The 72,089-nt window shown below is 32.2% G+C and overlaps 4 protein-coding genes, 2 long non-coding RNA genes and 1 pseudogene across 12 annotated transcripts; 4 read left to right on the plus strand and 3 right to left on the minus strand.

The window, feature by feature from the left end:
- Positions 1-1,963: 1,963 nt before the first annotated feature.
- Positions 1,964-3,233, minus strand: LOC123920127. Its single transcript, XR_006813543.1, has 2 exons — positions 2,895-3,233; positions 1,964-2,108 (listed from the first exon to the last, which is right to left on the minus strand). It is a non-coding gene; the product is annotated as an uncharacterized LOC123920127 (long non-coding RNA).
- A 6,430-nt stretch (positions 3,234-9,663) lies between these two features.
- LOC123920126 lies at positions 9,664-10,933 on the minus strand. The gene is made up of 2 exons (XR_006813527.1): positions 10,595-10,933; positions 9,664-9,808 (listed from the first exon to the last, which is right to left on the minus strand). It is a non-coding gene; the product is annotated as an uncharacterized LOC123920126 (long non-coding RNA).
- Positions 10,934-22,259: 11,326 nt separating this feature from the next.
- LOC123920132 (probable splicing factor YJU2B) lies at positions 22,260-27,687 on the plus strand. Of its 2 annotated transcripts, none has more exons than XM_045972293.1 (8): positions 22,260-22,543; positions 23,256-23,473; positions 25,106-25,168; positions 25,252-25,331; positions 25,779-25,887; positions 26,334-26,493; positions 26,791-26,954; positions 27,048-27,687. In XM_045972293.1, exons 2-8 carry the CDS (start codon positions 23,471-23,473, stop codon positions 27,405-27,407), a joined length of 939 nt encoding a protein of 312 aa, XP_045828249.1. In that variant the 5' UTR covers positions 22,260-22,543; positions 23,256-23,470; the 3' UTR covers positions 27,408-27,687. The 2 variants fall into 2 exon arrangements, with proteins under 2 accessions (XP_045828249.1, XP_045828243.1); XM_045972287.1 differs by having other exon boundaries at positions 22,261-22,543; positions 23,330-23,473.
- Positions 27,688-43,777: 16,090 nt separating this feature from the next.
- On the plus strand, positions 43,778-47,205 carry LOC123920144 (transcription factor bHLH30). Its single transcript, XM_045972304.1, has 2 exons — positions 43,778-44,515; positions 46,462-47,205. The coding sequence occupies exons 1-2, from the start codon at positions 43,973-43,975 to the stop codon at positions 46,915-46,917; spliced, it is 999 nt and encodes a 332-aa protein (XP_045828260.1). The 5' UTR covers positions 43,778-43,972; the 3' UTR covers positions 46,918-47,205.
- Positions 47,206-51,856: 4,651 nt separating this feature from the next.
- LOC123920151 (WD repeat-containing protein 55-like) lies at positions 51,857-58,704 on the plus strand. 5 transcript variants are annotated; one of them, XM_045972320.1, is made up of 17 exons: positions 51,857-52,020; positions 52,349-52,437; positions 53,858-53,954; positions 54,077-54,109; positions 54,258-54,322; positions 54,442-54,529; positions 54,631-54,703; positions 54,942-55,048; positions 55,981-56,023; positions 56,125-56,181; positions 57,115-57,191; positions 57,338-57,386; positions 57,481-57,527; positions 57,625-57,698; positions 57,933-57,988; positions 58,092-58,227; positions 58,362-58,704. In XM_045972320.1, the coding sequence occupies exons 3-17, from the start codon at positions 53,860-53,862 to the stop codon at positions 58,430-58,432; spliced, it is 1,071 nt and encodes a 356-aa protein (XP_045828276.1). In that variant the 5' UTR covers positions 51,857-52,020; positions 52,349-52,437; positions 53,858-53,859; the 3' UTR covers positions 58,433-58,704. The 5 variants fall into 5 exon arrangements, with proteins under 5 accessions (XP_045828276.1, XP_045828294.1, XP_045828287.1 ...); XM_045972331.1 differs by having other exon boundaries at positions 51,871-52,020; positions 52,317-52,437; XM_045972345.1 differs by having other exon boundaries at positions 51,871-52,020; positions 54,077-54,104.
- Positions 58,705-60,329: 1,625 nt separating this feature from the next.
- On the plus strand, positions 60,330-61,412 carry LOC123920170 (annotated as a pseudogene).
- A 753-nt stretch (positions 61,413-62,165) lies between these two features.
- On the minus strand, positions 62,166-65,317 carry LOC123920178 (golgin candidate 5-like). Of its 2 annotated transcripts, none has more exons than XM_045972370.1 (4): positions 63,688-65,317; positions 63,398-63,483; positions 63,224-63,328; positions 62,166-63,126 (listed from the first exon to the last, which is right to left on the minus strand). In XM_045972370.1, the coding sequence occupies exons 2-4, from the start codon at positions 63,443-63,445 to the stop codon at positions 62,503-62,505; spliced, it is 777 nt and encodes a 258-aa protein (XP_045828326.1). In that variant the 5' UTR covers positions 63,446-63,483; positions 63,688-65,317; the 3' UTR covers positions 62,166-62,502. The 2 variants fall into 2 exon arrangements, with proteins under 2 accessions (XP_045828326.1, XP_045828334.1); XM_045972378.1 differs by having other exon boundaries at positions 62,450-63,126; positions 63,398-63,488; positions 63,688-63,868.
- Between the last annotated feature and the right edge of the window lie 6,772 nt (positions 65,318-72,089).

Raw genomic sequence — 72,089 nt, forward strand, 5'->3', positions numbered from 1 at the left:
ATCTTAGTGATTCACTATTTCAATTTGATGATCAAGATTTCATTACATTAATAGTGTCAAATTGATAATAGTTTAACTTCAAAATCAAACATCAAAGGACATATTCATCAGTTACGATCACAAATACAGTATAACACAACACAAACATGAACCCTAACCCTAATCCTAATCAATTTCAGTCAATAAATAAATAAAAAAGAGAAGAGAAAGATAATTCGCACCATTTTGATGAATCGCTCTTCAAAATTTGATGACTAATTCTTTTCACAGTGCGTGAATCATAAGGTTAATGGATCGATGAAATCTCTCTGATTTGGAAAATGAAGAGAAAATGGCGGTTAAGGGGTTTCGCTGGATCTTCCTTTGACGGTGGTCGGAGTACTCATTATCTGGATATAGTATCGGGTTCTAAGGCCCGCACTGAATAATCCTTTGGGCTCTCGTTATAGGCCCAATACACTTAATGAAAGTTGTTATTTACGCCCCATCCATATTTAGCACAGTAAAGTCGGATGTTTTCTCTCCCCACCCCCCGTGAATCTTTTATCCCCCCTGAGTTTCCAATTTTGCCCTTGAAAAAACTTCGATTCGTAGAAACCGAATTTTTTCTAGTGCAAATTCAGAGTAAATTTCGGTTTTTAGAAACCGAAATTTGTTTTCAAGGCAAAAAAAACTTCGGTTTCTACGAATCGAAGTTTTTTCAAGGGCAAAATTGGAAACTCAGGGGGATAAAAGATTCACGGGGGGTGGGGAGAGAAAACATCCGACTTTACTGTGCTAAATATGGATGGGGCGTAAATAACAACTTTCATTAAGTGTATTGGGCCTATAACGAGAGCCCAAAGGATTATTCAGTGCGGGCCTTAGAACCCGATACTATATCCAGATAATGAGTACTCCGACCACCGTCAAAGGAAGATCCAGCGAAACCCCTTAACCGCCATTTTCTCTTCATTTTCCAAATCAGAGAGATTTCATCGATCCATTAACCTTATGATTCACGCACTGTGAAAAGAATTAGTCATCAAATTTTGAAGAGCGATTCATCAAAATGGTGCGAATTATCTTTCTCTTCTCTTTTTTATTTATTTATTGACTGAAATTGATTAGGATTAGGGTTAGGGTTCATGTTTGTGTTGTGTTATACTGTATTTGTGATCGTAACTGATGAATATGTCCTTTGATGTTTGATTTTGAAGTTAAACTATTATCAATTTGACACTATTAATGTAATGAAATCTTGATCATCAAATTGAAATAGTGAATCACTAAGATTGCCCCACTGATAACTCCTCTCAAGATTTAGGGATCAAATTGATGGATAATATATTCTTCAATGATGCTGTTAATGTTTAATTACTTATTTGATTATGCTTATTTCAACTTGATTCATAATGTTATGTTGATTACTCAGCTTATAGTAAATTGTGTGATGTGTCATTCTATAAGTTGAATAGATGAAAGCATCATCGTAAAATGGAGTAACGGAGTAACATGATGTTGCAAAACTCTGCTGTGTCACGCCACGCCATCTAACTTATTAAATTTGTCATACTCCTATATCAGTTTTATTTTATATCTCCATTTTCGTTCCTAAATTCCACAATTTAATCCAAGCTCAACAATCAACATAATATCATCAAACAAATCTAAACAACCATAATAAAATTAAAAATTAAACATAACATAATATATCAACTATCAATTTGATCCCTAATCCTTGAGAGGATTAAATTAATAAATGATGTATTTTCTATAAACTATAACTAATTGATAATAGTTTAGCTCCAAAATCAAACGCCACAGGACAAACTCATCTTAATCGGTTACCATGGTGAAGAACAGATAATTGACGGAGAAGAAGTGTACGAGTAACGATCTAAACAAAAATAAAATAAAAAAAAACCCTAATCCTGATAAATTTCAAGGAAAAAAAAAAAGGACGATAGAAAGAGAATTCGTACCATTTTGATGTATAGTTGTTCAAATTTTGATTACTCTTTTTTCCAAGGTTGGTGAATCAGAAGGTTGATCGATGAAGATATTTCAGATTCGGAAAGTTTTGTTGATGAATGAATGCAGTGGCGATTCCAGTAATATTAGAGAGCCTAGGCAAAATTTTGGAGGGAATTTTATCAACCAAATTTCTAGATACAATAATATTTAAAAGACAAAGTTGTTTCTGCAATTCAAAAACATATTTAAATTACATTAGTACTTCTCTTTTTATGCAAAAGAAAATATTCTTCACAATATACACTTGTAGTATGCCTATTGTAAGGCTTGGTCAATTATGAAATCAACATAATATAATGTAATTTCCCCTAATGAAAGAAATCCATAACAAACAACTGTGAGAAAGAAACTGATATCTGATCAACGAGACTACATTTCAAACTGAATACAAATATCACAAGACTATCTTATTCTTATTTAATATTGTGTATAAGATCAAACTGAGATCAAGAATACAAGGTTTGTCATCAGCTTATAAAAGAAAGAAAGTGCTTCATCAACAAAGGTGATTTTGATCCATCAAAGTGAACACAACACAAATGTCCACAATTAAACAAAGTTTTAGTTGCAGTTACGATGACAATAATATCACAAAGTAGAAAATCACCAAGTTAGTTTACAACAAGAGGCATCATGAAATCAAATAGTTTTTAGAACAAAAACCCTTCATTCTCACTATTTTAGAACAAAAACACTATTGCAGAACCAACCAAAACTACTTATTTATATAACCAAAACAGCTTATTTATATAATCACTTAACAATCAAAACAGCTTAATAAATTTAAAATTCAAAACAACACCAAATCATCAAACAAAGATTCTAGATTGAGAAGGTTAGGTTGTTAAAAATTAATTGCAGTATGTTAGTTTGCTTACCTGAAACGAGACGAAGAAAAAGAGTGAGTGCGGTGCGGTGTGGTGTGGTGCGGCGCGGTGAGCTGAGCAGTGGTGCGGCTGCGGCGGAAGATTGAACGGCGTTACGGCGAGGTGAGGGAGAGAGATTGAGAGCAGTGAGAGAGGGATTGAGAGCGGCGGCCGGTGGCGGTGGGTGAGAGAGGAACAGCGATTTTGAGAGAGAGGGATCGAGAAAGAGAAAGCAAATTCTAACTCTTCCTTTTTCTGTTTTTGTTTTCATTTAAAAAAAAAATAAAAATATATATATATAAGAAGGGCAGCCCAGGCACGTGCCAGGCATGCCCGGCGGTATACTCGCCACTGAATGAATGAATGAATGAATGAAGCGAAAATTGTGATTTAGAAAGTTACGCTGTTATTAAAAAAAAAAAAAATTCGCTGGATCTTTCTTATCTGGCTAGTTTGGTCTCTAAGGCCCGCAAAACAGTTGACTCGTTACGGGCCGGAGACCAACACTTTAGGCCCCTTGTATGTTATTATATACGCCCCTCATATATTTTTAAGTTTTTCTTTACGCTCTATTAGGTTTTTCTTCCGGGTTTTTTCTTCTCTATGATTTTATTTTCTCAGTGTGACGTTGTTTGATTTTTAATATTGTTGTTGTGTTCATTTGATTTTTTGTCTTGTTACGGTGTTCGTTTGGTTGAAATTGATAGATCAGTTTGAATCAATTATTGATTAAACGAGTGACTAAGTTTTGCAATGATGCATATCCTGAGATATAGTTATATCGATGATTTTGATTTTATAACATTATTTGTAGGTATGAATATTTCTCATTTTATGTTATTAACTTTAATGTTGTGAGTTTGGTTGCATATTCAAGTTATATGTTGTGAACTTGGATCCTCAACTTATTTGAATGAATGGATATCTTTTTATTTTAGTCAAAAACATTTTGCTTGATGCCAATTAACTAGCTTATATTGTATTGGATTAAAACTTGATCGATTAAATGTTCTTGATAAACAAGCTTCTTTCGCCGCTTATATGGAGTAATTTTTGTTGAGATACTATCTGTTTCTGTTAGAATGAGAAACTATTTAAAAGTAGTGTTTGTTTTCGTTTTTGAGTAGCATAAGTATGTTTGGGTTTGTAGCTTATAGCTATGAAGCACATACTCTGATACGGATACTGCGACACGACACCGACACGGCGACACTGCTAATGTAAAAAATATAGGACACCGACACCGCTACATATTTATAAAAGATATAAATTGAGAATCAACATATATACATGTAAATCTAAGTTGGGCAAGTTATTTCTTAAGAAAAAATTTAAAACATGATATAATAATATTTTGCCTTTATTTATCTATCTACCATCGAAAAAAATTAAAATATTGTAATCAAACTGTATGTCTTCAATCCCTCATTGAACAATATTGTTGTTTCGACACATCTTTAACTCTTGTAGATATGTTTGATATGTTGTAAGGAGAATATAAGTAAAGAAAAAACAATTTTTTTTGTGACACTTGTCCGACACGTGTCGTGTGAATGTCTTACAAGTGTCGGACACGGATCAAAGGAGTGCCAAAGTAAAAAAAAATTGATTTTTTTTTGACACCGGTCTGACCTATCCGACACGTGTCGTACAAGTGTCATACGAGTGTCGGACACTGCGACACGCCTAATCATAGAGGTGTTTGTGCTTCATAGACTTATAGTGAGTTTTATTTTTTTGACATTTTCTCCAATTTTTTGTTTTAATTTTTTTCACTCTAGTAAATTAAAATAAAAATCCACTCTCAAATCTCAATACAAACTACCCATCTTCCACTTTGCGGTTGCCACAAGATAATAAACACAACTCATTTCTTGTACATTTTTTTTTTATCTAATCTAACATTATATACGTTAATAAGAATATGATAATTCATATTAATTTGTATATAATAAAAATAATTTGCGGTATACTCTGCATGAAGGTAATGCTGCAGGTGAGAGTTTGACTGAAAGAGTACTATGGTTTTTGTATTTATTATTAATTTTTAAGAACACAAATTCTTACCTATATCAATTTCAAAGTCTAAAATTTTGAGACCCAAATTTCTACGATATAATACAATAATTAAAGAAAACATTGGTAACATCCTACCAAAGAAGGTTTACACATCCTCGAAGTGGATGGTTTAAAATAAGGAAACCTGTAAGTATTGAAAGAGCATAAACCGCAATCCAATCAACAAGTTGAACTTTTTTTTTTTTTTGACTAAATCAACAAGTTGAACTTGCCTGCTACATACTAATTTTTAAAATTAGAATAGAGCATCCAAAAATTTTAAGATAGTTTAAGTGTTTATTCCTCCCCGGATAAAATGACATTTAAGATCTTTTTTGCTCAAAGATGTATCCAATAAGGACAATTTTAAATTTTAACATAATTAAAATAACAATTTTGCCAATGCAGTTAAATTAAAATTTTAATAGATCATCTTTCTTCCCCCTCCAATTTGAAGAACCAAAAAGTGGTATAGAAGAATTTTGATCCCCTCTCCTCTTGTCGCACTTTCAAAAATTGAACCAACAACTATAATTTAAAATATTCCCTCCAGTTTCCCTCATGTGCCAATTTTCACTTTTACCCTTGCAAACGTTATAAAAATGAGAAATTTGACACCCCTGCAGTTTTCTACTTAAACAACAGATTCAGTTCTCTACTTAAGTAGCAAACGCGTAAAATCTTGAAGTTTTAAACCGTGTAAAATCCTAAGAATAGATTTTACACATCCGCTACTTAAGTAGAGAATTATAGGGGTGTCAAATTTCTCATTCCTATAACGTCTACAACTTGAGTAGCAGAAGGGTAAAAATGAAAATTAGAATGACACGAAAGAATGTAAAGTAAGGCACGCCAAAAGGAATTCTCAAAAAAACCATCATGGATCTTTCTTTCCTCAGTCCTCACACACACACACCCAATCATTTCGTTTATTTCTTTATTATTTACCCTTTTTCCACATAACAGAAGACAACATCACTTTTCTTTTTCTTTTCTTTTTTGCGTCAAAAAAAAAGAAGTGATATTGTTCATTTTCCCAGTGCATCTAGGATAATAAGAACAATAACAATAATAATAAGCATAATACTAATAATGGTACATATAAATCCAGAATTTGACATTATGATCATAACAATTTTTCGTTTATTTCTAAGGATAGGAAACATTCATTGGGAAAGGTACTATCTCCACACCCCTCATATTTGTTACTCTCATTGAGATTATAAACATCAAAATGTTACTCTAAATTTTCTGAATCCATTATGGACTAAGAAAATTCTCAAGTAATTCACATTCTTCTATGGCTATCTCTTCTATTTTTGCTCTTTTATGAGTGTTACAATCTCAATTCTCAAGTAAAAGATCATCAAGAAACAATGGTTATTACAAGCGAAAACATGAAACCAAAACATTGGAATCAAAATTAATTTAAAACATCAATCCACTTTCTCAATTGTGTTTTCCTCCACTACAAACTAACTGAAATATAATTAACATCACTGTTTCATTATCACAGAAAAACTAAATAATAATTCTTTAGCCTCATCAGCAAATGAACACTCACCTAAGTTTGTCTCCTCATACGCTTCCTAAGCTTCTGATACTTATGTTTGTTCATCTTCTTCTTCCGCTTCTTCTTCGTGCTATCAGCCCAAAGGGTTCGAGCATCTTCCAAATCAGTATCCTCTGACACATTGGAAAGAAACCCATTTTCAAAAACAGGTTTTGAAGCAAACCCAAAAGGGAAGCTAGGGAAGATCAAGGTTGTACTCGAGGACCCAGCAAATTGATGCGTTAATATTGGGCTTGTTGGGAGGGGTTCATTTGGTAGGTTGAGTTCTTGGTTAAGTGGAACAATGGGGTTTGGTGTGTGTAAAGGATGAAAAGCAGTGATGAGTCTCGAGGATGGTTGTCTTTTCATAAGTTTCTGAAGCAATGAAGTCATTGAAGAACCCAAGACGAATTTTTCCTGTTTCATAAAAGGATTTAGAGTTATATACATGTTTGGTACATTATTTGAGCATATCAATGTTGTTGGAGACAGGAAGTAAACCACAACAAAATCTAAAATTTGCATCAAGCATATACTATCCCCTCCCAACACCACCACCCAGGCCTTTAAGATCTATTAAAACGACATGTTTCCGCCATGAGTGTGTGTGTGTAATAATGTATTAAAAAATTTCATTCAGGAAAGCACTAGCCATTCAACATGGACTGATAACCAATGTCAGACACTCCACAAGCACAGAAGGATACTCCCATCTCACATCCTTCAACTTTTTACTTCCGTTTTTATTTGAACTTTTGTAACAACCTAGTTTGGAGTTGCATACCACACTACTTAAACCATTTTCGTGAGGGGGGAACAAAAGTGAAATTAAACCAATAATATAATAACATACTAGTATAAAAAAAATTTAGGGGGACCGTGGCCTCTGCTAGTCCCCCCTTCTAGCTCAGTCCCCTATCTTTGAAATCTATAAAAATAAAAAAAAAAATAAAAAAAAAAAAAAAACTAATGCAGAGTTTTGCAACATCATGTTACTCCGTTACTCCATTTTACGATGATGCTTTCATCTATTCAACTTATAGAATGACACATCACACAATTTACTATAAGCTGAGTAATCAACATAACATTATGAATCAAGTTGAAATAAGCATAATCAAATAAGTAATTAAACATTAACAGCATCATTGAAGAATATATTATCCATCAATTTGATCCCTAAATCTTGAGAGGAGTTATCAGTGGGGCAATCTTAGTGATTCACTATTTCAATTTGATGATCAAGATTTCATTACATTAATAGTGTCAAATTGATAATAGTTTAACTTCAAAATCAAACATCAAAGGACATATTCATCAGTTACGATCACAAATACAGTATAACACAACACAAACATGAACCCTAACCCTAATCCTAATCAATTTCAGTCAATAAATAAATAAAAAAGAGAAGAGAAAGATAATTCGCACCATTTTGATGAATCGCTCTTCAAAATTTGATGACTAATTCTTTTCACAGTGCGTGAATCATAAGGTTAATGGATCGATGAAATCTCTCTGATTTGGAAAATGAAGAGAAAATGGCGGTTAAGGGGTTTCGCTGGATCTTCCTTTGACGGTGGTCGGAGTACTCATTATCTGGATATAGTATCGGGTTCTAAGGCCCGCACTGAATAATCCTTTGGGCTCTCGTTATAGGCCCAATACACTTAATGAAAGTTGTTATTTACGCCCCATCCATATTTAGCACAGTAAAGTCGGATGTTTTCTCTCCCCACCCCCCGTGAATCTTTTATCCCCCTGAGTTTCCAATTTTGCCCTTGAAAAAACTTCGATTCGTAGAAACCGAATTTTTTCTAGTGCAAATTCAGAGTAAATTTCGGTTTTTAGAAACCGAAATTTGTTTTCGAGGCAAAAAAAACTTCGGTTTCTACGAATCGAAGTTTTTTCAAGGGCAAAATTGGAAACTCAGGGGGATAAAAGATTCACGGGGGGTGGGGAGAGAAAACATCCGACTTTACTGTGCTAAATATGGATGGGGCGTAAATAACAACTTTCATTAAGTGTATTGGGCCTATAACGAGAGCCCAAAGGATTATTCAGTGCGGGCCTTAGAACCCGATACTATATCCAGATAATGAGTACTCCGACCACCGTCAAAGGAAGATCCAGCGAAACCCCTTAACCGCCATTTTCTCTTCATTTTCCAAATCAGAGAGATTTCATCGATCCATTAACCTTATGATTCACGCACTGTGAAAAGAATTAGTCATCAAATTTTGAAGAGCGATTCATCAAAATGGTGCGAATTATCTTTCTCTTCTCTTTTTTATTTATTTATTGACTGAAATTGATTAGGATTAGGGTTAGGGTTCATGTTTGTGTTGTGTTATACTGTATTTGTGATCGTAACTGATGAATATGTCCTTTGATGTTTGATTTTGAAGTTAAACTATTATCAATTTGACACTATTAATGTAATGAAATCTTGATCATCAAATTGAAATAGTGAATCACTAAGATTGCCCCACTGATAACTCCTCTCAAGATTTAGGGATCAAATTGATGGATAATATATTCTTCAATGATGCTGTTAATGTTTAATTACTTATTTGATTATGCTTATTTCAACTTGATTCATAATGTTATGTTGATTACTCAGCTTATAGTAAATTGTGTGATGTGTCATTCTATAAGTTGAATAGATGAAAGCATCATCGTAAAATGGAGTAACGGAGTAACATGATGTTGCAAAACTCTGCTGTGTCACGCCACGCCATCTAACTTATTAAATTTGTCATACTCCTATATCAGTTTTATTTTATATCTCCATTTTCGTTCCTAAATTCCACAATTTAATCCAAGCTCAACAATCAACATAATATCATCAAACAAATCTAAACAACCATAATAAAATTAAAAATTAAACATAACATAATATATCAACTATCAATTTGATCCCTAATCCTTGAGAGGATTAAATTAATAAATGATGTATTTTCTATAAACTATAACTAATTGATAATAGTTTAGCTCCAAAATCAAACGCCACAGGACAAACTCATCTTAATCGGTTACCATGGTGAAGAACAGATAATTGACGGAGAAGAAGTGTACGAGTAACGATCTAAACAAAAATAAAATAAAAAAAAACCCTAATCCTGATAAATTTCAAGGAAAAAAAAAAGGACGATAGAAAGAGAATTCGTACCATTTTGATGTATAGTTGTTCAAATTTTGATTACTCTTTTTTCCAAGGTTGGTGAATCAGAAGGTTGATCGATGAAGATATTTCAGATTCGGAAAGTTTTGTTGATGAATGAATGCAGTGGCGATTCCAGTAATATTAGAGAGCCTAGGCAAAATTTTGGAGGGAATTTTATCAACCAAATTTCTAGATACAATAATATTTAAAAGACAAAGTTGTTTCTGCAATTCAAAAACATATTTAAATTACATTAGTACTTCTCTTTTTATGCAAAAGAAAATATTCTTCACAATATACACTTGTAGTATGCCTATTGTAAGGCTTGGTCAATTATGAAATCAACATAATATAATGTAATTTCCCCTAATGAAAGAAATCCATAACAAACAACTGTGAGAAAGAAACTGATATCTGATCAACGAGACTACATTTCAAACTGAATACAAATATCACAAGACTATCTTATTCTTATTTAATATTGTGTATAAGATCAAACTGAGATCAAGAATACAAGGTTTGTCATCAGCTTATAAAAGAAAGAAAGTGCTTCATCAACAAAGGTGATTTTGATCCATCAAAGTGAACACAACACAAATGTCCACAATTAAACAAAGTTTTAGTTGCAGTTACGATGACAATAATATCACAAAGTAGAAAATCACCAAGTTAGTTTACAACAAGAGGCATCATGAAATCAAATAGTTTTTAGAACAAAAACCCTTCATTCTCACTATTTTAGAACAAAAACACTATTGCAGAACCAACCAAAACTACTTATTTATATAACCAAAACAGCTTATTTATATAATCACTTAACAATCAAAACAGCTTAATAAATTTAAAATTCAAAACAACACCAAATCATCAAACAAAGATTCTAGATTGAGAAGGTTAGGTTGTTAAAAATTAATTGCAGTATGTTAGTTTGCTTACCTGAAACGAGACGAAGAAAAAGAGTGAGTGCGGTGCGGTGTGGTGTGGTGCGGCGCGGTGAGCTGAGCAGTGGTGCGGCTGCGGCGGAAGATTGAACGGCGTTACGGCGAGGTGAGGGAGAGAGATTGAGAGCAGTGAGAGAGGGATTGAGAGCGGCGGCCGGTGGCGGTGGGTGAGAGAGGAACAGCGATTTTGAGAGAGAGGGATCGAGAAAGAGAAAGCAAATTCTAACTCTTCCTTTTTCTGTTTTTGTTTTCATTTAAAAAAAAAATAAAAATATATATATATAAGAAGGGCAGCCCAGGCACGTGCCAGGCATGCCCGGCGGTATACTCGCCACTGAATGAATGAATGAATGAATGAAGCGAAAATTGTGATTTAGAAAGTTACGCTGTTATTAAAAAAAAAAAAATTCGCTGGATCTTTCTTATCTGGCTAGTTTGGTCTCTAAGGCCCGCAAAACAGTTGACTCGTTACGGGCCGGAGACCAACACTTTAGGCCCCTTGTATGTTATTATATACGCCCCTCATATATTTTTAAGTTTTTCTTTACGCTCTATTAGGTTTTTCTTCCGGGTTTTTTCTTCTCTATGATTTTATTTTCTCAGTGTGACGTTGTTTGATTTTTAATATTGTTGTTGTGTTCATTTGATTTTTTGTCTTGTTACGGTGTTCGTTTGGTTGAAATTGATAGATCAGTTTGAATCAATTATTGATTAAACGAGTGACTAAGTTTTGCAATGATGCATATCCTGAGATATAGTTATATCGATGATTTTGATTTTATAACATTATTTGTAGGTATGAATATTTCTCATTTTATGTTATTAACTTTAATGTTGTGAGTTTGGTTGCATATTCAAGTTATATGTTGTGAACTTGGATCCTCAACTTATTTGAATGAATGGATATCTTTTTATTTTAGTCAAAAACATTTTGCTTGATGCCAATTAACTAGCTTATATTGTATTGGATTAAAACTTGATCGATTAAATGTTCTTGATAAACAAGCTTCTTTCGCCGCTTATATGGAGTAATTTTTGTTGAGATACTATCTGTTTCTGTTAGAATGAGAAACTATTTAAAAGTAGTGTTTGTTTTCGTTTTTGAGTAGCATAAGTATGTTTGGGTTTGTAGCTTATAGCTATGAAGCACATACTCTGATACGGATACTGCGACACGACACCGACACGGCGACACTGCTAATGTAAAAAATATAGGACACCGACACCGCTACATATTTATAAAAGATATAAATTGAGAATCAACATATATACATGTAAATCTAAGTTGGGCAAGTTATTTCTTAAGAAAAAATTTAAAACATGATATAATAATATTTTGCCTTTATTTATCTATCTACCATCGAAAAAAATTAAAATATTGTAATCAAACTGTATGTCTTCAATCCCTCATTGAACAATATTGTTGTTTCGACACATCTTTAACTCTTGTAGATATGTTTGATATGTTGTAAGGAGAATATAAGTAAAGAAAAAACAATTTTTTTTGTGACACTTGTCCGACACGTGTCGTGTGAATGTCTTACAAGTGTCGGACACGGATCAAAGGAGTGCCAAAGTAAAAAAAAATTGATTTTTTTTTGACACCGGTCTGACCTATCCGACACGTGTCGTACAAGTGTCATACGAGTGTCGGACACTGCGACACGCCTAATCATAGAGGTGTTTGTGCTTCATAGACTTATAGTGAGTTTTATTTTTTTGACATTTTCTCCAATTTTTTGTTTTAATTTTTTTCACTCTAGTAAATTAAAATAAAAATCCACTCTCAAATCTCAATACAAACTACCCATCTTCCACTTTGCGGTTGCCACAAGATAATAAACACAACTCATTTCTTGTACATTTTTTTTTTATCTAATCTAACATTATATACGTTAATAAGAATATGATAATTCATATTAATTTGTATATAATAAAAATAATTTGCGGTATACTCTGCATGAAGGTAATGCTGCAGGTGAGAGTTTGACTGAAAGAGTACTATGGTTTTTGTATTTATTATTAATTTTTAAGAACACAAATTCTTACCTATATCAATTTCAAAGTCTAAAATTTTGAGACCCAAATTTCTACGATATAATACAATAATTAAAGAAAACATTGGTAACATCCTACCAAAGAAGGTTTACACATCCTCGAAGTGGATGGTTTAAAATAAGGAAACCTGTAAGTATTGAAAGAGCATAAACCGCAATCCAATCAACAAGTTGAACTTTTTTTTTTTTTTGACTAAATCAACAAGTTGAACTTGCCTGCTACATACTAATTTTTAAAATTAGAATAGAGCATCCAAAAATTTTAAGATAGTTTAAGTGTTTATTCCTCCCCGGATAAAATGACATTTAAGATCTTTTTTGCTCAAAGATGTATCCAATAAGGACAATTTTAAATTTTAACATAATTAAAATAACAATTTTGCCAATGCAGTTAAATTAAAATTTTAATAGATCATCTTTCTTCCCCCTCCAATTTGAAGAACCAAAAAGTGGTATAGAAGAATTTTGATCCCCTCTCCTCTTGTCGCACTTTCAAAAATTGAACCAACAACTATAATTTAAAATATTCCCTCCAGTTTCCCTCATGTGCCAATTTTCACTTTTACCCTTGCAAACGTTATAAAAATGAGAAATTTGACACCCCTGCAGTTTTCTACTTAAACAACAGATTCAGTTCTCTACTTAAGTAGCAAACGCGTAAAATCTTGAAGTTTTAAACCGTGTAAAATCCTAAGAATAGATTTTACACATCCGCTACTTAAGTAGAGAATTATAGGGGTGTCAAATTTCTCATTCCTATAACGTCTACAACTTGAGTAGCAGAAGGGTAAAAATGAAAATTAGAATGACACGAAAGAATGTAAAGTAAGGCACGCCAAAAGGAATTCTCAAAAAAACCATCATGGATCTTTCTTTCCTCAGTCCTCACACACACACACCCAATCATTTCGTTTATTTCTTTATTATTTACCCTTTTTCCACATAACAGAAGACAACATCACTTTTCTTTTTCTTTTCTTTTTTGCGTCAAAAAAAAAGAAGTGATATTGTTCATTTTCCCAGTGCATCTAGGATAATAAGAACAATAACAATAATAATAAGCATAATACTAATAATGGTACATATAAATCCAGAATTTGACATTATGATCATAACAATTTTTCGTTTATTTCTAAGGATAGGAAACATTCATTGGGAAAGGTACTATCTCCACACCCCTCATATTTGTTACTCTCATTGAGATTATAAACATCAAAATGTTACTCTAAATTTTCTGAATCCATTATGGACTAAGAAAATTCTCAAGTAATTCACATTCTTCTATGGCTATCTCTTCTATTTTTGCTCTTTTATGAGTGTTACAATCTCAATTCTCAAGTAAAAGATCATCAAGAAACAATGGTTATTACAAGCGAAAACATGAAACCAAAACATTGGAATCAAAATTAATTTAAAACATCAATCCACTTTCTCAATTGTGTTTTCCTCCACTACAAACTAACTGAAATATAATTAACATCACTGTTTCATTATCACAGAAAAACTAAATAATAATTCTTTAGCCTCATCAGCAAATGAACACTCACCTAAGTTTGTCTCCTCATACGCTTCCTAAGCTTCTGATACTTATGTTTGTTCATCTTCTTCTTCCGCTTCTTCTTCGTGCTATCAGCCCAAAGGGTTCGAGCATCTTCCAAATCAGTATCCTCTGACACATTGGAAAGAAACCCATTTTCAAAAACAGGTTTTGAAGCAAACCCAAAAGGGAAGCTAGGGAAGATCAAGGTTGTACTCGAGGACCCAGCAAATTGATGCGTTAATATTGGGCTTGTTGGGAGGGGTTCATTTGGTAGGTTGAGTTCTTGGTTAAGTGGAACAATGGGGTTTGGTGTGTGTAAAGGATGAAAAGCAGTGATGAGTCTCGAGGATGGTTGTCTTTTCATAAGTTTCTGAAGCAATGAAGTCATTGAAGAACCCAAGACGAATTTTTCCTGTTTCATAAAAGGATTTAGAGTTATATACATGTTTGGTACATTATTTGAGCATATCAATGTTGTTGGAGACAGGAAGTAAACCACAACAAAATCTAAAATTTGCATCAAGCATATACTATCCCCTCCCAACACCACCACCCAGGCCTTTAAGATCTATTAAAACGACATGTTTCCGCCATGAGTGTGTGTGTGTAATAATGTATTAAAAAATTTCATTCAGGAAAGCACTAGCCATTCAACATGGACTGATAACCAATGTCAGACACTCCACAAGCACAGAAGGATACTCCCATCTCACATCCTTCAACTTTTTACTTCCGTTTTTATTTGAACTTTTGTAACAACCTAGTTTGGAGTTGCATACCACACTACTTAAACCATTTTCGTGAGGGGGGAACAAAAGTGAAATTAAACCAATAATATAATAACATACTAGTATAAAAAAAATTTAGGGGGACCGTGGCCTCTGCTAGTCCCCCCTTCTAGCTCAGTCCCCTATCTTTGAAATCTATAAAAATAAAAAAAAATAAAAAAAATAAAAAAAACTAATGCAGAGTTTTGCAACATCATGTTACTCAGTTACTCCATTTTACGATGATGCTTTCATCTATTCAACTTATAGAATGACACATCACACAATTTACTATAAGCTGAGTAATCAACATAACATTATGAATCAAGTTGAAATAAGCATAATCAAATAAGTAATTAAACATTAACAGCATCATTGAAGAATATATTATCCATCAATTTGATCCCTAAATCTTGAGAGGAGTTATCAGTGGGGCAATCTTAGTGATTCACTATTTCAATTTGATGATCAAGATTTCATTACATTAATAGTGTCAAATTGATAATAGTTTAACTTCAAAATCAAACATCAAAGGACATATTCATCAGTTACGATCACAAATACAGTATAACACAACACAAACATGAACCCTAACCCTAATCCTAATCAATTTCAGTCAATAAATAAATAAAAAAGAGAAGAGAAAGATAATTCGCACCATTTTGATGAATCGCTCTTCAAAATTTGATGACTAATTCTTTTCACAGTGCGTGAATCATAAGGTTAATGGATCGATGAAATCTCTCTGATTTGGAAAATGAAGAGAAAATGGCGGTTAAGGGGTTTCGCTGGATCTTCCTTTGACGGTGGTCGGAGTACTCATTATCTGGATATAGTATCGGGTTCTAAGGCCCGCACTGAATAATCCTTTGGGCTCTCGTTATAGGCCCAATACACTTAATGAAAGTTGTTATTTACGCCCCATCCATATTTAGCACAGTAAAGTCGGATGTTTTCTCTCCCCACCCCCCGTGAATCTTTTATCCCCCCTGAGTTTCCAATTTTGCCCTTGAAAAAACTTCGATTCGTAGAAACCGAATTTTTTCTAGTGCAAATTCAGAGTAAATTTCGGTTTTTAGAAACCGAAATTTGTTTTCAAGGCAAAAAAAACTTCGGTTTCTACGAATCGAAGTTTTTTCAAGGGCAAAATTGGAAACTCAGGGGGGATAAAAGATTCACGGGGGGTGGGGAGAGAAAACATCCGACTTTACTGTGCTAAATATGGATGGGGCGTAAATAACAACTTTCATTAAGTGTATTGGGCCTATAACGAGAGCCCAAAGGATTATTCAGTGCGGGCCTTAGAACCCGATACTATATCCAGATAATGAGTACTCCGACCACCGTCAAAGGAAGATCCAGCGAAACCCCTTAACCGCCATTTTCTCTTCATTTTCCAAATCAGAGAGATTTCATCGATCCATTAACCTTATGATTCACGCACTGTGAAAAGAATTAGTCATCAAATTTTGAAGAGCGATTCATCAAAATGGTGCGAATTATCTTTCTCTTCTCTTTTTTATTTATTTATTGACTGAAATTGATTAGGATTAGGGTTAGGGTTCATGTTTGTGTTGTGTTATACTGTATTTGTGATCGTAACTGATGAATATGTCCTTTGATGTTTGATTTTGAAGTTAAACTATTATCAATTTGACACTATTAATGTAATGAAATCTTGATCATCAAATTGAAATAGTGAATCACTAAGATTGCCCCACTGATAACTCCTCTCAAGATTTAGGGATCAAATTGATGGATAATATATTCTTCAATGATGCTGTTAATGTTTAATTACTTATTTGATTATGCTTATTTCAACTTGATTCATAATGTTATGTTGATTACTCAGCTTATAGTAAATTGTGTGATGTGTCATTCTATAAGTTGAATAGATGAAAGCATCATCGTAAAATGGAGTAACGGAGTAACATGATGTTGCAAAACTCTGCATTAGTTTTTTATTTTTTTTATTTTTTTTTTATTTTTATAGATTTCAAAGATAGGGGACTGAGCTAGAAGGGGGGACTAGCAGAGGCCACGGTCCCCCTAAATTTTTTTTATACTAGTATGTTATTATATTATTGGTTTAATTTCACTTTTGTTCCCCCCTCACGAAAATGGTTTAAGTAGTGTGGTATGCAACTCCAAACTAGGTTGTTACAAAAGTTCAAATAAAAACGGAAGTAAAAAGTTGAAGGATGTGAGATGGGAGTATCCTTCTGTGCTTGTGGAGTGTCTGACATTGGTTATCAGTCCATGTTGAATGGCTAGTGCTTTCCTGAATGAAATTTTTTAATACATTATTACACACACACACTCATGGCGGAAACATGTCGTTTTAATAGATCTTAAAGGCCTGGGTGGTGGTGTTGGGAGGGGATAGTATATGCTTGATGCAAATTTTAGATTTTGTTGTGGTTTACTTCCTGTCTCCAACAACATTGATATGCTCAAATAATGTACCAAACATGTATATAACTCTAAATCCTTTTATGAAACAGGAAAAATTCGTCTTGGGTTCTTCAATGACTTCATTGCTTCAGAAACTTATGAAAAGACAACCATCCTCGAGACTCATCACTGCTTTTCATCCTTTACACACACCAAACCCCATTGTTCCACTTAACCAAGAACTCAACCTACCAAATGAACCCCTCCCAACAAGCCCAATATTAACGCATCAATTTGCTGGGTCCTCGAGTACAACCTTGATCTTCCCTAGCTTCCCTTTTGGGTTTGCTTCAAAACCTGTTTTTGAAAATGGGTTTCTTTCCAATGTGTCAGAGGATACTGATTTGGAAGATGCTCGAACCCTTTGGGCTGATAGCACGAAGAAGAAGCGGAAGAAGAAGATGAACAAACATAAGTATCAGAAGCTTAGGAAGCGTATGAGGAGACAAACTTAGGTGAGTGTTCATTTGCTGATGAGGCTAAAGAATTATTATTTAGTTTTTCTGTGATAATGAAACAGTGATGTTAATTATATTTCAGTTAGTTTGTAGTGGAGGAAAACACAATTGAGAAAGTGGATTGATGTTTTAAATTAATTTTGATTCCAATGTTTTGGTTTCATGTTTTCGCTTGTAATAACCATTGTTTCTTGATGATCTTTTACTTGAGAATTGAGATTGTAACACTCATAAAAGAGCAAAAATAGAAGAGATAGCCATAGAAGAATGTGAATTACTTGAGAATTTTCTTAGTCCATAATGGATTCAGAAAATTTAGAGTAACATTTTGATGTTTATAATCTCAATGAGAGTAACAAATATGAGGGGTGTGGAGATAGTACCTTTCCCAATGAATGTTTCCTATCCTTAGGGGGGTGTATTGGATTGGGATTTCATGAGACAATTTTGGCAAAAAAAGTCTTGATGATTTTATGAGATTTTGTTGGACTATATTGATTTTGTGAGATTTTAAAGACTTTTTTACAGAGACTTTTTTACAATCAAGATTTTTAACACATGATTTGAATGGATTTTGAGAGATTTTTTTCAAAAAACTTTTTACAATCAAGATTTCATAATACTTTATATATTAAGAAACTTTTGTATATTAGGCAAATTTTAAAAGAATCAATAAATTTTAATAAAAGAAATTATATTTTTTTTGGGAATCCAAATTTTTAAACAAAAAAAAAGCCTTACATTTTTTTCACGTATATGTTTCTAATCACAAATAAAAACCATTATCACCATTGATGAGAAAAGAAGCAGATGAAGGTAACGAAAAAATAATTGCCGTAAAAAGTTGTATTGAATCAAAAATTTGTAAAAAAGATGTAGAATTTGTTAAAAAAATATTTTTCTGCAAAAAAACATATTTGATAGAAGAAGAAGAAGAAGAAGAAGAAGAAGAACTGATATAATGATGATGAAAGTAAAAAATCTTGGAGAGTTTGAAAAAGTCTCAAGTCTTTTGGTGAGATTCTTGAACAAGTGAACAAAGAAAAGAAGAAGGAGTGCAGTGATGATGAACTATGAAAAAATAAAGAAAAAAAAAATTGATACAGTGATGATGAAAATAAAAAGTCTTGGAGATTTCAAAAAAGTCTCAAGGCTTTTGGTGAGATTGTTGAAAAAGTCTATCAAGTGTATTTTCAACTAAAAAGTCTCTCAAAATCCATTCCATAGAAGAATCCATCAAAATCGGTAGACTTTTGAATACCAGTAGACATTTTAAAAGTAGTATCAAATCTCAATTGAATACCAACGGATTTTATTGCCCTGAAAAAAAAATCATGTTTGTCTTAATTGAATACCACAAGATTTATTTAACTTTTGTAAAAGTCTTGATTGAATACCTCAAGATTTTTTTGTCATAAAAAAGTCTTTTAAAATCCCATGAAATCTCAATCCAATACACCCTCCTTAGAAATAAACGAAAAATTGTTATGATCATAATGTCAAATTCTGGATTTATATGTACCATTATTAGTATTATGCTTATTATTATTGTTATTGTTCTTATTATCCTAGATGCACTGGGAAAATGAACAATATCACTTCTTTTTTTTTGACGCAAAAAAGAAAAGAAAAAGAAAAGTGATGTTGTCTTCTGTTATGTGGAAAAAGGGTAAATAATAAAGAAATAAACGAAATGATTGGGTGTGTGTGTGTGAGGACTGAGGAAAGAAAGATCCATGATGGTTTTTTTGAGAATTCCTTTTGGCGTGCCTTACTTTACATTCTTTCGTGTCATTCTAATTTTCATTTTTACCCTTCTGCTACTCAAGTTGTAGACGTTATAGGAATGAGAAATTTGACACCCCTATAATTCTCTACTTAAGTAGCGGATGTGTAAAATCTATTCTTAGGATTTTACACGGTTTAAAACTTCAAGATTTTACGCGTTTGCTACTTAAGTAGAGAACTGAATCTGTTGTTTAAGTAGAAAACTGCAGGGGTGTCAAATTTCTCATTTTTATAACGTTTGCAAGGGTAAAAGTGAAAATTGGCACATGAGGGAAACTGGAGGGAATATTTTAAATTATAGTTGTTGGTTCAATTTTTGAAAATGCGACAAGAGGAGAGGGGATCAAAATTCTTCTATACCACTTTTTGGTTCTTCAAATTGGAGGGGGAAGAAAGATGATCTATTAAAATTTTAATTTAACTGCATTGGCAAAATTGTTATTTTAATTATGTTAAAATTTAAAATTGTCCTTATTGGATACATCTTTGAGCAAAAAAGATCTTAAATGTCATTTTATCCGGGGAGGAATAAACACTTAAACTATCTTAAAATTTTTGGATGCTCTATTCTAATTTTAAAAATTAGTATGTAGCAGGCAAGTTCAACTTGTTGATTTAGTCAAAAAAAAAAAAAAAGTTCAACTTGTTGATTGGATTGCGGTTTATGCTCTTTCAATACTTACAGGTTTCCTTATTTTAAACCATCCACTTCGAGGATGTGTAAACCTTCTTTGGTAGGATGTTACCAATGTTTTCTTTAATTATTGTATTATATCGTAGAAATTTGGGTCTCAAAATTTTAGACTTTGAAATTGATATAGGTAAGAATTTGTGTTCTTAAAAATTAATAATAAATACAAAAACCATAGTACTCTTTCAGTCAAACTCTCACCTGCAGCATTACCTTCATGCAGAGTATACCGCAAATTATTTTTATTATATACAAATTAATATGAATTATCATATTCTTATTAACGTATATAATGTTAGATTAGATAAAAAAAAATGTACAAGAAATGAGTTGTGTTTATTATCTTGTGGCAACCGCAAAGTGGAAGATGGGTAGTTTGTATTGAGATTTGAGAGTGGATATTTATTTTAATTTACTAGAGTGAAAAAAATTAAAACAAAAAATTGGAGAAAATGTCAAAAAAATAAAACTCACTATAAGTCTATGAAGCACAAACACCTCTATGATTAGGCGTGTCGCAGTGTCCGACACTCGTATGACACTTGTACGACACGTGTCGGATAGGTCAGACCGGTGTCAAAAAAAAATCAATTTTTTTTTACTTTGGCACTCCTTTGATCCGTGTCCGACACTTGTAAGACATTCACACGACACGTGTCGGACAAGTGTCACAAAAAAAATTGTTTTTTCTTTACTTATATTCTCCTTACAACATATCAAACATATCTACAAGAGTTAAAGATGTGTCGAAACAACAATATTGTTCAATGAGGGATTGAAGACATACAGTTTGATTACAATATTTTAATTTTTTTCGATGGTAGATAGATAAATAAAGGCAAAATATTATTATATCATGTTTTAAATTTTTTCTTAAGAAATAACTTGCCCAACTTAGATTTACATGTATATATGTTGATTCTCAATTTATATCTTTTATAAATATGTAGCGGTGTCGGTGTCCTATATTTTTTACATTAGCAGTGTCGCCGTGTCGGTGTCGTGTCGCAGTATCCGTATCAGAGTATGTGCTTCATAGCTATAAGCTACAAACCCAAACATACTTATGCTACTCAAAAACGAAAACAAACACTACTTTTAAATAGTTTCTCATTCTAACAGAAACAGATAGTATCTCAACAAAAATTACTCCATATAAGCGGCGAAAGAAGCTTGTTTATCAAGAACATTTAATCGATCAAGTTTTAATCCAATACAATATAAGCTAGTTAATTGGCATCAAGCAAAATGTTTTTGACTAAAATAAAAAGATATCCATTCATTCAAATAAGTTGAGGATCCAAGTTCACAACATATAACTTGAATATGCAACCAAACTCACAACATTAAAGTTAATAACATAAAATGAGAAATATTCATACCTACAAATAATGTTATAAAATCAAAATCATCGATATAACTATATCTCAGGATATGCATCATTGCAAAACTTAGTCACTCGTTTAATCAATAATTGATTGAAACTGATCTATCAATTTCAACCAAACGAACACCGTAACAAGACAAAAAATCAAATGAACACAGCAACAATATTAAAAATCAAACAACGTCACACTGAGAAAATAAAATCATAGAGAAGAAAAAACCCGGAAGAAAAACCTAATAGAGCGTAAAGAAAAACTTAAAAATATATATGAGGGGCGTATATAATAACATACAAGGGGCCTAAAGTGTTGGTCTCCGGCCCGTAACGAGTCAACTGTTTTGCGGGCCTTAGAGACCAAACTAGCCAGATAAGAAAGATCCAGCGAATTTTTTTTTTTTTTTTAATAACAGCGTAACTTTCTAAATCACAATTTTCGCTTCATTCATTCATTCATTCATTCAGTGGCGAGTATACCGCCGGGCATGCCTGGCACGTGCCTGGGCTGCCCTTCTTATATATATATATTTTTATTTTTTTTTTTAAATGAAAACAAAAACAGAAAAAGGAAGAGTTAGAATTTGCTTTCTCTTTCTCGATCCCTCTCTCTCAAAATCGCTGTTCCTCTCTCACCCACCGCCACCGGCCGCCGCTCTCAATCCCTCTCTCACTGCTCTCAATCTCTCTCCCTCACCTCGCCGTAACGCCGTTCAATCTTCCGCCGCAGCCGCACCACTGCTCAGCTCACCGCGCCGCACCACACCACACCGCACCGCACTCACTCTTTTTCTTCGTCTCGTTTCAGGTAAGCAAACTAACATACTGCAATTAATTTTTAACAACCTAACCTTCTCAATCTAGAATCTTTGTTTGATGATTTGGTGTTGTTTTGAATTTTAAATTTATTAAGCTGTTTTGATTGTTAAGTGATTATATAAATAAGCTGTTTTGGTTATATAAATAAGTAGTTTTGGTTGGTTCTGCAATAGTGTTTTTGTTCTAAAATAGTGAGAATGAAGGGTTTTTGTTCTAAAAACTATTTGATTTCATGATGCCTCTTGTTGTAAACTAACTTGGTGATTTTCTACTTTGTGATATTATTGTCATCGTAACTGCAACTAAAACTTTGTTTAATTGTGGACATTTGTGTTGTGTTCACTTTGATGGATCAAAATCACCTTTGTTGATGAAGCACTTTCTTTCTTTTATAAGCTGATGACAAACCTTGTATTCTTGATCTCAGTTTGATCTTATACACAATATTAAATAAGAATAAGATAGTCTTGTGATATTTGTATTCAGTTTGAAATGTAGTCTCGTTGATCAGATATCAGTTTCTTTCTCACAGTTGTTTGTTATGGATTTCTTTCATTAGGGGAAATTACATTATATTATGTTGATTTCATAATTGACCAAGCCTTACAATAGGCATACTACAAGTGTATATTGTGAAGAATATTTTCTTTTGCATAAAAAGAGAAGTACTAATGTAATTTAAATATGTTTTTGAATTGCAGAAACAACTTTGTCTTTTAAATATTATTGTATCTAGAAATTTGGTTGATAAAATTCCCTCCAAAATTTTGCCTAGGCTCTCTAATATTACTGGAATCGCCACTGCATTCATTCATCAACAAAACTTTCCGAATCTGAAATATCTTCATCGATCAACCTTCTGATTCACCAACCTTGGAAAAAAGAGTAATCAAAATTTGAACAACTATACATCAAAATGGTACGAATTCTCTTTCTATCGTCCTTTTTTTTTTTCCTTGAAATTTATCAGGATTAGGGTTTTTTTTTATTTTATTTTTGTTTAGATCGTTACTCGTACACTTCTTCTCCGTCAATTATCTGTTCTTCACCATGGTAACCGATTAAGATGAGTTTGTCCTGTGGCGTTTGATTTTGGAGCTAAACTATTATCAATTAGTTATAGTTTATAGAAAATACATCATTTATTAATTTAATCCTCTCAAGGATTAGGGATCAAATTGATAGTTGATATATTATGTTATGTTTAATTTTTAATTTTATTATGGTTGTTTAGATTTGTTTGATGATATTATGTTGATTGTTGAGCTTGGATTAAATTGTGGAATTTAGGAACGAAAATGGAGATATAAAATAAAACTGATATAGGAGTATGACAAATTTAATAAGTTAGATGGCGTGGCGTGACACAGCTATGGTGTTGAATACTGTGTATAAAATTAGCATCCTTCGGTGCTTGTGGTTGTCGAGTGTATGACATTGGTATGCCATCCATTTCAAAGGGGCAGTGCTTCATTGATCGAAATTCTTCGTGTGTGTGTGTGTGTGTGTATACAGTCTCAGACACGCTCTTTTGATTTAGAACACTCCCCCAATCATGTTGTCCTCTATGTCAGACTTTGTAATCGGCAACCAGCTATCCTGGTTTAGAAGCCCGAAATACAAAGCACCCTTTTCGCTTCTTCCCATTCTCTCTCAAACAAACCACCAGTCATCACTATCCCTCATTCTCACCATCTGACACCCACCAACAACAACACCCTTTTCCACTACATAGTGGATTGTTCTATGAAAGTTGGGTTTTGCAGTTTAAGAAGTTCCTATCATGTGGTGTAGGTTTTCTAGTTTCAGAACAGATTATAATGTCTCTGTTGTACAAATTGGTAACAAGAACAAAAACTCACCGCTGTCACAACCCATAGAGACTCCCTTTTCCTTCACTGCCAACTTGCAAGTTGCAACTAAGTGTTGCATTGAACTTTGAAATGACAAATAAATAGGAAAAAATTTCTCTGCCAAAGCAACAATTAATAAGAAACGGATGGAGTATAAAAAGTTAAAATTTTAGAAACTAGCAAAACATGTTACAAGGTACATGATTTTAAAAAACGGATGATATGGCTTGATTGTGGATGTAGAGTGAGTGTCTCTGGGAGAGTATTTAGGAGTTTGACCGTAGCATTCCTCGTATACATGCTCATTGCTCACGGAGTAAACATCTCATTTTTATAGATTTTAAATGTCAAAAGTATATTCTTAATGAAAATTATGGATTTTGTTTCTACCCGTCTCCAACAACATTGATAATGTATTCTGACTATCAATCGGACTCAACTTCTTTTATGTATGATATTCATCTGCAATGGATTTTTTTCTTTTTTCAAGCAGGCTTAAGATTCTGTACATGTTTGGTACATCTAATATGAGTACATATAGAGATATCCATGCTGGAGTTTTAAATTTCTATTGTCCGCCCCTACTATTTGTATCTATGTGGCCGCCACAAGAAAAAAATATATAACTCTTATTTTATGTGGTATTTGTTTCTTTTTTTTTCCAATAAACTGAACTTGCATTGTTTGTATTTCTACAGTCCTCCCTTGCAGCTGCCAGAGCAGACAACTTTTACTACCCCCCAGAATGGGATCCAAGCCAGGTATATTTGCTTGCAAAAAGTGCGTTCTGTTAACTTATTTACTATTTACCATATAGAGATCTTACACCGTTTCATCCTTTCAGGGTTCTCTGAACACATTTCATGGTCAACATGCCTTGAGAGAGAGAGCAAGGAAGTTAGATCAGGGTATCTTGATTATAAGGTAAGTGATTCATTTTAATAGCAGCTACTGAGCTACAGTCTGACCATTAATCCATTTGTCTTCATAATTTATCCTGAAAGTTTGGTTTCCTACAGTAGGTCCTTTAAACTCTGTAATATAGTAAATTAAACAATGTGGATGCTGACCATTCTAAGCTATTGATGACCATTTTGTACTTAGAATTGTCAGAAATGAGTTGAAGCTGAATGATATCTAAAAAGTATTTGATATGTTTCATGATTGAAAGGGATAGTCTACTTTGTATAATTTTATGGAATGGGTTCTTTACTTTACAAGCGTTATTTGGTGTGTGTATTTTGAGTGCATGCGTTAATTTAGCTCTGTGTATACACTTGAAAGAGTCTGCAGTTGATCTCCTTTTCCAAGCTGGGTTATTTATTTGATGTTAACTTTTTATTCCATATTATCTGATGACCCTGCTTTCAGGTTTGAGATGCCTTATAATATATGGTGTGGAGGATGCAATTCTATGATTGCCAAGGGTGTCCGGTTCAATGCAGAGAAGAAGCAAGTTGGGAATTACTATTCTACAAAGGTATGTTGAAGTAGTGCAAACCATATAATGTTAATTATGGCTACAGGGGTAAAATTTCTTTTTTTGAAAACAAAGACCGGTATAGAAGCACCTACTCGTGTGAACAAAGTTACAAACTTGTGTATATATTTACACGCACAAATTAATTTTGATCCAATGATAGTTTAAAGTCTTACAATATTAATAACTTATGATGCCACACTTTATACGATTTTCTGGAAAAACTTACTGCAAATTGAAAATTTCAAATTATTCCAATGAGGTGGTACCTTCTTCCTTACTGATAGTTTAAACACCAGTATCTTAAGGATGTATATACATTCCTTACACCTTAATATTTTCAAGTGATAATGCACTGCATTATCTTGGAACCAATCTAAATAGTGCTGTTCAAAAATGTGTCTTCTGTTTACTAATAGTTAACATATTTATCTTGGTACCTTCAGATATGGAGCTTTACCATGAAAGCTGCATGCTGTAGACAAGAGATCACCATCCAGACTGATCCAAAGAACTGCGAGTATGTGATCATCAGTGGGGCTCAGAAAAAAACTGAGGATTTCGATGTTGAGGATGCAGAAACTTTTGAATTACCTGCTGATGAAGGTGTGCATTACGGAAGAAATATTTGCTGTTAGTTCTTTCTATGCATATATATTAATAAATAATTTGGTGTACATTTGCCCTAGTAGTTTGAAACATGTTATTGCATCTTTCAATTTTATTATTGAGGCAGGCGAGTTTTGCCATTGAATCCTTGGATCCAATGACTGTTTTCTATAGATATTAACAACTATAATGCTTTTTTACCTACATTGGCATTGTAGCTGCACGTAAGTGTAGCAACTAAATAACAATTGTGAATGTTAGCTAACTGAGCTTGTTTTAACATTTGTGGTACAGAGAAAGGGAAGCTTGCTGATCCATTTTACCGTCTCGAACACCAGGAAGAAGACTTGAAAAAAAAGAAAGAAGCTGAACCAGTGCTTGTGCGTCTCCAGCGAATGTCTGATGCCCGACATTCGGATGACTATGCCATAAATAAGAGTCTCCGAGCCAAACTTAGAGTATGTTACTTTGCTCATGAAATTTTATCTCGTTTATTTATCCATTCCATTTTCCCTTTTGATTAATTTTTTCGCCCTTTTCCATTTTCTCAGAGTCAAAAGAAAAGAGTTGCTGAAGAAGAAGCTGCTTCTAGGAAAAGGGGCCTTGGGATTCGACTGCTTCCAGCTTCGGAACAAGATGCTGCTGCAGCAGCAAAAGTGAAGTTTTCTAGTAAGTTTGACAAAAATAGGAAAGACAAACGGGCATTGATCAATGCTGATTCCATATTCCCAGGATTGTCTGTCTCATCCATGTCTGGTAAGAGAAGGCAAGAGCTAGAGTCTAAAAGAAGAAAAATTTCTGCAAGTGCAGCATCTAGCCTTTTGGCCGGGGGATATAAACCATCATCATGGTCACAAGGTGCTGTTTTGTCAAGCAGGCAAAAGGGAGCTTCAATGAATGCAAGACACTAGAAAGCTTTAAAATGTCAACAGAGTTGGTCAGTCACAGTTGATTTTGGCTTATTGACTCTGGAGTTGTACATAGAAATATGCTTAATAAGGTTATTTGTTAATGCTGTTGTTTTGTTTGTTTTGAGAGCTTAAAAGATAAGATAGATAGAAGTATATGTTTTGATTAAAAAAAAGAAACATGGAAGTATGTGTGATCATTTTGTATTCTATATTGTAAGCCATGTATAACGTGTGATCGAAGTGATTCATTTCCATTTTAACAAAGTTGAATTCTTGGTAATTTGTTGGTGGTTAGACACCGGAAAAGTCCCCTTTTAATGTAAATACACTGTCTCTTCCGTTTTTTATCACCCAAATCTTTATAATTCATTTCGATCTGATGATGAGTCGCGGAATAATTGGTATTATCAGATTGCAGAGGACATCCTGTCTTTGCTGGGCTGTGGAAACTTGTTTTTCAGAACAGAATAGTCCTGATATCTTTAGTTATTACATTCAGAACTATCGAAATGCCATTGATATTTCTTATTTTAATCAGTCTATTTGATCCGTGGGAGCAAAGGTCAATGTTTCAAAAATGTGACTAGAACTAGAATGATGAGTTACTCCTATTTTGCTAATAAATCAATGGCTGTTGGAATTAGATAAAGTATAATTTTTTTAAGATGAAGTAATGATTGCCATCTGAAATTCACACAACTGTGAGATTTCCTACTCGAACTTGGGTGAAAGTATTCAGCCTAATAATATTGATATTTGTTAGTTGAGTTTTACTTTATAGATATGTGTTTGTTTTCTATTTTAGTTTGAATGTATATTACTTTTTTTAAAAATGTATAGTGTTTATGCTGCATAAGAAGTAAATCATGATTAATATTTCATTGATATTATATAAAATAAACTATCTTAAACTATATACTAGATTAATACATTACAGCCACTAGTACAGAATAATATAATCTTTTTGAGACTTGAAGAGTATCACGTTTGAATTGACTCATTTGGTCTGAGTCTAAGAATTAGCCGAAAGAGAAAATGAAAGATGGAAACATAGATGTGGATGTATGAAAGGTGGAAGTTAACAACTTGATTTAAGTCAATGATACTCATAAAAATAGTGGCCAATTTATATTTTATATATAACAACTTTCACAAATTAGTGGAAATTAGTTTATGTATTTTTTTATACGCACATTTACTACACAATTCTTTAAGAAACTAGCCTTGATTATTTTTATTTTTATTTTTTTTTGTTCACCACTGATGGCTCATTGGATATCTAACTTGGTTCGGGGGTCTGTTTTGACATCAAGTGGTTTCAGCCCCTTCCCGATCGTTGTTGCGAGGATCGAACTGTGATCCTCCCTACATGTTCAATGCAAATCATCACTGAACCAACTAACTATTGGTAATTAGTGTTAATTATTGATGGTCAAAATTAACTTATTTTAATCTTATCTTAATTATTTATTATGGTATTGTATGGCCATACTCTTTTCTCTGATCACATTATATGCTGGCTGCATATTATATAGAGACAGCAATTTGGACCACATGATCGTCTATGGAATTCTCAATAGGTATCTATTGAAACCGATCTAAAGTAGACATGCAATATAATGACTACTACAAAATATTTAATGAAACAAAGGAATAGAAACATCATTGATAATAGTTGAAACAAATATTAATCATTATGAATACACAAAATCAATGTCTCTGCTGAGACAATATGAATTATCTAAACATGTAGCTCCCATGAATTGATCTCCTATAGTACTCACAAGATGCCATGCTACTAATTGAAGGTTATGGCGACAAATTAATTGGAAATCACATTAAATTATGAGTTATACACATGCCTCTACACAAAACAAGATTGTCTTAGAAGCACCACTTTGCCACATCATTACCATTTTACTTAATTATTTCTTTCAATATAGAGTTCAATATTAATTGTCATACAAAGCAAACACCTCATCATTTTCCATTGCAAATCTTGTTAATCACTTAATACTCAATGCCTAATCTTATAATTAAATTGAATTATAATTATTTGCTAGTTAAACATTTTATTAAGATCAAATGCAAACTAAACACCTATATATGCAATAGTAGTTAATTATGAGTAGACAGATAACAATTCTCAAACTTGTCACATGGTTTATGGATCATGTTGATATATTTTTTGGAAAAGGAAGAAAATAAAAAACAATAAAGCTAGTTTTATCATCATTACTTGTTTTGTGCTCAATAAAGGTAACTGGTAAGGTATAGTTCACGCTGAATTAATTGATCTCAAGTGAGCTTAAGAACGTACTACTACTATATATATACAAATAATTTTTTTTTGACAAACGAGCAATTCATCATCATAATATACATGCATGTCTCAATGCATGCTAATTTGCGCTATTTTGTTTTTCATACTTTAAGCAACTTTTTTTTAGCAATGTTTAAGTGATTTTTATTGCTATCAAGTACCCCCTAATAATCATTTAAGGCTCCAAATAAAAAAATAATAAAAAGAGAAATATATAAATTACATAAATAGTTTGTCATCATCATACTTGCATGTTGATATATATATTAAAAGTAGTTAAATACACCTTAGGGTGCATGTTGCTAATGCACACCTTCTAAAAAATAAGTGGGTGTACGTTAGCAATTCCTATAGGCATTTGCTATAATACACCTACTTAATTTTTAGAAGGTGTGTGTTAGCAAATGATAACTAAAAAGTAGTTAAATACACCTTAAGGTGTATGTTGCTAATGCACACCTTCATAAAAAATAGTAGGTGTGCATTAGCAAATCCAAATCCCATATATATATATATATATATATATATATATATATATATATATATATATATATATATATATATATATATATATATATATATATATATATATATATATATATGTGTGTGTGTGTGTGTGTGTGTGTTTGGGGCCGGGATGGAATTTTTTAATGACAAATTGTATACTTTATTCGGTCTTATATATAAGAAAACTTTTACTTACTAGATTCATTGTAGAAATAATGTATCTAGACAATATTATAGTCTGGATACTTCAATTTTATAATGAATCTAAAAAGTAAAAGTTTTTTTTATATATAAAATTAGAAAGAGTATAAAATTAAATTGCAACTACATCATTCATAAGAACATAAAATAGTAAAAAAAAAAAACGTACTATGATAATAGAAATTTCGTCAATCCATAATAAGTGTTACATTTGTCAAAAAAATAAAATTTTATTTAATTACTTTTTAATTGTACCATCCAATTAATTATTTATAAAATATAAAATATATATTCACATTTCTTTTTACCAAAGTATATATTATATATATATATATAACTTTTTTACAGCAACCTAACTCATTTCATTAATCCAATACTTCTCAATACAATGAGAAATCAAATAAAATACAACCAACTTGGTGTCTCCTTGTGGTATTTTAAGGTTTTGTGAGGCTTTCCTAGGCATGGGTAGAAAAGATAAATTTGGGTGGTTGTTAATTTGATAAACTATTGTGTGGACTATCTGAAAATCTTGAAATGACGTATTCTTTTCGGAAGGGACCTTTTCTATCGAGTGTCTGGTCGATATGGTGAAACTTTTATCTTGGAAGTGATTTATAGGTAAAAACTCTAGCTCCCACAGTTCCTTTTACGAGTGGGGTATCGACCTTACTTTATGTTAGAACCGATAGAGTTTGTTGGGATGTCGTGTTGGATCTCGATGGTCCAGAGGAATTAGAGGCCCTCTTGTTGTTTTGTCCTATCTGTGGTTGATCCTGGACTTTCTCTTCATAAGAGATATTATTCTTCTCGTGGTGGTGATTTTGAGGGGTTTTAGTTTGTTGGTGTTTTCTTGTAGTTTATTTGTTTGTTTATTTTTCTGTCTTACCGTAGATATTGTTGGATACTGGTGGAGTGTATTTCCAATACCTCTTTATTTTTCAGAACCTTCTCTTGCACTATTTTCATTTTTTATATTAGTATATAATATATTTTCCATTCGAAATAAAATAAAATACAACTAGTCAAGAAATAGTCACTCTAACATGAGTACGAGCAAGCATATTTATTTATCGTTTAATGAACTTCACCTCAAAATGTAATAATAAGGGGGATTTGATAAAGGAAATTACAACTTCAATTGCTAACTTGTTGATTTTTTATGTGAGAAAAAAAAAATACATATGCATGAAACATATAGCCATCAAGATTGAAAGATAACACGTCATGACAGGGTGGGACTGATGTCATCATAAATTCCCCTCAATTGGATTTGTCATGTTTATAGAATTGGAAATGGTAGTGGTGGTGCACATATATATCATCAAATGTTTGAATAGGGTTTTTCCTAAAATTAAATTCTTGAAGTACATAAAAAAAACTATTGAAAAATAATCACAAAAGGTGTATCGTATATAAAATTAGAGAAAATGAAAAGCTAAGAAAAATGGGACCAAAGCCGGCCGACATGCGTGTGACCACGAAAGTGTCCTAAAAACAAAGTACCCTTTCTTTCTAAGTTTCCATGACCTAGCAAGAAAGGAAAAAGAAAAACATATATAATTTAATCTTAATTTATATAATTTTTAAATTAAATGAAAAGCCTAAAAAGTGGGGTTCTATGCCAAAGCAAGTTAATAGTAACATTGAAAGAAAGAAAATAAAACAGTGTCTAGTGACTGACCTTATTAGGAAAAAGATAACCTTCTTTCCCTAAAGATATAGGGAAGGGATGCCCCCAGGGAGACATAGTAATTTGGTTATTTGTACTTGTGTTTCAATTAAAATGTTTATTTTACCCACACGTCTAATATGAAAATGTGGTAGATATTTGAGTATTTGAGTATTTGAATTATTGTTGTTTGGGGTTTGATTTTTCTTTTTTCCTTAAAGAAAAAGAGGTTTGGTTTTTAATTGATGTATATAGAAGGAAAAAAAAAATTGTTGAAAAATATGTTATATATTAATTCAGTGAAACCAACCTTAGTCATAGTCAACAAAAAAAAAATACATGTCAGTCTCAAGTCTCAACAATACACTGAACAACTTGAGTAAATAAACTTTGGTTGAATACAAGCACATGATAATGTTGGGAACAGGATATCCTGCTGTAAAATTTTCACGCAGTTTCACGCAGTTTTAGATCTCAGCCATCCGATCATAAATGAATGGTTCAGATTACAAACAGTTGATTTTAGTAATATATAATCTGGACCGTCTGATTTTAATCTAACGGCCGAGATCCAAAACCGCGTGAAACTGCGTGCAAAATGCACTGCAGCAAATCCAGATCCATAATGTTGAACCAAAATTCTTTTTTTTTTTTCCAATAATTTGATGTTCAAATATAAACATTAGAGATTGTTGATATTTCAAGTACGAGTTAAGTCTCATATCGGATAGAAAAGTAAATTTTTGTTTTTCTTGTTACCATGTCATGATATTGGTACGAAGTTTCCACTATCGTTACCGATGAAAAGTAAATGTTAAACACTTTATAAGTGAGGAACCATAAACTTAATTTGGTTAAGATGTGGTGCCTAACTTATTTATGTAGTCGTTCAATGCCCAAAATCTGATGAACTTCGTTGCCTCTTTATGACCAACAGAGAGCAAGTCTAACAAACATTAGTGCAAACATGCAATACCAATTGTATTGTTCATAAACTATATAATCTTTTTGACAAGGCATAATTTTGATGAACATTTTCATTGAAATATTAAATTGTTGCTTGAAAAAATAGTAAATTGAGTTATCGCATCTACAGAAACTTGAGGGATATTATGTCATTCAACAAAGTTTATAATTTAAGTTTTGAAACTCTTAAAAGTGGGTTTTCCAGGAGTAAGCAATAGAAATTTATAGCGAAACAACTATAATGTAAATGTAAAAGCGTTGGAACTGGATTTCATGATTAATATCTTTGTCAAGTATTCTAGTGATCATATATTTGTCAAAAAATAAAGAGAAAAAAGAATATGCATCGATAATGTAAAATAATTTTACACTGTCAACTAATATCAACCATATTTTCTGCCACATCATCCTACTAAACCCCATTTTATTGGTTGTCAGTGTAAAATTAATTTACACTGACGGTTCGTAGTCTTTAAACTCAAAAATCAAATAAAAAAATCAAATGCTCTATATTCCCAGCTCATTATAAACAAAAAAATAAATAAAAATAAGTGTATATAAACTAAATTCTTAATTTTTATACAATAATGTGTAGAATTATATTGAATGCACGGTAAAAAAGTTGAATTTAATTTATATGCACCGTCAGTCTAAAGTTATTTTGCACATGCGTCCAATAATATAGTGACACATCATGTATGGTAATTAAAAACACATGATGTGTCACATTCATTAAATGATGTGGCAACGCGTCATTGGATGTATGCGTAAAACAAAATTACACTGACGGTGCACAACAATTAAACTCAAAAAAGTTTGTATATAAGTTATATTCTTAATTATATTGAATACATATGTAAAAAAATTAGACCGATATAAATTAAATTTTTAATTTTTATACAATATTGAATGCATGTGTAAATTTTTTTTACACCGTCAGTGTATATATTCTCAATTATATTGAATATAAGTGTAAAAAAATTTACAACGACAGTGTATATATTCTTAATTATATTGAATGCATGTGTAAAAAAATTTACACCGACGGTGTATACAAAATTTTACACCGACAGTGTATATAAATTAAATTCTAGTTGAGAGTCTCATAATTTAAATTTAAATGTCACGTTAAATATTTTCATTTATTCAATGTGAGAATCTATCAAATGTTCGTAAAATTTATTTGAAAAGAATTTACTGTTCATTTGAGAGTCTAAAAATATTTGTAAATTGTGTGATAAATTTTAAATAAATTTTGAGAAGCTAGTTTGGTGCCAACCAAGAAGCTCTGAATACACACTTTTTCCAACAATTATAATGTTATGTGCATAAGCTTTATTGATGTAGTTTTTTTTTTTTGATAAAAGCTTTATTGATGTAGTAATTTGGTTTGCTTTTGATGGCCAAACTGAGCATTATAGTATCCTTTGCAGGTTTTGGCACTTAAAAGATCTAAAACTTGCCTTTTAAGCCAGGGCTACTAAATTGACCCCTGTTTTATTTTCACCATGCAACAGTTTTATTTTATAGAAAGTAGTCTCTCAAAAGTAAGAGAAGAAATTGCAACAAAAATTAAAATAAAATTATGTTTCTATTTTTTAAAGAAAATTGTGTGATCCAGTTACATTTTTTATTTTTTGTCCAATTTTAAATCAAAAGTTGACATCCTTTCAAGTTAATTTTTAATTATTTATTTAAACCGTTGATCTAAAATTAACAACTAACTCAAATAAGACATACTACTATAATTATGTGAATCTATTAATGCATACTTTTTTTTACCATAATTATAAATAAAATTTCATTTTTTTATATTTATTTAATAATTAATATATCTAATTTATATTATAAATTGTGAGTAATAAAGGTAGAGTTTTGAAAATAAAGGTGAAATTTTTAATTGACTACCTAAAAAAAATTGAAAATAAAAATTAGAGTTTTAAAAATTGAGTTAGTATTTTATATATGGGGAATATATATATATATATATATATATATATATATATATATATATATATATATATATATATATATATGGGGAGGGATCAAATTACACCGGTGTAACATTTGAGTAATGTTACACCGTTCAATAACGCTTCAACGAATACAAATTTTACAAAATCCACCGTTGGATTGAAAACTTATATCGTCTAGATCATCTATGTTAAATTTTATAAAATTCTAAAATCGTTTGATATGTTTTTTAGATAGATCAAAATTAATGGTTTATGCGTTTTTATTGAATACCGTTAATCTTCTCCCCTATATATATATATATATATATATATATATATATATATATATATATATATATATATATATATATATATATATATATATATATAAAATTATGTTACTTGTCAAAAGTAAATGGAAACATCTATTATTCCTTGTGATGTGGATGGCCTTATCAAGTTTTAATAACATTCTCGTGGACAATATCTTACCAACCATTATGAAAGTGACACATATATTTTTATCATAATACTTAGTTGAAGTTGATAATTTATTTCAATTTCAAACATATACATATACATGTATATACTAACTTACTCAAATATGTATCAGAGATACTAAGGATTAAGTTATCAAATTTATCTGCATCTTCTTTATCAAAATTTGGTTCATCATAACCATTATCAACATATAAACATAATTCATCATCAACAAAACACAAAATCAACTTCTCATTATTATTAATACATAGAAAATACATTTACTTCACAACATAATCATCTAAGAGGATATCAAATTCAAACATACCAACAACTGATCATTGATTTCAATTAATTGAATTTGCTATAAGGAGTGATATTATATTTAGAGGGGAGGTGAATATTTTTTTAGTTATGATTTAGCCGGCGTTCGGGATGTAATATTAGTTTTTCTCTTTTAAATTGATGTAATAATTATTTAGTATGCTTACAAATTACATAGCATTTATAGGGATATTTTGCATTTTACCCTTCCAGAAATACCTCATACAATTCAGACTCTTTGTAACTTTGATTAAAAAATACTTAGAATTTGTCCTATATTTTTGTTTGAATTCATTGGTTAGATTTATTTCCCCCATTTTTGTATATATATTTTTTATTTTTTATTAATATATTACGGAGATATGAGTAAAGAATGGGGTAGCCTATTTTATCTTCCGGTGTTTAGATGTTCTTCGCTTAGAAAAAAAAAAGTTTGAATTCCACATCCAAACTTTCACCCTCTAGTTTGTGGAATAGAATGTTGTAGAGCTTAACACAGTGCTCGAAAGGAGATTAAGAGTGACGCAATCAGAATTAAAAGATGAAGAAAGCAGTGGTACCACAATGGAGAAGATTATACGATGAAGAAGGGCATGGAGAACAACAAAAACACAATTAAAAAGATGAAATGTGGGAATATGGGGTTTAATTTGTGTTGTTATAATTGGGTCAACATATAACAATGTCAGGGTCGATCTTTTACGTACCCATACATATTTATATGGGGAAACAATCATTTTAGTCTCTGAATGTGCAACTCGATCGCTGTTATTCTGATCCCTGACTGAAGAAAAAAATACAAAATAGTCTTCGACTCTACAATTTGTTAGTCACTTCAGTCCTTGACGTTAAAAATGACTGTTAACTTTACAAAAAAAACTGATGTGTCATTTTTTGGGGGACACGTGACACATTGACTAGACATTAGTTGGACAAATGGCCTGATGATATGGCGAGGGACGAAAATGACACTACGAGGGACCAAAATGACAATAATTTTTTTTCTTCCTCTCACTCCTTCTTCATACATTCATCAATAAAATTCAGAATTTTAAACCCAAATTTTTTAAAAAATCATCAATAAAAAATTTGCAAAATTTTAACCAAATTTTCAAACAAAATCCCTAAAACCTCAAAATCTTAAAATTTCAAAATAAGTTGAGTAATGGAGACCATTTATACCTCAAGAGAAAATGCTTGTTCTAACAGCATCTATTATATAGGAAGTTGTATATATCAAAATGGTCTCTATAATGCCTTGAGGAAGGTCACTGATCAAATCAGACCCGAAAAATCATCTACTTTTTTATGCTTAAGCTAAAATACAACCAACAAAAGGGGAAATCTTGTTGATATTTAAACGCGTATATATAGGGATAAATGTGATATTTAAGCATTTTTTTTATTGATGATTATTTTAAAAAGTTGGATTTAAAATTGTGGGTTTTATTGATGAATGTATGAAGAAAATGAAAAGGAGAAAAAGATGAAGAAGGATGAAAGGAAGATAAGATGAAGAAATGAAGAAGAAAAAAATATTGTCATTTTGGTCCCTTGTATTGTCGTTTTGGTCCTCCGTCATATCATCAGGTTAGTTGTCCAACTAATGTCTAGTCAACATGCCATGTGTCCCCCAAAAAAATGCCACATCAGCTTTTTGTAAACTTAACGGTCATTTTTAATGTCAGAGACTAAAATGACTAACAGATCGTAGAGTCAAACACTATTTTGTATTTTTTTTTTTAGTTAAGAATCAGAATGACAGTGAATTGCACATCCAGGGACTAAAATGATTGTTTCCCCTATTTATATTCATCAATAGAGAAATACAACATCAACGTTTCGTTTGCTTACTAGGAAGAAAACAAACAGATGGGCTCATATGGTAATGGATATAAATTGTAGAGATTTTAATTTTTTTTTTTAAATGTAGAAACTATTGTTAAAACGTATGCAAAAATATAAGGACAAAAAATATATTTAATTCTTAAAAAAAGTTTTATTTGTAATCTTATCCCATTAGTTTGTAATCTAACTCAAACTCTTGATAAGAATTTGAACTATAGACGGAATATGGTAAGTTTTAAGATTATCGGGATATTGTAAAAAAAATAAAATCTTAACATGACAATCACAAATATAATAAATTATTTTCTTCGTCTCAATTTGATTGACACAATTGACTGTTGTGCACTATTTATACATGTTGTTTTGACTTTATTTTTCTACTAATAAACAAAGATAAATATTAGTATATAAGATGTTGTTTGATTCGTCTCGATGAGTATTTTCAAAATATCAAATTTTTATAATTTTTACTATTATACAATTAAAAATATTAATCGTTAAAGTTATGTATCGACCTGCGTGAAATAGTCAACTATGCCAATCAAATTGGGACGGAAGGAATATGACTATAAAAATTAGGGTGCCGTTAACATGTGCATATAGGGTACATGTTAAAGTTTCTATAATTAGAAATTTGCATTTAATATTATAAACGAATTTAATGCTTAAAAGACAGTATAATACACATATTTCGAAAAAATATTTCTATAATTGTATTCTTAACATGTGTCTTAGATACACACGTTAACATTTTCCTAAAAATTAAAATCAAGCACATCTAATTCATTTCCAAAAGAGCTACCTATAACTGAAACCAAGACCAAATGAGGAGCGAGGTGGAAGGTGGAGTGTGTTCCAAGACACAATGATTACATGGTATTGGGAAAGTAGAAAGGGTGGCTAGCAAGACTAGAATAACGTGGGGGGCTTGACCGATGTACCAAACAAAATTAAAACGCCAAAAGGCCAAAGGGCTGCAATTGGAAATAAATCCTACTCCATTGAATAAATGATCTAATTGATCATTTTCACGTTTGTCAATAAATAATTTTAATTATTAATATTTTAAATTACTTACTATTAAAAATTATAAAAATTATATATTTTAAAAATACTCATTGAGACAAATCAAATATCTCATATGCTTAGAGACTCATCTGGCTTGCTTGCGTGTGGATAGTGTGGACTGAACGAAACCATTGATTGTTTAGAGGCTCGACAACTTCAGTACATCAGATATATTGGACAAGATCAAGTCTCTCGTATAGGTGGTTGAGAGCATCGAGTAGTACTTTAACTTTGAACTGCCATATGTGGTGGTTTAGTCTTTTGCTTTGTTTGGGCCTTATATAGTTTTATGGTTTTGTTTTTTGTATTTTGAACTCTCTTGTAACTTTTTAGTCTCTCTTGGTACGCCTTGTGCTGAGGAGATTACTTTTTCTATATATGGATATCTCATTTTGGCTTGTTCAAAAAAAAATCTCATATGTTAATATTTGCATATACATATTAGTAGAAAAATACAGTCAAAGGAGATCATATGAATAGTAGACAAAATAAAAAATAGGTCATTTATTTTGGGATGGAGGGAATATTGCCCCAAAACAAGTAGTAACTGAAAACTTCAATTTAAATTTCGCTAAAAAAATTTACTCCTGCTTGATATCTAAATATAATAACTACCAATCGTTAGTTGGTTCAGTGGTAATTGACGCTGAACTTGGTAGGGAGGACCACAGCTCAATCTCCCCGCAACTGCGATCCGAAGGGTACTAAAATTGCTTGATGCCAAAACTGACCCCCGAACCAGATTAAACTTGTTGTGAAAACAAAAACAAAAAAATATAGTAACTGAAAACTTCAAGTAATATTTTTTTTTTCATATACATATTCCGTCCGTCCCAAAATATAAGAGCTACTTTGACTAAATGACACTATTCATTTATCTTACTTTGACCATATTTTTTTAACAATATATAGATACAAATATTATCATAGAAGATCTTGTTTGGTTTGTTTTGATTAATTAGTATTTTCAAAATATTAAGTTTTTATAATTTTTACTAATAGAGAATTAAAGATAGGCAAAATTACACTACAGGTCCTTTATCTTATTTTTTTGTAACACTTTGGTCCTTTATCTTTTTTTTGTAACACTTTGGTCCTTGATCTTTTATTTGTAACACTTTAGTCCTTTATTTTTTTTATTTGTAACACTTTAGTCCCTTTTTTTGTAACAGTTTGGTCCTTTATCTTTTTTTATTTGTAACACTTTGGTCCTTTATTTTTTATAAATAAATAAGATAAGGACCAAAGTGTTACAAAAAAAAAGATAAAGGATCAAATTGTTACAAAAAAAAGATAAAGGACCAAATTCTTACAAAAAAATAAGATAAAGGACCTGTAGTGTAATTTTGCCTTAAAGATATTAGTGATCAAAATTGTGCGTTGATATACGTGCATTAGTCAAACTAACTCTTATATTTTGGGATGGAGGGAGTATATATTAAAGTCTCAATATATTATTTTAAAGTCTCAAATAGATATCTAAATATAGAATGTGCCAAAAAAAAATCTAAATATAACTTTAATCCTCCAAAATTCTCAATAACCATTAATCTAAACATACTTTTTTTCACACGGCAAAATAAAATACTCCTATAAAATGAAGAAGGAAAATAATTTACTAGTACAAAAGCTATTTTACCCACTATAGTAGAAACAGTACATGGAGTATTCTATCCAAAGCCTAAACAAGAGGTGCAAATCATGTAATCATATCTTACCGTAATGCAATAGCCTATAACTTAGGAATATATTGAAACATAGTAACAAATGTTAATTAGATGGAGTATGATTGTACTACGTTTATTATGAAAGAAAAAAAATCATATAGTCAAAGCATGTGTAATTATTAAATTCTTTTATCAAATAGTTAACCTATATACTATAGTACTATAAAATAGTAGAGTAATTGATCCATATATATAACAATAATAGTAATAATGTTTTTAGTCAAAAAAAATAATGGTAATAATGTGATTTTATTTTATACTACTAGTAATAGTATAAATTACATTCTTGAAATATAGTATGAGTATAGTATAGCTTGAAATAGAAAGAAAGAAAAAGGGTTTGGTTTGGTTTGGTTTGGTTAAGCTTAAGCTGCATATTTGTAATGATGATGATAGTAACAGACTTTATGGTCGTCCTTGGTCGGTCGACAATCTATGTTGTATGTTCACTATGTTTTGCTCGTGTTTCCCATACTCTTTTTCTCTCTCTCTTTCTCTCTCACAGGTAATGTTAATTGAAATGATCGATCACAACCAAAGATTATTTGTTACTTGTAGTACTACTATACGGCTATACGCGTGCAAATCACGAACACTTGGGGTTTAAATATAGTTCATACTCTATACTCCTATAAAATGTGATTTTATTTGGTAGTTAGGTAACTTACATATCAATGTTCCCGTGAGGTTTTTTTTTTTTTTTTAATGACAATATAATATATATTCCCGTGAGGTTAAGCTCTAGGCATAGTTCGAAAAGAAAAAAAAAACTTTAAGCATAGCAATGGGATGAGACGGCGACTTGTTTTGCCTTCTCAAGATTCAAATCATAATATTTGGATATTCGTCCCAACTCTCCCTTTGTCCCTATTTATTTTATACTTTTTTACTTTTTCTTAAAAAAAATGGAAAAGTAGAAAATTGTATTTGACCCGGCTACTCTTATCGAGATATAAAAAATTGAACCATTCACAAAAAAAAAAAAGATAAAAAGTTGAATCCAAAATCCATACCCAATGGGGTTTAGCTTTTTCAATGGAGTTTGAGTATCTCGTTTCTCTTTACGCCAAATAAATTTGGGTTGTATTTTGGTATTTTTTTTATTAAAAAAAAGAGTTAAAATCCCAAGAAAAAAGTAGAGGAAAACAACTTGTTTAAAACTCAACTTAAAAATAAAAATAAATATATGAATGTAATTTAAGAGTTTGTTTAAGATTTTTAATTTAAAAGATGTAAGATATAATTTTAGTTGGTATCAATATTCCCATTATCGGACCAAATCTCATATGTTGAAGTCGAGGAAAACTCAAACCCGAACTCAACCTCAATCAACTCAGATTTTCCCTCACAAACTGGGGCAGGTTTGGATGAGTATCCACGAGTATGAGTTTTATTGTCATTTAATAATATTCTATCATAAAATTTAAAGATCTTGCTAACTATAGTTTGTGAGACACTAGTTAAATAAACTAAAAAAAGTAAATTTAAAGCTATTTTGAAACGTTTTAGCAAAACCTAATTCTTTCCTTCTCCTCTCAACCGCCACCCCACCTTCATATTTCTTCTTCTTTTGGTTGATCAATTAGAGGGGATGATTTAGGATCAATTTTGATCCAAAATCACTCCTCTTGATCGTTTTTTATTTCTTTTTATTTAAATAAGTGATAATATTCAAGTTTCTTCGAGATTTTTTCATCTGGTGTTATTTTAATTCGTCTTTGTGCGTTGTTTTGTTTTATCTCGTTTTAGAACGGTGTTTTGTTTGTCCCGTCTTAGTACGGTGTTTGTTTTTGTTCAGATTTGGAGATTTGCTTTGATCCAAATTCAATACAAATTCAATGACTTTATTATATTTTGCTTCCTTTTAACTATTTCTATTTTCTAGAGCAATGCTAGCTATATTTTTTTGTGACAAAACATATGTACAAACACTTTTGTTAGGAGAATAGAGAAAGAGAGATTGCCGTAAGAAGAAAGTAAAGTGAAATAGCAAGCAGCACTCGAAGAGACTCTATATATGTTATAGAGTGTGGTGGGCAAAACAAAAGGCTGCAAAGACAAGTTAATTAGGAAGAAATAAAGAAAATAAACAACCAAAAAGAGAGCAACAAAGCACAAAGGGAAAGGAAAGTTTTTGTGTTTGAATGTAAAAAGATCACTACCATACACCCCGCACAAATGTTTGTGGCAGAAAAAACATACCAAGTGAAAGAGATTTGACATTGCAAGAGAAGCATATACATATATTAGAGAGAGAAAAATCTAATGGATTGGAATTTTCTTTCGCCGCCCACCACTCACAAGAGAAACAAACAAAGAAAATAACTTATTCATCCCCCACCATTATAGAATCAATACATCCATCAAAGGTATATATATATATATATATATATATATATATATATATATATATATATATATATATATATATATATATATATATATATATATTACTTATTTTAATTTTAAGAATTGGTTTTGTGATAAAAGGATAGACTATGTTTAGAGATTCTGGATTCGAGTCTTACTAGTATTTTTGAACAGAAATATTTGTAATTATTTTTGTAAATGTTATTGAGTCGTAAAGTATCTTATGTCTTATATTTTGGACATCATCCTCTATCTCCTCTAAATTTCTTATATATTTTTTTTTATTATATTGAATTGGATAACTCCATGTGGCCATGTATCATCTAGACAACACTAGCGTTCTGAATTTTATTGGAAAGTAAAAGGGATGGAATAAGATTTTTTGTTGTAACTACGTCAACCGTTAGCCGTCCGATCAAAATGAAGGACTAAGATTGATTCACTTTGTAAAATTGAAATCTGAACTGTTCGATCTTAAATCAACGATCAAAATCGATTACAATGTTAAACTATGTGAAAAAGACCTATTGAAGAGAACTCAAATCCATTAATTTATGGATCATGTTAAACTGTATCCCTGAACCACTTATTAAACATACTAAAACAGAAAATAAAAATATTAATAAAATAACTTTTACACTTTTAAGATATTGAATACACAAATTTTAAGATAAAATTTTCTTATTAATATGATTAATTAGTATTACAAAGACGGCTGTTTAGCATTTTTCTATGTTGGTTTTTTGGTCTTTTCCCTAACCCATTCTGTCCTTTGAAATACCCTTTTTCATTTATTATTCTTGTCCATGTGCATATAAAAACAACTCTTCAAACTATTTTGTTCTTGTTTAAAAAAAAAAAAAACTATTTTGTTCTTTTTTTTCTTTCTTAGTCATCACTCATCATAACATAACCTATATACTAATAGAAAAAACAAAAAATAGAATAGAATAGAATAGAATCATACAAAATTAAACCTAGCTATATATCTACCTCATCTTCTGACATTTGAATCTTTATTTTCACTTCACCATCATATACTATACTATTCTATTCTATTCCTATATATATATATATAAGGCCTTGGAGTTTGTATATAAAACAGAAGCTATAGCAGAGAAAGCATGATACAAGAAGATCAAGGACAGTGTTCTTCTCAAACAATCAATAACTTTGAAACCTATCAAGAACAGTTTCTCCTTCAACAACAAATCATGAGACAACAACAAAACACTTTCTCTTTCCCTTCATCAGCTGATCATCAAGTTTCACCAATCTTTCAGCAACCATGGTCTATGCAACAACTTCATCATCATAATCATCATGTTCATGACCCTTTTGTTATTCCTCAACAACAAACTTCATCATCACCATATGCAAGTTTGTTCAATAGATCAACAAGGGTTCCTTCTCTTCAATTTGCATATGATCATCATCATCATGGTTCTGAACATCTTAGAATCATATCAGATACTCTTCAACATGGATCAGGTGTACCTTTTGGTGGTCTTCATCAAAGTGAACTTGGAAAAATGAGTGCTCAAGAAATCATGGAAGCTAAGGCTCTTGCTGCTTCTAAGAGTCATAGTGAAGCTGAAAGGAGACGCAGAGAGAGAATCAATAATCATCTTGCTAAGCTTCGTAGCTTGTTACCAAGCACAACCAAAGTAAGTAATCAATAATCATCTTGTTAAGCTTCATTAATTGCTCAAAACTTGAAAAGAAAAATCAACTTAATTTTAGTCAGACTTTCTTAACCTTGCGGCTGAATTCTGGATTACCGGAATCCTTTTTCCCTGAGAACCAGAGGATTAACGCCAAAAAAAAAACCTAGCTACAAATTTTCAAGTAATTATAAAAAATATTGTAATTATCAAAGATCTAAGAAATTTAAAATGCATATATCAAAACCAAAGATCTCAACTCAACCAAATATATATAATATAATAGTACTATAAAATAATGAATTTTGTGAGTGTTTTTTCTTAGTGGCGTTTTGAATTCAATATATCTCTTTAGTAGAATATTCTTTATATCTACTATTACTTTTGTGCTATAAACAACAAAATCAAAATCGAATATAACCTTTTAGAAAATGAGGTGCAAAGAGTCTTATTGTTTTGTTTGCTTTTGTTATCATCCTTTTTGGCTTGTTTGTTCTCCTCTTTCTTTTTTCTTTTTTTCTTTTCTTATATTTCTTAATTTCTCATTAATTAATAATTTTTTTTATCAAATAATTTACTAATTAAAATTTTACCTCTTAAAATGAATAAATTAGAGTAGCAGAGTTCGAGAACTCTGGTCGACCTACATTTAACATGCAATGTTACCAACCGAACTATGATATACTATTAATTAATAATAACTTTACTAATGTACTAACTAGTAAATGTATGAGAATCTCTCTCTTCTAGTAATGAATGTAAATGTGTGGTATAGTTCCGAGGAAATAATGATAACTAGGTGGCTAAAGAGAAAAAGTAGAAGTAATACTAAAAAGTGTATTAGTGTTAATGTCGCTTGGTATGATAAAGAGGAACAAAGCAGCATGCAGTTAAAAAGCTTCTTGGCATGAAAATATTGTTGTCTTTGCCGGATAATATGTTGATCAGTCAAACTCAATTGGAGAATGAAAAGAAATAAAGGAACAGACAAAAACTATCACCTTTGTCAGTCATCACAATTCACAAACACACTCTCTCTACTATATGCTGCATGACACTTATTCCACCATTCTAAATATATTCAATAGTACTACGAGTATTTCACATTCATATATCATTATCCATATATTATGTATAACTAGTTATAACCTACCAACCTTTTGTACCAAAAAAATAAAATAACCTACCAACCTTACATATATATGACATCTATTAAAGCATCACAATTAAAATGATTTTAGATCCTCTACATTCAATTGCATTTGTACAGCCATTTTGCAGAAATTTTGGATCTGAATTTCAAAATTATTGTAACAAATTTTTTTATTAATGGAAATACAAGGAGATTAAATAATTTATTCTCTCTTAAACATGATTATTAGTATCTTACGATACATATATCTACATGCATGCAAGATGTATCTTGATTTGATACAAAATTGAATTCATGTTGCATATGTTAACATGACCCTATTTTTATTTAAAAATGTCATATTTTTTCTTTGGTAATGTATAATATATATGATTCTATTCATGATTCGGAAAATAAATCTTCAATTCACTATTGAAATTTCGATTTGACAAGCATGCTCGACTAATATATTCAATAATTCGACCGTGGCTGCAATAGTGTAACTATTTTTATTGTTCACTCGGATTTGGATCTTCTCCTTTGTATTCTTTCATGTTCTACATCCTGTCTTGATCTCAGCCATTTATTTACTTTATTTTCTCTCTCTTTTGTCGTGTGTTTTTACTTTGTGGGTCAATCCATCCTTAGATTAAGAAAATGAGAGAAGATTGTACAAAAATATCAGGAGAGATCGAAATCCGTTATTAGTCTCATTTTCCATTTTTTAAACAAAAATTATCATAAAATAAAATTTGACTATATGATAGAACTTTATTTTTTAATAACTTGACATTCTGTTTTATTTTGGTTATTATAGACAGATAAAGCATCATTACTAGCAGAAGTGATTCAACATGTAAAAGAATTGAAACGTCAAACATCACTAATAGCAGAAACAAGTCCAGTTCCAACTGAATGTGATGAATTAACAGTAGATGCTGCTACAGATGATGATGAAGAATATGGATCAAATTATGGAAACAAATTTATAATAAAAGCTTCACTTTGCTGTGATGATAGATCAGATCTTTTACCTGAACTAATCAAAACATTGAAAGCATTAAGGTTAAGAACACTCAAAGCTGATATAACAACACTTGGTGGACGTGTTAAGAATGTTTTGTTCATTACTGGTGAAGAAGAAGATCATGAATATTGCATTAGTTCAATACAAGAAGCATTGAAAGCTGTTATGGAGAAAAGTGTTGGTGATGATTCTGCTTCTGGAAGTGTTAAGAGACAAAGGACTAATATAATATCAATATCTAATTAATTACAATTAAGTAAATTAGTAAGGTTTAATTAAGGTCTTTATATATTTTATTTAATTAAAGACCTATTATTATTTATTACTCTTATATTAGTATATGGTACTTGGTTATTATATATTTTTGATTTGGAATATTTATATTTTTATCTTTTTTTGGGGGTGGTTTTTTTTTTTCTTTCTTCTTTTTTAAATTTTTATGGTGTGTTGTAACATGTTGTTATGTATATGGTCTCATTGAACATGATGATGAGACAATGAGGTAATGATAATTTGGTGGTTTTTCTTTTTACATGTGTGAGTTCATGCTTTGTTTATTTTTTTGTTTGTTTTCACCACCAGTTTAATCTTGTTGGAGAGTCAGTTTTGACATTAAATGGTTCTAACTCCCTCTTGATCGCAGTTGCGGTGGATTGAATTGTGGTTCCCCTTACTAAATTTAACATCAATCACCACTAAACCAAATAATGATTGGTAGTAGATGTTTTGTTTACATATAACTTTAGTTGAATTCATTTGAGGATGTGGAAAAATAGATCATGCATTCATGTTATAATAACTGACTTGGTGAATGAGTGTAACTTTGATTCCAATGCAAGAATCCTTATATAAAAGTAAGAGTAATTCAGAAGCATCAATGAGTGACTCAAGTTTTCATGTAACTCTCTTTATGTGCATGGTAGCAGAAATGCATGACATTATAATTGTGACCATGGGTGTACACCCGACGTTGTAAGAACTTAGTGTAGTGTATATTTAGTATCACGACGAGTATGTCAGAATCACAGTGTTTCACCATAATTTTGTAGAAGTTATAGAGTGTAAATTTTAAAAAATTACGATGATCGGATCACCGCGATTCTAACATATCCACCGTGATATAAAACATAGAATTAGTCTTATAATATTAAGAAATCAAATTTAAATTTACTTGGACTTTGGACGCAATTGTAAAATAACTATTAGTTAGTGTCACTTTGATTAATAAAAATTTTGACTTTGAAAATTTGATAAAGATAGTAGGCATGCTTCTTGAGTTTTTTTTTCTTTCTTTTTTTAACAACCAAAATAAAATTTTATAAGATAAAAAGGAAAATAGTACAAGTAGTATTAAATCCACGAAAATAACGAAGTACAAGTAGTACTAAAATCATTGCACACCAAAAAAAAACATATATATATAAACCGAACCAAAACACCTCTATATAATAATACAATTCATAGGATTTATAATCCATTCATAAAAATGACATGGAAGACCTAATTTCTTTTCCAAGAACCAACACCGAAACAAGTAATATACTCCACCACTTCCTCCGCTATTGAGGTTTACGAGGAGAAAATATACTCATTTCTAACTTGAAATTTCATTCCAAATTACAAACTGCATGTAAACAATTACTCGGCAAACAAATAACCTTCTGACTCATTAACACCAAAACACCACATATAAGCAATTCACTTCAATTCAAAGAAAAGTCTTAAAAATATAATAAAAGAAAAATGATGTACTCTCTCCGGTCTTATATATAAAAAAAACTTTGCTTTTTAGATTTATTGTAAAAATATAGTCTAAATTCATCAATTTTACAATGAATATAAAAAGTAAAGTATTTCTTATATATATAGGACCGGGGAAAGTATATGCTAATTACTTCATCCGTTCTTAACTTTTAATCCTAATCCAAGTGTCTAAGTCTAAAAGGATGAAAGATTGAGGACGGAGTTCATTTATTAAGAAAGAAAGAGTAAAACTAATACTAATTTATCCTCTTTTGAAGATATTTTCTTGTGAGTGAGAGCAAAACCACTATCTTATGAGGGGATAAAAATATATTATTATAGGGCAATTCTCCCCGTCCTTTCACATGCGTCCATATCTCTAGGTTTCACTATGTATAAATTTCTTCCATTATTTATATTTTTTGGATTTTTTTGGATAATAAGCACACAACACATATATGAAGATAAGGTGAAAAAGGGTGTCCTAGCTAACCTTATGCATTTGCTTGGATAAAAATCTATATGTACATTCGCCAACAAAGAACAAAAAAAATCACCAACAAAGAAAATGATAGTACCAAATTAAGTGGACATGGCTCATAATTAAACCTACCCACTTTTGAGTAAGGTCCAATTGGACCAAGACACAGTTCATTCCATTTTTTTCGAGCTTAATTTTCATGTCCACATGCATATCACTTTTCCTCCTTTTTTTTTATCCTCAAATTTAAAATTAACAATTTATCAAATAACATTTCCTCCTTGTTTCTTTATTTAAACTAAATATAATTTGTTATTTGCAAGGAAAAAAGATGTTGATAGAGATATATAGATATAGAATGAGACGTTCACGTCAATGAATTAAGTTGGTTGGATATATCCGTTTAATTAGGTAAGTGGATTACGTGTAAACAAACAACATTGTCATTACACTAAGTAGTGAGTGCTAAAGAACACAATTCCTTACTTAATATTTTTATAAGGTTTGTTATTTAAAGTGCAAACTCAGTTCACTAATTAAATAGTGAATTGTATTTTCTAAGATTTTATACTCTTCAACACTCGTTGGTTGTCTTGCGAGAGTGGTATTTTGAAAAATTCAAAAGGTACTTGAGAAGCTCATAAGACAAAAAGGAGTTCTCTAATCTTGATGCCATGGATAATGACAGAAGCTTGAAGCATTTAACGCATTATAGAGAGCCCAAACATGATCCATCGTAGTCTCGTGGATGAATGTTGTTGGGCCATATTTGTTGTTAGTCTTCTTGGGTCCATGTCTTTACACTACATGTACCCTCTTTTTTAGGTGTAGTTGAGTTTCAAGGCATAGTTCAAATTATAGTTTATTTTTAGTTATTTCTTTGTTTTATTTAGTTAGTACATCTTGTTCATATACCAATTGAATTATTAGTCATATTCAATAAGAGTGTGACCGTGACATATTGGTCAACTAGTTTGTGTTATTAGGTGTGAAGAGTCCTACGGTATGATTTTCATTCTCAATATCGGGAGTTTGTTAGTAGATAATACTAAAGTTAAATATATGGACCAAAGTATCTGGGCCGACCCGTTTAATCTGCAGTTCATACGAGCTTAAGATCAATATTTGTTTGTCCGTTTATATTTTTGTCCGTGTCAGTTGGACTGTTAAAATTGTAAATATGCTGATTGGCAAATTGTCTATAACCCGTTTTTTTTAATATATAATTAATTACACTTTTTATCACTTATAATTATAATTTGGCATGCAAACCTTTCTTATTAAATATCACTTGTGTTATTTTATGGATTTGAGGTGTGTGGAGGACGAATGACGATAAGATCGAGTTGAGTTTGTTTTTTATTGCATTACTTGCATATGGAATAGTGTGGTATAAAGTAATAAAGTATATATGTGGTTATGTTGGGAGCTAATTTTACCTCCATATGCGACTGAGTTATTTTCCATCTTTGTAGATTTATTAGGGGTTAGAGCCGGTATTAGGATAAGCTTTTGTTTGATATGATGTTTTGTGGTCCATCTGGACGCCTCAAAATTATCTTATTTTTCCCAACAAGACTGTGGATGTTGAGTAATTGTTGGATAGGATTCAATTACCTTCTTGAAAATGGTTTTATGTTAAGAGTTTTGGCAATCTTTGCTCCCATTATGAGTGGGTGATGAGCCCGTCCTTTGTTGGTGCAAGTAGAATTTTGTGTAGTTGGCATACCTTGATGTCTCTTTGTGTGATATTGGTGGCAATCTGTCCTTTGGAACCCCTTGCCTCTGAAGGGGTGCCTCTAGGATATTAGTTCGAGATTGGTTGCTTTGTTTTGTACTAATAGCCTTGAGTTGAGTTGCTTTATAGCCATGGTCATCATTTTTTATTTGTTGTTTTGCTTTCCTTCCTAGCGACAATTTATTTTTTATTTTTTTAGAGTATCTCTAATATTCGTTGTACTTTGGCCTTTAAAAAGAAAAACTTACATAGAGAAGATAGATAAACTCATAAAAATGTCACATACTATTTTTGTATTTATTATTTACTGATCATATGCTATAAATAAAATTACTAATAATAATAGTTTTTTTAGCTTTATAAAAAGAAGAATTTTTATAATTTCAATTTTTTAAAAAAAATAATAGTTTTTTTAGCTTTATAAAAGAAGAATTTGTGTAATAATACATAGGTCAACCGTTTAACCCGTGAATTAACGCCCACGTGCTCAAACCTATATATTATAACTCATTTTTACTTGTTTAAAAATTAGTCTTGTCCGTTTAATATGTGGATTTTTAGAAAGAAAAAAAAAACTATTTTTAGAAAAATAAAATAAAATAATTTTTTAGAAAGCAATGTTAATGTTTTACGCTGGGGTATTTCAGGAATTTGGTCGTTGAAATTTTTTTTTTGACTAAAAAGATAACGATATTCATTCATTCCAATAATTGATATAGTACATCAGATGCAAATACAAATTCAACATCGCTAAAAACAAAAAGGATGAATCTGCGAACAAACTCACAGCATCCGTGTTAATAGCATACAACGGCAAAATGCCTACAAATAATAATATGATAAAACTAAAGTCACCGAAATATCCATGCTTCCGGATCTGCAACGTTGATGCCCAAATCATTGATTGAATCTGCAATTGATTGAAGATGATCTTTCAAATATGAACTAAACGAACACCGTAACAAGACGGAGAATTCAACAACGTCGTACCAAGACGACGATCAACACAAACGCCGCACTCAGACGACGATATCACACAAATAAAAAAGAAAAACAACTAAAAAACTTAATCTATGTGAAAAATCACTTATTTAGATTGAAAACAACAAGAAAAAAGGTGAAGAGGGGTGATTTTAGGCCAAATATGACCTAAAATCACCCCTAACTAGTAGAGGAAGAAGAAACTCAGAGAAAAAAAAATAGGGCCGGCTACGATTTGGTCTATTTAACTACTTGGTCGTTGAAATTTAAAAACACTATAAAAAGCATTAGGTCTCTCTCTGCCGCGGTTGCGCTCTCTCCGCCGCCGTCTCTCTCCGTCGTGTCCTCCACTCCCTCTGCTGCATTTCAGACTCCCATCTACCGGTTTCCGTCTTTCTTCCCACCGGTAAGTCACACCACAATTCACTAAGCTGCCATTCGTGTATCTTCTAAGTGAACGAATTCCACTGAACTTCAAAGTTCTACTGAATTCTGCTATGCAAAATTTTTCTGTATTTTCTATTGTGGTTACTTAAATTTTCAATTTTGGAATTATTTTAGTTTTTCACATTAGTTGCATGTTGATTCTATTTCATTTCATGGCTATGAGTTTTTTTTTTTTTGTAAGGTTCTAATTCAATTGTTAAGGTATAGGATCATGATTGTTCAATTACTAATTTTTTTTTTCTTTTTCTTTTCAAGTTCAATAATTTACTGGATTTCACTAACTGTAGATAATCCGCGTCCGCTTCCTATAGCTACATTGGATTGGATTCATATATTTCAAGGAGTGTTTGGTTTAATTGGTACTTCTTGATATCCGGTGAGTTTAACTCAGTTGGCAGGAACGTTGTATTATTTATATATGCAGGGGTGGGGTTTGATGTCATCCCGCTTATCTACTTTAAGGGTGGAATTTCTAGCCACTAGGCTATTTGACAAAAAAAAAATTGGTACTTCTTGATAATTTTCACAAACATTGTTATAGATAACTTGATACCAATTCTGTCAAAAAAAAAAAAAACTTGATACCAATTAGGTGTTTTATGAACATAAAGGAAAAAAAATGAATGTTAATTCATTCACATTGTCACACTAGATTCATCTAAGGCACTTTATATAAAAAAGATTTATCATAGGCAATTGGTAGTATCCAAAATCATTTAGACTCCGTTTTGCCCTTCAGTTATGCTTCTATTAGTGCAGTGAATTACAATTCAAAAATGTATGAGGCTGTGATTCGAGAGTGAGGTACACTTTAGATTGATTACAAGTATATTCACCGGTGTATGTATTTCATATGTTTGTTTACACAGCAATATTACTAGTACGGGTGGAACTTAACTTGAATGGTTTAAGCAAGATATTGAGTTTGAGCCTCGTGGATAGAAATTTTTTAGTGGTCTTGATGCAGTAAGTAAGTGTTGTCAACATCAAGATCTTGACTAAGATCCGTGGGGGGTAGCAATTTCGCAACATGTAAGATCACAACTAAGAGCGTAAGATCCTACTCAAGTAATTACGTAGGATTGAGAGGGGGGATGGCAAGATCGCAAATCTTATGATCGTAACTATAGTTTCTGTGACGTATTTTATTTTATCTATAGTATAGATTAAGCAGATTGCTTTAATGGGATTTGAACCATGTTCGTGAACTTCTATTGAGTGTTTTTATATTAGAGATATTCTTTTCCCACCCTATGGTTCTTAAAAACTGCTCCTCTCTGGATTTACCCAACTGGACGAAGAAAAAACAATGTTTTTCCAGATTTACCCATGCGGACGTGAGAAAAATTGCTAAATCCTGAGAGGTGTGATTTTCAAAAAATGAGTGGGTGGTAAAACTAGCTCTCATATTATTATGAATTTTCACCACATGTTTTAGTTATTGGGCCAAGCCCATTTAGAAGTAACCCTGATTTTTTTTCCCTCTTGTTTGTGTTAGTCGTCTTCTTTTCTTGTCTGGTGTGCTGGGTTCAATTGCGTAGGGGTTTGCATATATTTTAACTTTGACAGCTACTACCAAGTAGAGTATGTATTTTGTTTTTTTATCTTCGATGTTATAAATTTATGTGAAAGTCTCAAATTGAGTTGTACAGTTGCACTATGTTTTATAGAGGGTTTAGGTTGGATTAGGGAGAACAGAATGAAGAAACTTATTTGTATATCAAATTAATCAAATATAACTCAGTTACATATGTTATATTTTATCTGATTCTTCTCTTCCTGTGTGTTGTGTGCAGGAATGGAAATCAATTTGGGGAAACTTGCATTTGATATTGATTTTCATCCATCTGATAATCTTGTTGCTACAGGACTCATAGATGGTGACCTTCACTTGTAAGTTTCTCTCTAGTTACTCTTCCATAAAGCAACATTATTATTGTTACTGTTACTGTTGCTGCTGCTGCTGCTGCTGCTGCATTTATAGTAATTATTATTGTTAATTATGTGTCTTGCAGATACCGTTATAGCTCTGATAACGACCCGGTAAGGTATACATTCTCAACTCAGTTTTTAAAATAAAAAAATGGATACTAACTCATTAGTATTGGCTTTACGTTTTTTCCCAAAAAAAATTCCATTACTATACTAATATGTTAGCTGATGCTTGTAATTCAAACATTGCAATTATTATTCCAGGGTATTGGAAATTCATGCTCACACCGAGTCTTGCAGAGCTGCTCGATTCATCAATGGTGGACGTGGTAAAGAACTGTGTAACTTTTGGTCCTTGTTTTCTTTTATATTTTATAATTGTTCTGGGTATGTTATTGCTGATTGCTGATTTCATTCGAATGATTTGGACTTTGAATGTTTATTTTAGCGTTGTTGACGGGTTCTCCCGATTGCTCGATACTGGCTACAGACGTGGAAACTGGATCTACCATTGCCCGAATTGATAATGCCCATGAGTGAGTAGATTTGCTGCTATGACTTGTTTGTCATGATTTGGCTTATAGAGTTACATGTGCTGATACCTTTGTTATTTCTGTGGTTTTTGCTTTTGATGCAGGGCTGCAGTCAATAAATTGATAAACTTGACTGAGTCAACCGTCGCTTCAGGAGATGATGAAGGTTGTATTAAGGTAACTTGTTAATATCATCTGACATTTGTAGCATTTGCTTTGCTTTGAATTCCAGATTATGTTGTTGAGTGCATTGATACATTTGACATAGATATTCATTCACTTTTAAACAATAAGCTCTACTCCCTATTTTAATTTTCAACCTTCATAACCTTGCTCAACTATTAAATTAATTATGGAAATGATCGTACAATCGTTGTTTTCTCAGTTCTTTTCATTTAGTGTTTACATCTTGTAGGTTTGGGATATCAGAGAACGTTCTTGTTGCAATTCATTTGAAGCCCATGAGGACTACATTTCAGACATTACTTTTGCATCTGATGCGATGAAACTATTAGCCACGAGGTAGCAAATTCAATAACTTCTTCACCTACCTGAAATTATGAATGGATATCAAGAAAAGAAAAATCACCCTAGTCGGAAGTGATTGTAAACATGTTTTTCAAATTTTTGGTGAAGAAGATGCTATATTGGTTTGTAGTTGCAAAATCTTATTGTTGGTTTACCCATACATAGTCAGAGTTTGCATTAAAAAGAAACAGTACCAGCAAGATAATCATACATGCTAGCTTTAAACTTAAAGTTATTTTAGAAACTATTTTACCATGTTTCTTTGATACTAAGAATTTAAAGAATAACTTATTGCAGCTGATAGTAACTGCTGTAAAAGTAAGATTATGTAATAGTGGTTGTCATTAGCTGGATGCTGGTCCAATCAAGAAGTTATTAGTATAAGCTAATGCGGTACTGCAAATTATTTTTTTATTGTATATTTGAACAATTAAGTAATTACTAATTAGTATTAACATGTCCAAAGGTAGGGATCCATCTTTTTTTATCTTAGCAATTACTTAAGTCCAACATATCCTAGCTATACCTTATTCTTTGACAGTTATCCCCCCCCCCCCCCCCCCCCTTTAGTGACCTTAGAACGGACAAATGCTTCAGCTGTTTTCACATGTTTAACATTGACTTTTTCTTGTAAAGTCAAATTACTAGAAAATGAAGAGGGACAATTATGTAAATCATTTAGTTGGTTTGCATTTTTCGTATCACCTTGGGGGGACTGCAATTTGCAAAATGTTACTAATCTGATGCTTGTTGTTTATCTTACGTTTTAGCTTTAAACTTCGTACATAGTATGCATCACTGTCAACAGTTCCTTGCAATATGCTTCATGAATAACTAATTAACTATATGATTTTCAAATTCTACTTTCTCTGATTTATCTGCGTTTTCTAAATTATTATTTTTCTTAATTTCCTTTTGTTATTAAGTGGAGACGGGACTCTTTCTGTTTGTAATCTTCGACGGAATAAAGTAAGTTGCATATCTGGTTTTCTGGTTCCTTTTGAAACATAAACTAACAGGTCCAGGCCCTATCTGAATTTTGAAACACCTTTTTCCTGGTTTACTAACAGGTCCAAGCCCAATCTGAATTTTCTGAAGACGAGCTATTGTCTGTTGTTCTAATGAAGGTATCATTGTCATTGTGTGTGTGATTTTGCTGAGAGTTTTTATGGTTTCTTAGGAATGTTGAAAAATATGTTACTATGGAAAAGAACTGTTAGGCTATGTTTAGGTGGGGAGGATTTTGAGGGGTTGAGTCTATATATTGTTTCTATTTTTGCTTTAACCCTTCGGCGCAGAATTGTTCCAGGCAAAAAACGAACCCCGGTTATCCTGAACAATTCGTCCTTAACTGAACATCATTAACCACTAGGTTATATTTTTTGTATATATTTGAGATTCTGTTTTGAAAGAATAACTTAATAGAATATCATATAACATTTGAATCAAACTTAATTTATTCTTGGAAACATTTTATAGTTTCCTTAATTTAGAAAATACAAATAAGCCCTCCTCTCCCTCCAAAACTCTCCATCCTAGCATACCCTTAAGGAACTCCATTTATGACATGCTTTGTGTTTTGTTCTTGCTTAATGTTAAAAGTACTAAATGTCATTCTGTCTATATTTTTAATTTAAAAAATGTCACATTTTTATTTAATGAATTGTCACCTGAGTTTTGTATAACTATTGTTTTTCTTTGTTCTCTATACAACACTTTGGAGAAAAATAACTAATACAAGGCGATATTTTTGAAATTAAAAGCGAAAATAAGAAATGAAAACAGAAAATATTTTACATACATAACCTGTCATAATTATAACTTTATTTTCTATTTCTACTGTCGCTCAAAGTACTTCATACTTTTGCCCCATACCTCAATATTAAAGCTGTTTTTAATACTAAAAAGCAACTTTTAGTTATTTTACTGCATGACCAACCATGAAATTTGTCCATGTATTTATTTGTTTCCTTTGTGCTGAATGGTACACTGTGTTTGGCACAAGAGTCCTCTATTAAAACATACACGTCTAATATTCTCGCTTTTGGCTGGGAGATCAGAATGGTAGGAAAGTTGTTTGCGGATCACAAACTGGAATCCTGCTATTGTATTCATGGGGATGCTTCAAGGATTGCAGGTACATTGTGTGGATTATGTCATTATTACATGATGGAAATAATTTTATTTGTATGACGTAAAGACATCAGTTGGATGTTCTCTTTCTATCATATCAATTCTATCCTTTTAACTGATATGTTCATACTGACGGTGTTTAAATTCCAGTGATCGATTTGTGGATCTCTCTTCAAATTCTATTGATGCCATCTTAAAGGTTAGTGGATAGCATAACATGACTATCTCAGTATCAGTATGTTTTTTTTACCAACATAGGTCTTTTAATAATTATTTTTTTATTATTTTCTTAGCTTGATGAAGATAGGATTATCACTGGATCAGAGAATGGGATGATCAAGTGAGTCTTTAGCAGTTTTAGAGCATTGTACCTCTAGTTTGAATCTTTTTTCAATCTTTTATTTCATTTCATTTATATACACTCTTTTTATGTTCAGCTTGGTTGGGATATTGCCGAACAGAATCATTCAGCCTATTGCAGAGCACTCCGAATATCCTGTCGAATGTCTTGGTAACATACTCTTGCTCTTTTCTCAAAATTTGATGTGGCTGTTTTGGTCCAAGGGCGGAACCTATTGTTCCGAACCTCAATTTTTCAACATTTGTTTTGTATTTTTTATGCTTGCAGTTCATTTTCTGTAGTTAGGTGATGTTGGGCGTTCATCTAAGATTTTTACTATGTTTAGTTTCATTATTGTTTGTGGCTTCCAGTAAGTTTGACTTATGGTTTCCTTTGGTCATGTAGCATTCTCTCATGATAGAAAGTTTCTCGGAAGTATTGCACATGATCAAATGTTAAAGGTACTTTTCAACATTTATACCAGACACTCACTTCATGTAGCATTCTCTCATTATAGGAATTGATTCGCTGCTTTGGTTTTTGCAACATTTTTCATTTGTGCAGCTATGGGACTTGGACAATATACTGCAAGGTTCAACAAGCACAGCAAGAAGTGAAACTGGTGTGATTGACAACGAGGTCGACAGTGACGACGATGATGAGATGGATGTAGATAACAATCATTCTAAGTCTTCTAAAGGTAGGATATGATTAGCACAGATAAATGTAAATGCTACATCTTGCTTGTTGCTAAACAGTAAACACGTGGTATCTATGGTTATTGGAAGGCTATGTGCATGCTGTAATTCAGTTTTTGTTGATATACCTTTGCAGGGAACAAGAGAAAGAATGCAAATAACGGGCATGCTGTAGGTGATTCAAACAACTTCTTTGCAGATTTATAGGAGATTTTGGCTACAACTTTTCCATAAGCATCACAAATATTTGCCATAAACACAACCTTTTCAAACAGTTTTGATAATCAGACTTAATTTTTTATTTATTTACATTTTGTTTTCCAATAGTAATGATCATATGTTCTTTGTTTTTAAAGATTTCTGAAAGATATTTAGTCACTGAAAAGAGTATCAAAATTGCATAAAAGTTGATTTAAATATCCATATTAAGTGTATATTTGACCAAACTCTTTGAATTTAAATCAATATGATTTCAAGAATAATGCATTCATAAATTAACTGTTCTTTTAAAAGCGGTCAGGAAAGGGACCCTTCATAAGTAATTTTTAGGCAAATTGCTAATATTAGTTCCACCTGGCTATTGTGTATATGTTCAATCATATTATACATTTTTATTGCATAATGTTGATGTAATTGTAAATAAAAATCAATGAGTACATGCTAGGATCATGCCTTAAAATTTCAATACGATGAAGAAGACATGAGACCTACATCCAAACCAACTGTGATAGAAAAACATTTGCTCTCCAATTCCCTTTATAAGAACATGTATTCCATTCCATGCATCAGCTAAACAACTAAAATATATGCAATAGAAACGGTAACGAAAGCAAATTTTAAAAGTATAGGTTGCAATTTAAACACATAAACGTACTTTTAAACTAAAAAACTAAAACCATGGCTATAAAAAAAAAACTCAAACTATGTGATGAAATAGAAACAATAATTAATACTAAAGTGTAAAATTGGATTTAAGCACAGTTGGAAATTGGAATTCTATTGAAATTTTTGAATTTTCCTACAATAAAAGAAAAACCACCGTAATATTATACATTTGTTTGGATAGAAATCTAGGTTGCTAAACTACTGGGTATGGTCTAGTGGTGAGAATTTTGAGTAGTATTCACGAGGTCATGAGTTCAATTCTCAGTTTCATTATAAGCTAAAATAAATAAATATATGTTATTTGTCATGTGAGCATAACCTAGATGGTAGAGACATTACATGTAATGTTACAGGAATTTGGGTTTAAACCTTAGTACATCTGCTTATTCACCTGTGAAATTTTAACCATAAAACTACTTGACGAAATAAAATTAAGTAGTTTTGATCTTGTAGTTTCACCATTCGCCAAGAATGAAAATGATACCAAATTCAGTTATAAATTTACTTACATGGTATATTTTCCATGTTTTTATTTCTAATAAGTGGTAATTATCTACTAGGAGGTCGTTTGGATTTGACTCTTATTTTAAGCATCAATTAAAAAATGAATCAACTAATGGTAAGTTTTCCTGCATGGATACCATTTGCATGAAAAGTTTGGTAACACTAAGGAAACAATGGTGTTCTGGACTAGACTAGGACTAGTCCACTTCATACCCTCTAAAGTCCACATGGCTTGCCCCATCATATCCATGTCAGCAGAACATGGTGGAACCTCTCCAAGATATGAGCAAATTACTGTTCTACCCACTATCTAAGGGTGATATCTTGGCAGTCCATCTTATTGGGCCTTGGCAAGTCCAACCTAATAAGAGGACCTTTGGCCCAGAGTTGGGAGCTATATAAGCTCTCATATACAGGAGAGCTAGGTAACATTATTCGACACTACACAATTGCATTGCAGAGAAGTAGGAGTTGTGCATGGAAGCCATGTGCATAAGGTAAAACAAATTAGCTTTGATACCCTTTTGGAGATAATAACTTTCCTTGCATGGATGACATGTGCATGATCTTTGCAAACCACTTGGAAGAATTAATATGAAAAATACAATAATTTTTGCATGCAACTAGTTTAGCATTTGTCTATATAATTGGAACCTTTGTAACACTTTCGTACACACTAACCTTCTAAAGTAATCACTTCTTCATAGCCGGTCAAATGGAGTTTGCACATCTCTCTGTTTTAGCTTTGTTTTGTGTAAGCTCTTTATTTTCTTTTCTGCTAGCTATGTATGTGCATGGTTTTGTATGAAATGGATTGAGGTATAAACTCACCCAACACTAATATATAATATGTGAATTGTGAAATTTTTTACAGTTGGCTTTTGTGGGAATTGGGGCAACACCGTCCGGAGAAGATTATTGGAAATCTGTTTGGCCAAATACTCCCTTGCCAAAGGCTTTTTATGATCTATTGTTGCCTTATTAGTAATATGAATTAAATATTTTTTTACTTATCATCATCATAATTCATATTAAATATAACCTTTTAAATTAAATAAATATATGATGAATTGATGTCTCGTAATAAAATTGCAGATGGCAAAACTAAATAGCCTACCCATCAGAGCTGGTGAATTGAACCAATACTCGACACTCTTTTGAACATGACCTATATCCCGGGAAAAAAATGATATTGGGTAACACTCAATCTAACGTAAAGACGGTGCGACCATTCACAAAACAAAGACAAGGTGTCACAGATTCCATATGGCTTGCAAATAAGGAGAAACAAAGTCTTGATGACTTTTGTAACAGCCCAACTGCTACAGGTGAACACAAACATTGTGTATCATCCTTGGAATCAATGATTGATCATGTCATTTCACATTTTGGAACAACAAAGATTAAGGCGATTTCAAGTACCTTTGCCCAAAATCAAGACCAGTATGTAGTGGACGAAGTGAAAAAAGTAGGGGACAATGCAGTGATGTGTCATAGATTGAATTTTGAAAAAGTTGTATTCAATTGTCACCAAGTGCGTGAAACTATTGCTTACGTGGTTTCATTGGTAGCCCCTGATGGAACTAAAACTAACGCTTTAACAGTTTGTCACCATGATACACGAGGCATGAATCCTGAGTTGCTTTATGAAGCTCTCAAAGTCAACCCTGGTACCGTCCCTGTTTGCCATTTCATTGGCAATAAGGCTGCTGCTTGGGTACCAAATAATTCTGTTGACCATCCTTGTGTCATCTAGAGGCTAACTGATCATGCACATCATTTCTCATTCAATGCTAAAACCATACTTGACATTTGAGGATTTTCACTTATATGGGATCCTCATGTTGAATTTGGACTTTTTAAAAAATAATATGTATGAGAACCGTGATGTGCAAGTATCATGTTTTCCAAATAAAACTAGTTAGTTCTAAACTAGTTAGAAGTTAGAACTATGGGTAACTTTGTAATATGTTGCTAGTAACTTAGTGTCCTATGACTCGTTCACCGATGTATGTGAAATCCATAATGAGAAAAGAAACGAGTTGTTTGATATGTTTTATTGTTGATATATATGTCCTTTTTAACTTGTATTTTATTTATATTATATATATCCTTTGAAAAGACTAAGATGTGGTTGAAAATTTTCCATCCTTGTTAGAAATTAAATTAGAATTGGTTACAAATTCAAAGGCTGATTCAGTTTTTCAATGAAGAAAATTCACTTACAGTCAAGGATCCAATTATATAGCATATTCCAATATAAATGAAGATATTAGTTTGGCCATAGTGAGGTGCACAATACAAAATCAAATGAAGAATCTGACAATAATTTCCCCTGCAATTCCAATAATCACAACAACTCGAACAACCATTAAGTTCGAAAACTCTTGATCACATTAGTCCCTGCAAAACAATTTTAAGGACCAATTTTAAATAGTCCAATGAAACCTGCATAAACCAGTACCGAAAATCTTGCATAAATCAATCTCAAATCCCCAATATTATATCGAACTCAAAAAATCATTCATACATTCACACAAGTTGACCTATTCTAGATGTTTCATTACCACTAAAAGAACCTGATCAGCAAAAACAGAAAAGTGATTCCCATAATACATGTGCAGCAAATATACTTCCAACTTATACAGGCTCATCTTCACATATTAATCTCATGAATATCTAAAGGAACAATTGTACATGTAGGGAAAAGCTCAAAATAAACAATATGTGACAAAAAAGAATATGGTTAAATATAACTTGGCCAAAGGAAAACATGGCACAAGAAGGTTTCTAATCAATGACACACCCACATATCAAATGACATTTTGACGGGAGATAGAATACAACCTACAAATCACACATCATCTTCTAATGCAATACAAATAGCCTCAAGGAATGCCTCCAACACTTTGTTCTCCGGCTGCTGCTTTAGAACTTTCAGCTTTCTGCGGGATTTGATCTTCTAACGCTTTAAATCTAGCTTCATATATAAGTTTGTAGTTAGCAAATTGATCTTTGTACTTATCAAAATCAACTTTCTGCTTTTCAATTGCAGCTTCCAGCTTTGGAATTTTAGCTTTCAGCTTTGGAATTTTAGCTTGCAGCTTTGGAATTTCAGTTTCCAGCTTTCGAATTTCAGCTTGCAGCTTTCTAATTTCAGTTTTCAGCTTTCGAATTTCAGCTTGCAGCTTTCGAATTTCAGCTTTCAGCATTTTAATTTCAGCAGATTTCTTCTTACGAACTTCAGCTCTGAGCTCTTGAATATCAAGAGCTTTCTGCCTTCGAACAACAGCAGCTTTCTTCCTCCTCACTTCAACTTCCTTCCTCAGAACTTGATCTTCCTTCATCGGAACTTCAGCTTCCTTCTCCTTAAGTTGAGCATCCTTGTTTTGACTTTCAGCTTCCTTCTCCTTAATTTCAGCATCCATCTTTAGTCTTTCAGCTTTCAGGTTTTCAGCCTTCTCAGTTTCCTCATCAAACGTCACTTTCTCCCTACGAGCAAAGATACTCCTCTGCAGGTTTAGACTTTAGATATTAATTAACATTGATTAATCTATCACACAGGGGGCATATCATACATAAACTTGGATGAGAATAATACATACTTACCATACGGTTAAAGTCAGCATGGCCAAAAGAAGTAAATTTCGCATTCTTAAAGTCGTGTTCCATATAATGGAACATACCGTCACGCAAAAGCTCCGCCATGGTCCCCTGGTTTAGAGATTAACATTATTAATAAAGAAACCAAAATTGTTTGAATTAAAAGCATAACGTACGTGCCTTCAAAACTAAACTGAAGGGTTTATGAGTTTGACGACGCCGAGCCATTTGCGGTTGTGAGAAGTCAAAGATCGTAGAGAGAGTCACTGTGCTACGAAGTATAATGAAAATAGTTAGTTAAATTTGATGACAGAAAATTCCCCCAAATTGAAAAAGTAAGTGTGTGTGTATAATAAACCCTAATAATCACAGAACATAATAACTGAAAGAGTGAAGAAAGAATTTCAAGTAATCAAATCAAATTCAAACTAAAGCAAGCAAGAAGCGAAAGAAAGACGATTTATACATACCTTGTTGAGTACGTAATTGAGTAATAAAGCAATAATCAAAATCAATGCGAACCCTAGAAAAGAAAGAAAGGCCACATATAAGAAGAAACAATGATAAGTAAAAATTGGCCAAAATCTCTAGTTGTTCTTTCCTCGAAACAATGATTTTTTGGAAAGGAGTATTAATTTTGGAAAGAAAATATAACAAAGGGAGGACGGGACCAATAAGAAGAAATAGGGGCGCGTAAAAAGCAATTCTCACATTTATTGCTTAATGGGCCCATTACCATGCTTGAGGTTGATGAAAATTACTTTTTAGGCCCCCATATGTTACTCTAAGGCCCTCCAATGTGACAAAAATGCCCTTCCAAACAGGTTTGGTTTTCACGAACCGAATCATAATACATTCGGTATTTAGAAACCGAAGATGCGTTACATACTAATTTCCCTGTAAAAAACTGTCTTGCTTAGCAGCTATAAGGGGAAAAAACACGACTTCGGTTTTAACGTACCGAAATATGTTCATTTTGAAAAGAAAAATATAACCATTTCGGTAGCTAATAGACGAAAACACTTTGGTTCGGTAACTACGTGACGAAAATGCTTCGGTTTGTAGAAACCGAAATTACTAATTGTGTCCATATGAACTCATTCATAACCATACCAACTCTATCCAAAACAAAGAAGACAGTCCCAAAACAAAGAGTAGCAAACAATCTTAGCAATGATGGATTGCAAAACAAAATGCATAGAAGTGTGCAATCAGTAATGGCATCAACAAAGTGCAAACTATACATCATATGTTTAGGAGTAGTTTTTGTGAACGAATATAAAACAGAACAATATTATTGTTTCCATGAATTCAATTCATGGTGAAGAAATTATGAATTGCTTCCATGAATTCAATTCAAGGTGAAGAAAGGAAGTATAGTTCAATTTAAACCGATTATTTTTTGATATTTTCATGGTTTAACTGTCAAGGAGTCGTTTGGGTTCTATAAACGGAATGTAAGCGCTTTTGGTTTCTCTAAACTGAATTTATGTGATTTTTGCTTGTATGAATGGCATGCTGTGGTGTAGCTTTTTATGTTTGTGTTGCTTCTTCTTATGAGATTATTGTTTAGCAATATAAGAGCTGCCAAGAAAGAAAGAAAGAGGAACAGAGCATGGACTGCATATGACTGTTAAAACAACAACCAATTGTAGCAGAAGCAAATTTCAGGAAGCAAAATGGAGTTTTGGAAGCAATATGGACTATCAACAATTCATTCACCATGAATTGAATTCAAGGAACTCATATTGAAAAGAAAACCCCTGCATCGCCAAATCAGCCCCCAAAAAACGCACCAACAACACCAAGCAGGACTCGACCTTCAATCTCACCAATTTCATCTTTAACTCCACCTTCAATTTTTCAATTTAATCAATTTCCTTCTTCTGCCATGCCAGGACCATCGATGTCCCTTCTTCTTCCTGATGTTTTGGTTCGTAATTACCGAATCAAAGCGATTTCGGTTCGTAACTACCGAATCAGAGCGATTTCGGTTCGTGATTACCCAAACAGAGCGAGTTCAGTTCGTGACTACCGAAACGACGACATTTCTTGATTTTTGCCTAAATCAACACGAGTTCGGAATTAGGAAACGAAATGAAGGTGTTCGGTAATTCGAAAGAAATTGATTGGGGGGTTTGGGATTATTGGGGGCATTTTGGGATTATTGGGGGGTTTGAGAGAAACTAGGGAGGCCTAAAGAGCAATTTTCGAGGTTGATTGAAACATGCAAAACACTAGAAATTGGATTCACAGTTGTTAAAATTTTGAGAAAGTTTCTTTTGGAGTGCTATAAGTTTTTCGCGCGTGTTATTTTTCACTCATTTGCTACGTAGTGGATATTTTAAAATGGAAAATTTGAGAAAAAAAAACATCGCCCGCTACTTATGTAGTGGATGATGTTTGAAAAACTCACAAGACGCCAAGAGAAATTTCCAAATTTTGATGCATTCACGCAATCACTATATTTGGATTAATATCAGACATTTTATTCTAGCTATTTACATGGGAAGTAAAAGTTAATTGCTACGTGCAAATTTATTTATATGATTTATTCTTAACAAAGATGTGACCTGCTTGTTATATTTGCATGCCATGTAGTGAACTTTACCTTGACAAATGCAAAAACATGAGCATCATATCGTACTATGGTCAATAATCAAGAATTCAAGATCAAAACCAACCGAGACTATGAGAGGACTATGGAAACTAAGAACCATCACTACAAGAAAACTACGTTTTAGTGTCCACGAAAACTAGGAGACCGAATGCCTCGCCTTCCTCTTCACCAATGATAAAATCCATCCATATTTGTCTCTTAAGCATATATGCCGATATCAGATTTGTCTCCTATATTGTGCAGTGAATTATTGACAACTATTGTTATTTGGATCATCTAAAAGTGCTCTTTGAAATAAATATATTAAGGGAGCTAAATTTTAACCATTGTTATTAAAGGCTCCCCAAGAAAAAAGGGTATCATCCGCAGGAGACACTACCACATCCGGCCCGACCTTGAAACCTCGAAAGAAGCTCAACTCAACCGCCCTATTCATAAGCAAACTCAATCCTTCGGCAACAATAAACGGGGCTAGAGGGTCCCCTTGTTTTAGTCCCCTACTCAATCCTTGCACGAAATTTGGGCAATGCCGCGAAACGTCTTAAAGATAGCGACCTAGTCCGCGACTCAATCCAATAATCTCTTCGATAACTGAAAATTATTTTTTAAAGGTTTTTTTTAACTCTGATAACAGCAATTTTGAAGAAAGTACTGGCTTAGTGAAATTATGTTCTTGGCATGACAGATGTCTTACACGATGTTTGGGACAACTGTGTAGATTACCAGATGTCTTAGACGGGGAACAAGGGATGAGGGAGTACTTCCAACTCCACTATGCCTCTGTAACATCATTAAACATATATCGTATTTTCATTCTCAAGTAAATTAAATAAAATCAATCTCATAAACAATTGAAAGAAGAATATATACAACGTTCAAAATAATATAAAATGAAAAATGAAATAGAAAACAGTCAAAAAAAAAAAAACATAAGAAAATAAATATTATTAAAAAAAATGAAAATTATCCTGTGGGAGAGATATAAAAATAGAGAGTGTGAGAGAGAGGGAGAGAATCTCTGACTGGAGCAGAATGAGAAATGCAGAGCACTTTCTACCCCACTATTAAAAACGATCCTTGACTAATTAAATTTTCATTTGAGAATCGAGTTATAATTGTTTCATATTTATAGGGTCACTATATAGTCTCCGGGATGAAGATAAGAGAAATAATTTATCTCCTACTAGTGTAGAACGGGAAGCGAAATAATAGTTTTCATCTGTAACATCGTTAAACCTATATCCTACAATCTTTCTATACCCCAACGATCTTTAGGGGGATCCCGACCCTGACAACCATGAGTGTAAGTTTTATGGCAATATCAATCCATTGTTAAAATCCATGTTTGAAAGTAGACAAACTGGTTTGTACCATCTAGTGTGAGATTTATGGCAATGCCAATACCTTTTACACTCATGACCTGAAACAAGATATTTTATCAGTTCAGAAGTGTAAATCAAAATTTCACCTCCACTGTTGAATTTTGCCAACTGTTAGAATGTGCAAGGTGAATTGGAGAGGAAAATTCACTTACAGTCAAGGATCCAATTATATAGCATATTCCAATATAAATGAAGATTGTGCTGACAATAATTGCCCCTGCAATTCCAATAATGACAACAACTCGAACAACCATTAAGTTCAAAAATTCTTGATCACATTAGTCCCTGCAAAACCATTTTAAGGACTAACCTGATAGAAGAACTGAGGTTTCAAGTTGAGGATTAGGTAAAATCCCAGCAATTAATATAAGTAGCTCAAAGGACCACCATTCAAACTAGAAATTGTAATATTAAAAATAGAAATTAGTAGAAGAAAATTTAAAAGAAATGAAGCAGCATTATTTTATGAAGAGATATTATTATGTTTATTTACCAAAACATGAGTCCAGACGGAATTAGCATATTTGAAAAACTCTGGTAGGTAAAGTAAAGCATTAGTAGAGAAGGAGTGACTCAAGCTCGGTGGCAGGCAGCATCAAGTTCCACAATGAAGGAACAGATGCACTGTTGTTTCCGCTTCCGCATTCGCATTACAGAACGAGAAGGCCATATCATTACCAATCCCTCTCAACTTCAAGTTATCCTTTGTTGTGAATCTATAAAGCATCAATTGCAACGAAAACTTTTGACAGCACATCACTTTTCCAGATATTATTAAAGACAAAGCGCTGCAGCTGATTCATCCCAGGTTCAGGGCGTTGCAGCAAGATAAGATTTTGATAAGCTGACTTCGCCGTAAACCCGACTCAAAATCAGACCTCCACCGACATCTGTCTTCTTGTGAAATCCTTCAATTATCGCTAAAAATTGTTGATAAATCAGTTCCTCCCAAGAGAAGAATTCCCTCCTCCATAACAGTTCCAAACTCCAGCCTCCCCATCTGACTTACTTTCGACTGTTAATGTAGCTAAATATAAAAAAACTCTTACAAGTGAAGAAAGCAACTACCCCAAAACATTTCAAAGTACAACATTAACATGAAGTTAAGTTGCCAAAAAATGATAAAAATGGTGTGAAAAAACTATAATCAACCTCCCTTTGACAAATTGTTCTTTCGAAATTATATATCAAATATGTTTAACACAATTTGGGTAAGGCTTTGGGAACCATCATCTAGTAATCAAAACACAAAGAGTGCAGGTTTCACCAATATTATATTGACCTCAAAAAATCATTCATACATTCACACAAGTTGACCTATTCTAGATGTTTCATTACCACTAAAAGCTTAAAGAACCTGATCAGCAAAAACAAAAAAGTGATTCCCATACATGTGCAGCAAATATACTTCCAACATATACATGCTCATCTTCACATATTAATCTCATGAATATCTAAAGGAACAATTGTACATGCAGGGAAAAGCTCAAAATAAACAATATGTGACAAAAAAGAATATGGTTAAATATAACTTGGCCAAAGGAAAACATGGCACAAGAAGGCTTCTAATCAATGACACACCCATATTTCAAATGACATTTTGACGATAGATACAATACAGCCTGCAAATTAGACTCTAAAATATTTGTTTTGGGCCAAAAGTAGACTAAAGATAAAAATTCAAGAACTTCAGAAAAACAATAAAACAGTACAGAAAAATACACACATCATCTTCTAATGCAATACAAATAGCCTCAAGGAATGCCTCCAACACTTTGTTCTCCGGCTGCTGCTTTAGAACTTTCAGCTTTCTGCGGGATTTGATCTTTTAACGCTTTAAATCTAGCTTCATATATAAGTTTGTAGTTAGCAAATTGATCTTTGTACTTATCAAAATCAACTTTCTGCTTTTCAATTGCAGCTTCCAGCTTTGGAATTTTAGCTTTCAGCTTTGGAATTTTAGCTTGCAGCTTTGGAATTTCAGTTTCCAGCTTTCGAATTTCAGCTTGCAGCTTTCAAATTTCAGCTTTCAGCATTTTAATTTCAGCAGCTTTCTTCTTACGAACTTCAGCTATGAGCTCTTGAATATCAAGAGCTTTCTGCCTTCGAACAACAGCAGCTTTCTTCCTCCTCACTTCAACTTCCTTGCTCAGAACTTGATCTTCCTTCATCGGAACTTCAGCTTCCTTCTCCTTAAGTTGAGCATCCTTGTTTTGACTTTCAGCTTCCTTCTCCTTAAGTTGAGAAAATTTTCCATCCTTGTTAGAAATTAAATTAGAATTGGTTACAAATTCAAAGGCTGATTCAGTTTTTCAATGAAGAAAATTCACTTACAGTCAAGGATCCAATTATATAGCATATTCCAATATAAATGAAGATATTAGTTTGGCCATAGTGAGGTGCACAATACAAAATCAAATGAAGATTGTGCTGACAATAATTGCCCCTGCAATTCCAATAATCACAACAACTCGAACAACCATTAAGTTCAAAAATTCTTGATCACATTAGTGAAGTAGCAAAGTTTTTTGACAAGAAAGGGGGTTTGAATTGTGAACATTTTAAAATTTAACCTTAAGTCACAATATAAAATGTTAGTAAATAAAATAAATCTGTGCACAGTGAGATCGTTCTAAGAATGATATGTGCAGTGTAAATCAGTAGCAGAAAATAAAAGTTAAGGGAAAGAAGATAAACACAAAGAGTTATCCTGGTTCACCCCTAATCTTTGGGTTACGTCCAGTCCCCACCACTTGTGAGTTTATCCACTAGAATCACTTAAAAGTTACAGATCCACAATCTACAATTCTTCTTTGATCTTGACCTAAGATCAACAACTTACCAAAGCTCCTAGAGCTTTGAACTTTCCTAGTCACCTTGACCAAAAACACTCAATCAATAGTCACGTATTGACTTGAGCAATTACAATATGAATGATTTGGTTCTAAGCTATTTTTAGACTCAATACAAAAGAGAAGCTTAGATGAAAGCACTCTAAAAGAGATTGGTACTCAGATTATGATGCAAATAGAGTGACTTAAAAAGAGCTTTGAGCTAAAGAGATTGAAAGTGTTTGTATGACTTAGATTGCTTGAAAACTCTTGCTCTTTCTCTTGGATTTGATTGTCTTTTATAGATGTTTGCTTGAGGTTGAAGCTTGACCTTCAAGTATATCAGTTAGAGGGCAAAAAAGAGTTATTACTCAGTGCTCCATAAGCAGCAAACAACTTCTGCTTATTTGACAGGTTCTCTGTTCAGTCTTGGAACAGTCTTGATATTCATTTTGCTTTGATCCATAAGAGCCAAATATGTGTGAGTTGTTAGCAAGTACAAATTAGTTGTTTCCTGCTTCCTTCCAATGTCAGAGGTCAGATATAGCCGTTTGGAACTTCAGTAAAAGGGCTCATGATAGTTGGAAATGGTTTTGAAAAACTGTGTGCAGGATCGTTCTTGAATCAGTCTTGAACCAGTCTTGACTGCATCATCAAGTGTGATGAAGCTTCATCTCTATTTCCTTTGTGATGTGCAGCTGTTCAATAGGCTTAAGGACATATCAGAGATAGCATTAGCTTGAGAATAAACCAGCTGGATTTGTACAAAAGCATATGAGACAAAAATGTACTTTGTAACACCCTAACCCATACTGCCCTTAAAAACGTAATTTTAAAAACTTTTTAACAAGTGTAAAGGCAGAGTGCCACGCGGTAATTAAAACACAAGCATACACACAGAGCGTCATGAAGTTTAACATGAAAAGCAACAGCGGATTCAAACTAACCAAGCATGCATATATATATATACATAAGCCATATTCATCCCTAAGGATGTCACTTACACAAGAACTAGCATAACAAAAAGGTAACACCGATATACGATGTAAGCCAAGCGTAAACCCCGACTCGATGTTACATTACCAGAGCATTTACTAATTACAAACTCTAACCAAAAGCTAGTACTAAGAGGAGTAATCTATGCTAAGTCTCCTCACCAAAAGGTACTTCAACACCGAGCTAAACCAGCAGTCTAAACGTCGGCACAGTCTTCAGCCTGAATATCTGAACCCCCAAAGGTCCAGCAAATAACACAAAGCAGAGAGTTAGAAAACATAATCGCATATCATACGAGTATAAGAAAGGTCTCACACTTTCGAACTACATCATACATATTCTAACTCACGCCAAAACGTCGTATTAAACAGTTATCAATTAATAAAGTTTAACACAGTTCAACCAGATAATGTCACATACCATTTATCAAATATATGCGCATTTACCCTAATGTATCTAATGCCAATCATTCTATGTCATGTCATCCCTAGACACGACTAATGCATGTGGTACCAATTGCCTTTTACCCCTCATGGATAAGTTAAACAGTTTTACATCTTGCCGGATTGTTCGGAACTTACCAAACCTTCATATCCCTCATGGATAAGTTAAACAGTTTTATATCCTGCTGGATAGCAGCTCTAGATCTTATGGATTCATCAAATTCGATCCTCGGCTTCCTTATGGACTCAAAAATCCATTTAAATCTATTGGAACCCAAGTTTCCAATTCAACATATATATACATGAATGCATGTATGTTTGCACATATCATCAATATGATATTTCTAGCTCGAAGCTACTCATTATGAATGCGGGAACACAATCCTAACACATTCACTTAACATTACAAATTAATGCCAAAACATAACATTGCTCACTTTAAGCTACAACTTATTGCATACACGTTTATCAATCACATAACGATTAACAATAAGCATTAACAGTATCAACATGTATCAACAATCATGTAAGGATACTCTTAAACCAAGTTACAAGTGCCTAAATACACTTACAACCAATAACAAAAGTTGCAGGTTCAGT

Source organism: Trifolium pratense, linkage group LG1 (assembly GCF_020283565.1).
Source record: "Trifolium pratense cultivar HEN17-A07 linkage group LG1, ARS_RC_1.1, whole genome shotgun sequence".
NCBI classification, from domain to species: Eukaryota; Viridiplantae; Streptophyta; class Magnoliopsida; order Fabales; family Fabaceae; genus Trifolium; species Trifolium pratense.

What these genes read in the sequence shown, in the direction of transcription:
- LOC123920132 (XM_045972293.1), top strand. An exon ending in CAGGGTATCTTGATTATAAG is followed by an intron (nt 25,332 to 25,778) that starts GTAAGTGATTCA and finishes CCCTGCTTTCAG; the next exon opens with GTTTGAGATGCCTTATAATA. An exon ending in TGAATTACCTGCTGATGAAG is followed by an intron (nt 26,494 to 26,790) that starts GTGTGCATTACG and finishes TTTGTGGTACAG; the next exon opens with AGAAAGGGAAGCTTGCTGAT.
- LOC123920144 (XM_045972304.1), top strand. Translation starts at nt 43,973, where the DNA reads ATGATACAAGAAGATCAAGGACAGTGTTCTTCTCAAACAATCAATAAC. An exon ending in TGTTACCAAGCACAACCAAA is followed by an intron (nt 44,516 to 46,461) that starts GTAAGTAATCAA and finishes TGGTTATTATAG; the next exon opens with ACAGATAAAGCATCATTACT.
- LOC123920151 (XM_045972320.1), top strand. Translation starts at nt 53,860, where the DNA reads ATGGAAATCAATTTGGGGAAACTTGCATTTGATATTGATTTTCATCCA. An exon ending in CGAATTGATAATGCCCATGA is followed by an intron (nt 54,530 to 54,630) that starts GTGAGTAGATTT and finishes CTTTTGATGCAG; the next exon opens with GGCTGCAGTCAATAAATTGA. An exon ending in GGATGCTTCAAGGATTGCAG is followed by an intron (nt 57,192 to 57,337) that starts GTACATTGTGTG and finishes TTTAAATTCCAG; the next exon opens with TGATCGATTTGTGGATCTCT.
- LOC123920178 (XM_045972370.1), bottom strand. Translation starts at nt 63,445, where the DNA reads ATGGCTCGGCGTCGTCAAACTCATAAACCCTTCAGTTTAGTTTTGAAG. An exon ending in CCTTCAGTTTAGTTTTGAAG is followed by an intron (nt 63,329 to 63,397) that starts GCACGTACGTTA and finishes TCTCTAAACCAG; the next exon opens with GGGACCATGGCGGAGCTTTT. An exon ending in ATGCTGACTTTAACCGTATG is followed by an intron (nt 63,127 to 63,223) that starts GTAAGTATGTAT and finishes CTAAACCTGCAG; the next exon opens with AGGAGTATCTTTGCTCGTAG.